Genomic DNA, 72,089 nt, shown 5'->3' with positions numbered 1-72,089 from the left:
GTATCCCGTTGTACCACCTCTAGCTTGGATACAAGATGTGATACGGGTGGACATGGAGATTCTAGTACCCTGTTGTACTACCTCTAGCTTGGATTCAAAATGCGAAACGGACTGGCATGGACGTTCTAGGACCCTGTTGTATCGCCTCTAGCTTGGATACAAGACGTGATATGGGTGGGCATGCTGCCACTTGGGATGCATTATGCATTGACACTTGGGGGTCAGGATAACAGCATGCTGACAATAGAGGGCAATGTATAGCTTTATGTCTTTGGTGATGTTAAATTCATTCTCTGTGGCTGATTTTACACAAGTGAGCACTATATCAGCCCGAGAAACTGAAACCAATATCTTGCATGGCAAATATGCAAGTGTGTCTGCCAGTGCAGTGCGCCTTGTAAGAACAATGCTTTGTGATGTGCGTATGTGTGTATCATATATATACACATACATACATACATACATACAAACAAACACACACACACCGCTGTAGGAGCAACTGTAAGAAACAAAATAAATGGTGGGAATACGGCGGCCGCCTGATCTTTCACGCACATAGTATTCATAGGGGAGGTCCTATATTTTCTCGGTCAAGTATTAACGAGAGAGAAACCACAGTAATCATAGGCTTAGTTTTGTCCCAATATACGGCCGTGACAATCATGGCCGCATAAGGGAAGAAAATTACATTCGCCTGAAACCGCCATATACACACACACACAGACAAATAAAGATAGATAGATATATGTGTGTATATACACATAAACATATAGATGAATAGACGCGGATGGATAGACGGGCAGACGGATAATTACAGACGGATAGATGGATAAATACAGATGCATAGAGAGATAAATGTAGACGGATAAATACAGACGGATAGACGGATAAATACAGACGGATAGACGGATAAATACAGACAGATAGACACAGACGGGTAGACAGATACAGATAGCATATATATGCATATAAATATATATATATATGCATATATGCTTTTTATATATATACTTTTATTTTTATATATATATATATATATAAAAGCATATATGTGTGTGCATATATATATGCATATATATATGCATATGCATATATATATATATATGCATATATACATATATATATATATATACACATATATGCATATATACATATATATATATACACATATATGCATATATACATATATATATATATATACACATATATGCATATATATATATATGTATATATGCATATATATGTATATATGCATATATATATATATATATATATATGTGTGTATATATATATATTTATGCATATATATATATATATATATGCATATATATATATATGCATATGCATATATATATGCATATATATATATATATATATATATATATACACACACACATATATATATATATATATATGCATATATTTATATATGCACACACATATATATGCATATATTTATATATGCACACACATATATGCTTTTTTATATATATACTTTTATTTATATATATATATTTATATAAATAAAATATATATATGCTTATATGCAGAAGCTTGCATTTCCATTGGCTAATAGAAATATATTCTGCCTGACAACAGTGTCAGGGATACATTTCTATTGGCCGAGAGGCAGCAGAAGCTTGCATTTCCATTGGCTAATAGAAATGTATTCTGCCTGACAACAGTGTCAGGGATACATTTCTATTGGCAGAGAGTGTGCACGTGTAACGTGCTCCCAGGCGAGCGCGCCGCAGACTCGCGCATGCGCAGTCGTGTGCCGCTGTCTCGCGCGTGCGCAGTCGTGCCGTTGTCTCGCGCGGCTACCTTCATTCCGCGCTTCCTCACAAGACAATGTACGCACACGTCACTAGTGACGTATGCGTACATTGACCTGAAGGAAGCGGAAGGTAGGCAGTGTACGCTTTTTGACCGGATGGAAGAAAATCGGGTGCTGGAGGTCACGTGACCGAATTGACAAGCGGCTCCAGGAGAAGATTTGGGATAAGAAGAAGAGGTAAGCAGGCTGCCTGGGGAGCAATAGGTAAGTATAAAATTTTTTGTTTTTAATGACAGAACCCCTTTAATGCACTGAATGTGCATGTGGGTATGGCGGAGGGTGGCCTCGGGGCCCCCTGAGTGCAGAGGCCGGGTCACCATGGCGACCCCAGCAACCCCTGTCGCTACGCCTATGCTGTCAGTGATCAGTGGAAAGACACTAAAACAGCCCTTTTCACAATGGGAGTGGTAACACCCAGCTCAGAAGTTATTCATACATTTCCAGGATGAATACCAGAGAAATGGTACAATGCAGAGTTCTAAAAAAAATTGCTCCAGAGTAATTATTTCATGGGTAATACAAGAGCTGTGAAAAAGTAAAGCAAAATTTGATGCAGTGTGCTGATATGTCATTATTTATGCAATATTTGAGGAGAACATTAATGTATGTGGGCTGGTGGAGTTCATGTGGGAGGGCTGCTTTTTAATTCCACCCCGACTCTTTAGCTACTGGAATCACATCTCCACTGCTCACTACTTACCTAGTGTTTTCCCTGACATAACTATATCTGTGTGTATTATAGTCTAGCTCACTGCTTGCTCTGCTGCCATTCTCTACAACAGTTGCTATGATTACCTGTTCACCAAAGCCTGGACCTTTTTCTAACCACAGTTGATCTCTTATTCCTGTACGCCGAATCCTGCATACATCTGACTACAGTTGATTGCTTGCTCCTGTGTACCGAACCCTGCATATGTCTGACCATAAGGTAACCCTTCTCACTACTTTAACTAGTTAACCTGTCTGTTTCAGCTGTTGAACTCCAAAACTGTTACCAGATTGTTACTGAATAATCTTGCCTAAATGGAGTCTGCTGTGATCACTTTCAGGAAACAAGTTGCTGAGCTGCAAGAATTTGGAGCCTCTAGTGCACGAAAAACAGTATCTTCTGGGTCTGCAACATATGAGACAATTGAACTTGAAAATTTGCATTGAAAGAGATAATTTGTTTAACTAATTTTTCTCCCAGATTTCTGGTTATACTAGGGATCCCCTACAATCCTTTTTAACTGGAAATCAAGAACACTATTTCCCCTGAAAGTATTGTAAGGACAAGTGTTATTCTGTTCCAGAACCCAAGTCTCATAAGGGTTATGACAATTTACCGCCTTAGTACCAGTAATTTCATGATGCCTGCAGCAAGAAAAATGCTGATCAACTGCTTCCTCATTACCCCCTACAATTGTCTCTTTGAATTCCTACCTGAAGCAAACATTCCTTTTGAACGGATTTATAACCTTTTCGAACCAGAAAGGAAAATACCTACATAAGAATTCAAAGAAAGGCTTCATCCGACCTTCTACATCCCCAGCAGGGGCAACATTGTTCTTTATGAAAAAAAAGATTCAAACTTGTGGCCATGCATTGACTACAGAGAATGAAAAAAGATGGCTTTTAAAAATCATTATTCTCTTTAAATTCCTGAGTTCCTGGAAAGTATTTGCTCTGCCAAGATCTTTACCAAACTCGATTTAAGAGGGACACATAATCTCATATAAAGAAAGAAAAAGAGAAAAAAACGTCAGAAAAAAGAGATCCGCGCTCACAGGTGAAGTGCACTGAGGACAAATTCACGTGTAGACAGTGGTGAAATGAAACACTTACTTGGAAGGAGGGGGGTATGATGTACAGATGCACTTCCACATAATCTCATATGGATTTGCCTAGAAAATAAGAGCTGAGAACAGCATTTACAAGATATAGACATTTTGACCACCTGGTTATGTCACATGGCTTTTGTAATGCCACTGCCTCCTTTCAGCATTTTATCAATGATGTGCAGTGGTGTAGCTATAGTAGTCGCAACAGTTGCTTTTGCAGCTGGGCCCCTAATCCATGGGCTTCAAAGGCCCCACCTCGATACAATAACATGGCCTGCACTGTTCATTTTTAATAACCAATTGATTCCTTACATCCCCCACATGCCGAACAACAGTCTTGTATCTTCACTCATCCTCCTCTGTATGCTCATTCTACTCTTACTATTGGAATAGAGCACTCAGGGCACTCTGAATTACAGAATAGCAGCAGATAATTCTGTTTGCCCAATATTAGATAATCACGCAAAAGGACATATTCCCTAGAGTTTTTAGCATTAATCACCCCCTCAAAGTCTGCATCAGCGATTATTTAATGGACTAGACTATACACTACAGAGAGGAAACCCTACAGATTAGCTATAGCGTCCACACAAGTCTTTCTGCTCTTTTGAGATTTTAGCTATAATTGCCTCCAATAACTGTAGAGCATTCCATTAAGTAGGAGCACCATTTCACTACGTGCAGGAGAAGAGTTAGGAGGAAATGTTCTTTTTTTTTATAAAAGGAGATTATCAGTCTATTAAGGCTGGGACTTTTACCCAATTGCATTGAGGAGATTATTTTACTACTTTTGCAGATATCGGGGAAAGGAAATTTGTGCAATTATGTTCATTAATGATGAACAGGGAAATAGACCTTAGGAAAAAGTCAATCTCAAGCAGTCGGTTTCTGGTCCCATTTTCAGCTTTCCAAGATGGCCAATGCAATCTTTAGACTACCTAATCCCCACAGTGCACTGGTGCATTAGTAGTGTTAGACTACCAATGCACTTTACTTGCTCTCTGATTGGCTACAGCTGCTCATGTGATTAACACTGACAAATCAGAAAACAGTGCACAGTGTGCATTAAATAGTTGGAAAAGTGTTGCAGCCATCTTGGATGGCTGCAATTGGGGCCCAGAGCTGCTAGATCAGAGAGGCGGCAGAGGCGAACAACTGCAAATAATATATCCCTCCCCCACCTTCCGTCAGAGGACAGAATTTTGTCCTGAAGCCGAAGAGTCGCTTTAAATCCTGTTGAGCCTACTGAGACTTAGCTCTTTTGTGAATTGAATCAAGAGCATAAATCTGAGCAAGTAATGAATTCAATAACGTAGTACTTTCCTTTTTTCCTCTCTGTCCCAAGAGCAATAAATTGTCCTCTGACACAGGCCTTGTGCTCTTCCCAAATAATTGGCTGGGATACATGTTTGCTACTATTAAGAGAGAAATAAAGCTCTAGCTTGTCATTGGTGGCTTTAACAGATTTTTGCTTGTTTCAGAGATCTCATTTAACAATCAGACCCATGTCTTACTTGGTAAGTTATCGAAAAGAAGCGTGGCACGTATTGGAGCATAGTCAGAGATGGTTGTAGGACATAGGTCTACTACTTGGACTAGCTCCGGCTAGAGATGACAAATAAGTAGTCTTATGCACCAATAAGAAATAGGTGTAGCCCTTTGAAGATGTATTATGCCATCTCCATGTGTCTACAAGGTGGGCAGAGTGCAATTCTTGATTGATAAATTATCCCGTGAATGTGCAGAGGTGTCTGTGGAGGTAGACATGGAAGGTTTCAGAGCTTTATTCAAGTCTTGCCTTGCAATACTGATTCCTTCCACAAAAACATTGAATCAGGCTAGGGTTTTTTGATACAACCCATTTGACACATGCTGTGTGTCTATAAATTTGCCTTAGAGACTGGGATATTACCTATTTTTCCTTTAGTAAATAGGAAACTGCTCTACAAGTCAAATTGTGTCATCACATGGTCAAAGCAGATATTGTTGTTGATGGCTATGCTGACTCTCTTTGAGAAGTTATGGAAACAGCTATAAAACCAGAATTTGAAATGAGAACATGTGAGATTAAGGACTAAATCTAACCCAAAAAATACATGTCAAAACAAATGACACCATACAACACAATATTTATACAGTATTTAATATTTCCCTTTAAACCTACAGCTGACATCTAACCAAAAAACCCAGAAATACCCAAAAAATGCTGTGTGAGAGCCCACTTCAATTGATGAATAAATTCAGGCTGACATATTAAAGCCCATGCTTGGAAGACTGAACAATACATTGACTGGCGTTTCCTACACCAGCCTTTTAAAATGCATTGGAGTACAATGCACCAAGTTTGCTATCATAGAATCATAGTATGGTAGAGATAGAAGAGACCTCCAGGGTCATCGGGTCCAACCCCCTGCTCAATGCAGGATTTGTTAAATCATCCCAGACAGATGTCTGTCCAGCCTCTGAAGACTTCCATTGAAGGAGAACTCACCACCACCCATGGCAACCGGTTCCACATCTTCATCATCATCACTGTCTAATATCTAATTTGGGTCTTCTTCCTTTCAATTTCATCCCATTACTTCTAGTCTTTCCTTGTACAAATGAGAATAGGGCTGATCCCTCTGCACTGTGACAGCCCTTCAGATATTTGTAAATGGCTTTTAAGGCCACTCTCACAAATGCAATTTTTACAGCGATTACTGCAGCGTTTTGAACGCTGCACTAATCGCGGTACAACACTCCCATTGACTTCAATGGAGCCTCGTAGACTTGCGCTTGAACTTCAAGCACTGTATGCACTATTTTGGCCCGTTTTAGCGCTTTTTAATGTAGCTCATCACCCAGAAGAATGACAGAATGTGTTAAAAAACGCTGTCAAACACAGTAACCTGTGTTAGAAAACGCCAATAAAAATCGTCTTAAAATGCTGCGATCAAAAAGGCGGCATTTTACCGACGCCATGTGTGGGAGTGGCCTAAGTCTCCCCTCAGCCTTCTTTTTTGTGAGCTAAACATTCCTAGCTCCCTTAACCGTTCCTCATAGGACATGATTTGTAGACCGCTCACCATTCTGGTAGCTCTTCTCTCAACTTGCTCCAGTTTATTGATGTCTGTTTTACATTGAGCTCTCCAGAATTGGACACAACATTCGAGAGGGGGAAAATTACCTCATGTAATTTAAATTCTATGCTTCTACTAATACATCCCAGAATTTTGTTTGCCTTTTTTGCTACTGCGTCACTTTGTTGACTCATGTTCAGTCTGTGATCTATTCATATACCCAAGTCTTTTTTACATGTGCTGCTTAGCTCAATTCTTCCTGTTTTGTATATAAAGTTCAATATGTGTTATTTTTATGTGCAAATGCTCCGTAAAATAGAGAATGTTGTGCATTTTTTTGCTTGAACAAAATCACACTCAAAATATGCATATGTGAACAAACCAATTGTAATTGGGTTTTATACACGGTTTATTCCGAACGCAAAATTTGCGTGTGTCAGACAGATGTATTTGCCCACTAAGCCACCAATTGCTTCTCGGTGATTGGGTTATGTGGTGAAAATGAATTGCTTTTCACCAAAAATACAGCATGTAGTATACTTGAACAGCTCCTACATGCATATGGTCCACTGCAGATGGTTTCATTCTGTAGGTGAATGCTATATGATGAAGCCCCATTAACTTACACTGTACTGTATATTTTGGCTGATTTTCAGTGTGCATTCCACAACAATTTTATTATGTAAACTGATTTACTGCCAGTTTTCCTGTTACGGAAAGTCCACAGCCAATTACCATGTGTCCATGCAGCATAAGTGTCTTTTCCCACATGGTGAATTATCTGCGGATGTTACATAGCACAAAAAGCCAAATCAATAAACAGCTAATTCACATATAATGTTGTGGATTTGGCGGAAATTGTCCTCATCCACTTTCTGGAAAATGGCAAAGTGGTGAAAAATACCACTTCTAGAATAAGCTACAGTCAATTTAGAGAGGTGAAACTGAGCCCCTTTTTGTAACCACACACCAGTTTTGGGGGAAATTGGTGATTATTTCAGTCCAATGGCTTCATCTACTGTTGGTTTTATAATATTTCATATGCACTCCCTTTCTATTATACATTATTTATAAAATAGCGCCATCCAGTGTTCTTTGTACAGTATTGCATAGGCATCTATTTACCTCGGATGACGCATAATGACTCATGAAACATGCACATAAATGAGATTAGATTAGAAATGTCTCCATCTGCTGTTGATTTTGCAATATTGCAGGCAGGTTATATTATACACATCTATAGTGAATTTAGATAAGCGCAGCCCAGCCCCACCTTTTTTTGCGACACCCTGCTCTTTTTTTTCTAAAAAATGGTGATTATCTCACTCAAATGACTTCATCTGCTGATGGTTTTACAATGTTGTATGTTCACACCTTTTCCATTATACATTAGCGCCATCCAGTGTCTTTCTGCTGTATTGCCTTGGCATGTATTTTTCTTAGATGACTCATGATGAAACATGCACACAAATTATATTAGATAAGAAAAATAGCTCCATATGCTGTTGATTTTACAGTACTGCATATGCATATATGTTCTATTAGGCCGCATTTACATGGATGATGATCTCGCACAAGTTCTGTCCGTGTCCATTTATGTGATTAGTTTAATTCAGATGATTGATTTTTCACTCGGACCCACAGTCTGAAATGGCAAAATCTCTGCATGCCTTATTTTTGTGCAAGTATCACATGAGGATAGGGCATGTAATGTGCTGTGTCCTACACCTAACACAACACACAGACAAGTTGTCTATATGCTGTGCGACATTAGTTACGCCCAAGAGTCTCGGGTGAAACTCACAAAAGCCCATGTAAATAAAGCCTTATACAGCTATATTCAATATAATGCTATATTCAATTTAAATGGTAGCAACTTGGCCCCGCTCCTATTTGCGACACCTTAGTAATTTTTCGGAATAGTAGTGATTGTCAAATGTCTATCTGCTGTTGGGTTTACAATGCTGCATCTGAACACCTTTTTCATTATATATTAGTCTGAAAATAGCACCATCCAGTGTCGTTTTACAGCATTACACAAAACGAAAAAAAAAGGTTTGGTACCGTGCTAACCACTAGAGCAATGTGTGATTGTTCTCAGTGAGAAAAACCAAGTAATCTTGTAGATATGCTACCTTTTAATGGCTAACAAAAATTCATGATGTTACAGCAAGCTTTCGAGTTCTTATCGACCCTTCGTCAGGCTATTGAATGAAATTGTTTTGGATGGCACACAATTATAACATACAGATGAAGAGGGGAGGAGAACACATTCCTCTTGATCTAAATAAATGTTCACACACAGAAATTTGAGACTGTGTGTGAACCTACACCATTGAGACTACACCATTCATCCGATCGCCATGAAACTTTGGGAAGTTGTTGAGTACACTCCTGGGAAGATTATAGGCATAGTACAACTATCCTACGATAAATGGCGCGCGTGCGTGCGTCGTCGACAGTTACGCCCCCCCCACGTAGACCGTTCGATTTCCATCACTGCCACTAATTCTCTCACTTCCCAATGCCGTAGAAACATGAAATTTGGCACGAGCATTGATTATGTCATAAATAGGAAAAGCTAATGGGTCCGAACTCGATTATTCAATTGTAAGCGCCAAAGAATTAGCGTCCAAATTTTACGTACGGAATCTAATTTTCTCGCTTCCCAATGTCATAGAAACGTGAAATTTGGTACGGGCATTGAATATGTCATAAATAGGAAACACTAATCGGTCCCAACTCGATTATTCAATTCTATGCACCAAAGAATTAGCGTCCAAATTTTACGTAAGGAATCGAATTCTCTCGCTTCCCAATGTAATAGAAACGTGAAATTTGGCAGGAGCATTGATTATGTCATAAATAGGAAAAGCTAATGGGTCCCAACTCCATTATTCAATTCTATGCGCCAAAGAATTAGCGTCCAAATTTTACGTACGGAATGTAATTTTCTCACATAGAAACTTGAAATTTGGCACGAGCATTGAATATGTCACAAATAGGAAACGCTAATGGGTCCCAACTCGATTATTCAATTCTATGCGCCAAAGAATTAGCGTCCAAATTTTACGTACAGAATCTAATTTTCTCGCTTCCCAATGTCATAGAAACGTGAAATTTGGCACGGGCATTGAATATGTCATAAATAGGAAACGCTAATCGGTCCCAACTCGATTATTCAATTCTATGCGCCAAAGAATTAGCGTCCAAAGTTTACGTACGGAATCGAATTTTCTCGCTTCCCAATGTCATAGAAACGTGAAATTTGGCAGGAGCATTGATTATGTCATAAATAGGAAAAGCTAATGGGTCCCAACTCGATTATTCAATTCTATGCGCAAAAGAATTAGCGTCCAAATTTTACGTACGGAATGTAATTTTCTCGCTTCCCAATGTCATAGAAACTCGAAATTTGGCACGAGCATTGAATATGTCATAAATAGGAAAAGCTAATCGGTCCCAACTCGATTATTCAATTCTATGCGCAAAAGAATTAGCGTCCAAATTTTACGTACGGAATCGAATTCTCTCGCTTCCCAATGTAATAGAAACTCGAAATTTGACACGAGCATTGATTATGTCATACATAGGAAAAGTTAATGGGTCCCAAATCGATTATTCAATTTTAAGCGCAAAACAATTGGCGTCCAAATTTTACGTACGGAATCGAATTGTCTCGCTTCCCGATGTAATAGAAACTTGAAATTTGGCACGAGCATTGATTATGTCATAAATAGGAAAAGTTAATGGGAAGTTGTTGAGTACACTCCTGGGAAGATTACTGGCATAGTGCATCTATCCTACGATAGGTGGCGCGCGCGAGCGTCGTCGATAGTTATGCCCCCCCAGACAAGGATCGTTTGATTTCCATCTCAAGCACAAAAGCAAAAGGCATTACGAGCAACGGGATGCGTGTTCAACTACAAAATGATGCATCCGCCGAACGTATCACAAGACAATTCCTGGATATTGAGAATGCTGAGGTAAAATAAAAGCTGTGCTGTGATTGGTTGCTATATATTATACCGCTGAGGTAAAATGAATGCTGCGCTGTGATTCGTTGCTATTTTTTATATTGCTGAGGCAGAATAAAAGTTGCGCTGTGATTGGTTGCTATTTCTCTTACTGCTGACGTAACATGAAAGCTGCGCTGTGATTGGTTGTTATATATTATACCGCTGACGTAACATGAAAGCTGCACTGTGATTGGTTGTTATATTTTATACTGCTGAGGTAACATATAAGCTGCCCTGTGATTGGGTGTTATATATTATAAAGCTGAGGTAACATGAAAGCTGCGCTGTGATTGGTTGTTATATATTATACCACTGAGGTAACCTAAAAAAGCTGCGCTGTGATTGGTTGTTATCTAGATATATAAAAACGAATGTATGTCTGTCTGTCTTCGCAGCAACGCGCGACGGGTAAGCTAGTCTATATATATAAAATTGAATGTATGTCTGTCTGCGTGCGTGCGTGTCTGCGTGCGTGTCTGTTTGTCCTTTATGCGCTACTACACCATTCATCCGATCGCCATGAAACTTTGGGAAGTTGTTAAGTACACTCCTGGGAAGATTATAGGCATAGTACAAATATCCTACGATAAATGGCTCGCGAGCGTCGTCGAAAGTTACGCCCCCCCCACGTAGATCGAATAAGTAAGCCACCTGCTATTGTGATGTCATCACTGATGTCATCAACATCGGACGCCCTTGAACATGCCCCAACATGTTCTATAAAGCTGCATTGTGATGTCATTAAGGCTCTATTATGACACGTACAGCTTGGAACCACTAGAGCACGCCAGCCAATTACCATTGGAGTTGGAAGTGGGTAAACAAGTACTAGGATATCTTCCTAAGAAGCCACAGCAGCCGGATAAATTGTATGTTCCACCCAACGGCTATTTTATTCAGCCCGCAAGGGGGAAGCAGCGGCCTACAAAATCTAATTCTCTCATTTCCTGATGTCATAGAGAGATAGATAGATAGATAGATAGATAGATAGATAGATAGATAGATAGATAGATAGATAGACTGTATGCAATAACCCAGATAGATAGATAGATAGATAGATAGATAGATAGATAGATAGATAGATAGATAGATAGATAGATAGACTGTATGCAATGACACGTACAGCTTAAAACCATAAATACTAGAGCACGCCAGCCATTTACAGTCAGTCTCCATTGGAGTTGGAAGTGGGCAAACATGTACTAGGCCAGTGATGGCGAACCTTTTAGGGACCGAGTGCCCAAACTACAACCCAAAACCCACTTATGTATCGCAAAGTGCCAACACGTCAGGGGGCGGGGCTTATCACAACGTATGATTTTACCCCCGTCGTTCTAAAAAGGACAAGGCTGTTTCAGAATAGACCGGGTGCAGATTCTGACTGCTTTTTGGACGCGGAAATACTGCAGAATGTCTTCAGCGGAGATTTCTGTGGAAAATTCTGCAGCATTTCCGCATCTAAAAAGCAGTCAAAATCTGCACCCGGTCTATTCTGAAAGAGCCCTGCCCATTTCTGCCACATGTACACATACCCCAGCGGTAATAGTGACACCTTCACCCCAGCGATAATAGTGACATCCCACAGCAGTAATAATAGTGACACTCCCCCCATTAGTAATAAGAGTGACATACCCCAGCGGTAAACCTCAGTGGTCGCTGCTGCCGTCATCTAGATATATAAAAACGTAGTATGTATGTATGTCTGTCTTTGCAGCAACGCGCGACGGGTACGCTAGTCTATATATATAAAATTGAATGTATGCGTGTCTGTGTGTGTGTGTGTTTGTCCTTTATGCGCTACTACACCATTCATTCGATCGCCATGAAACTTTGGGAAGTTGTTGAGTACACTCCTGGGAAGATTATAGGCATAGTAAAACTATCCTACGATAAATGGCGCGCGCGCGAGCGTCGTCGAAAGTTACAACCCCCCCCACGTAGATCGAATAAGTAAGCCACCTGCTATTGTGATGTCATCACTGATGTCATCAACATCGGACGCCCTTGAACATGCCCCAACATGTTCTATAAAGCTGCATTGTGATGTCATTAAGGCTCTATTATGACACGTACAGCTTGGAACCATAAATACTAGAGCACGCCAGCCATTTACAGTCAGTCTCCATTGGAGTTGGAAGTGGGCAAACAAGTCGTCGAAAATTACGCCCCCTCCCCCACGTAGATCGTTTGATTTCCATCACTGGATGTCTGACAGTTAAAGCTGCATTGTGATGTCATTAAGGCTCTATTATGACACGTACAGAGCCACGTAGATCGTTTGATTTATATCATTGCCACTAATTCTCTCACTTCCCGATGTCGTATAAACATGAAATTTGGCACGAGCATTGATTATGTCATAAATAGGAAAAGCTAGTGGGTCCCAACTAGATTATTCAATTCTAAGCGCCAAAGAATTAGCGTCCAAATTTTACGTACGGAATCTAATTTTCTCGCTTCCCAATGTCATGGAAACTTGAAATTTGGCACAAGCATTGATTATGTCATAAATAGGAAAAGTTAATGAGTCCCAACTCGATTATTCAATTGTAAGCGCCAAAGAATTAGCGTCCAAATTTTACGTACGGAATCTAATTTTCTCGCTTCCCAATGTCATAGAAACTTGAAATTTGGCACGAGCATTGATTATGTCATAAATAGGAAAAGCTAATGGGTCCCAACTCGATTATTCAATTCTATGCACAAAAGAATTGGCGTCCAAATTTTACGTACGGAATGTAATTTTCTCACATAGAAACGTGAAATTTGGCACGGGCATTGAATATGTCATAAATAGAAAACGCTAATGGGTCCCAACTCGATTATTCAATTCTAAGCGCCAAAGAATTAGCGTCCAAATTTTACGTACGGAATCTAATTTTCTCGCTTCCCAATGTCATAGAAACTTGAAATTTGGCACGGGCATTGAATATGTCATAAATAGGAAATGCTAATGGGTCCCAACTCGATTATTCAATTCTATGCGCCAAAGAATTAGCGTCCAAATTTTACGTACGGAATCTAATTTTCTCACATAGAAACTTGAAATTTGGCACGGGCATTGAATATGTCATAAATAGGAAACGCTAATGGGTCCCAACTCGATTATTCAATTCTATGCGCCAAAGAATTAGCGTCCAAATTTTACGTACGGAATGTCATTTTCTCACATAGAAACTTGAAATTTGGCATGGGCATTGATTTTCTCGCTTCCCAATGTCATAGAAACTTGAAATTTGGCACGGGCATTGAATATGTCATAAATAGGAAATGCTAATGGGTCCCAACTCGATTATTCAATTCTATGCGCCAAAGAATTAGCGTCCAAATTTTACGTACGGAATCTAATTTTCTCACATAGAAACTTGAAATTTGGCACGGGCATTGAATATGTCATAAATAGGAAACGCTAATGGGTCCCAACTCGATTATTCGATTCTATGTGCAAAAGAATTAGCGTCCAAATTTTACGTACGGAATCTGATTCTCTCACTTCCTGATATATATAAATGAATGTATGTCTGTCTGTCTGTCCTTTATGCATTACTACACCATTCAGCCAATTGCCATGAGACTTTGGGAAGTTGCTGAGTACACTCCTGGGAAGATTACTGGCATAGTACAACTATCCTACGATAGGTGGCGCGCGTGCGAGCATCGTCGACAGTTATGCCCCCCAGACAAAGATCGTTTGATTTCCATCTCAAGCACGAAAGCAAAAAGGCATTACGAGCAACGGGATGAGTGTTCAACCAGAAAATGATGCATCCGCCGAACGTTTCGCAAGACAATTGCTGGATATTGAGAATGCTGAGGTAAAATGAAAGCTGTGCTGTGATTGGTTGCTATTTCTTATACTGCTGAGGTAACATGAAAGCTGTGCTGTGATTGGTTGTTATATATTATGCTGAGGTTGCATGAAAGCTGTGCTGCGATTCGTTGTTATATATTATACCACTAAGGTAACATGAAAGCTGTGCTGTGATTGGTGGCTACTTCTTATACTACTGAGGTTGCATGAAAGCTGTGCTGCGATTCGTTGTTATATATTATACCACTGAGGTAACATGAAAGCTGCGCTGTGATTGGTTGCTATATATAATACCGCAGAGGTAACATGAAAGCTGCGCTGTGATTGGTTGCTATTTTTTATATTGCTGAGGCAGAATAAAAGTTGCGCTGTGATTGGTTGTTATTTCTCTTACTGCTGAGGTAACATGAAAGCTGCGCTGTGATTGGTTGTTATATTTTATACTGCTAAGGTAACATGAAAGCTGCGCTGTGATTGGTTGTTATAAATTATACCACTGAGGTAACATGAAAGCTGCGCTGTGATTGGTTGTTATCTAGATATATAAAAACGAATGAATGTATGTCTGTCTGTCTTCGCAGCAACGCGCGACGGGTCAGCTAGTTAAACATATAAAAATGCAGTTTCCCTTCGGAAACCACTCACTGAGCTGATTGAACAGGCGATTCTCAATCACATTGCAATACTAGAACTTCTCTATCGTTTCTTTTAATGCCTCAAGCAAGCAAAATTCTTCTAAAGATCATACAAAAAAGCATTGCAACAATTGTTGAACTTGATCTGTCGGACGTTTACTCAGGCTTCCGTAAAGGATGCAGCACCAAAGACTAAATCGCGAACCTGTGCTGGATCATGAAAAAGACCCGGGAGTACCAAAAGGACCGTGTACATGTGTTTCATTGACTACAGCAAAGCTTTCGATTGTGTTGAACATGTCAGACTTTGGAAGTGTCTGAAGCAGATGGACATCATTGAACATATTAAACAGCCTAGAAGTTTGCTTTACAACAACCAAGAAGCAACAGTCAGGACAGCTTATGGGAACACGGATTGGTTTGGAATCGAGAAAGTCATTCCGGCAAGGCTGCATTCTATCACCAGTCCTTTTCAATCTTTATGCAGAAACGATCATGAAGCGATGCAATTTGGACAAATTAGAAATCTGAGTCAAAATTGGTGGAAGAATTGTAAACAACCTCCGATATGCAGATGCCCCAACCCTACTGGCGGAAAGTGAAAGGGACATGGAATACCTTATACAACGAGTGCAAAAGGAAAGTGAATGAATGGGACTGTATCTCAACAGCAAGAAAATGAAAGTCGTGACCACAGCAGGCAATAGTAACTGTACAGTGAACATAAAAATTACCAACGAAGCAGTTGAGTCGGTCCAAGATTTCATCTTTCTTGGATCCAAAACCAATTGCAACAGGCAATCTGTAGAGATTACACTTAGTAGGATTGTAATGCAAGAATGTTAAAGATCTAAAGCATTGCAACAAAACTGGTGAAATGCAATTGTTTTATCTATAATGATGTATGGTTGTGAAAGTTGGATGCTAAGGAAAACAGACAGAAGAAAAATTGACACGTTCAAACTATGGTGCTGGAGGAGAATGCTACGGATACCTTAGACTGCCATGACAACGAACAAAGTAGTGTTAGATCGCGTCAAACCGAAAATATCACTGGAGGGCAAAATCATCAAACAGCAGCTGTTGCAGCCATTCTGAGGTTCCCACCTTGCCTTCAGGCCAGACCAGGGTTTAGCAGCATTCCTACCTCTCCTGGAGCTGAGAGGTGTGGAGTTTGCAAGATTAATGTCGGTCAGCACCTGGTGCTAAGTAGCTCTGCTCCTATTTAAGCAGTGCTAACTGTTACTCCAGTGCTGGTCAATGATTCACTGCAGTTCTATGTTGGACAGCGACGGAGCAACACAGTGTGGTGGAAGCTCTGCTGGATAACCTAACATAGTAACATAGTATGTAAGGCTGAATGAAGACATTGTCCATCTAGACCAGCCCGTCTATCCTACTTTGTTGATCCAGAGGAAGGCAAAAAACCCCAAGGCCAGAAACCAATTAGCCCTTTCGGGGAAAAAAATTCCTTCCCGACTCCCTAATGGCAATCAGACTGTTCCCTGGATCAACCCCTAATAGTTCCTACCTGCCTATATACCCGGATTAACAATTAACCTAAGATTTATATCCTGTAATATCCTTCTTCTCCAGAAAGACATCAAGTCCCCTTTTAAACGCCTCTGTGGATTTTGCCATCACCACTTCCTCCGGTAGAGAGTTCCATAGTCTCACTGCTCTTACAGTAAAGAATCCCCTTCTATGTTGGTGATGAAACCTACTTTCCTCTAATCGTAGCGGATGTCCTCTTGTTACCGTCGTGGTCCTGGGTGTAAACAGATCGCGGGAGAGATCCATGTGTTGTCCCCTCATGTACTTATACATAGTTAATTGGTCCCCTCTTAACCTTCTTTTTTCTAGAGTAAATAGACCCAATTTGGATAGCCTCTCTGGGTATTCCAGTCCCGTCATTCCATGTATTAGTTTAGTTGCCCTTCTTTGAACCCCCTCCAGTACCGCAACATCCCTCCTGAGCACCGGTGTCCAGAATTGTACGCAGTATTACATGTGAGGCCTGACAAGTGCCTTATATAATGGAAGGATGATGTTCTCGTCCTTCGCCCCTATACCTCTTTTAATGCACCCCAAGACTTTATTTGCCTTTGCAGCAGCTGACTGGCATTGGTTACTCCAGTTTAGTCTATTATCCACTAATACCCCCAGATCCTTTTCCATATCACTTTTCCCTAGTGGTACCCCAATAAGTGAATATTGGTGACATCCGTTTCTCCTGCCCATGTACATAGTCTTACATTTTTCAACATTGAACTTCATTTGCCATTTTTCTGCCCAAGCCCCCAGCTTGTCCAGGTCCGTTTGCAGCCGCACATTGTCCTCCGTTGTATTAATTATCTATATATATAAAATTGAATGTATGTCTGTCTGCGTGCGTGCGTGTCTGCGTGCGTGTCTGTTTGTCCTTTATGCGCTACTACACCATTCATCCGATCGCCATGAAACTTTGGGAAGTTGTTAAGTACACTCCTGGGAAGATTATAGGCATAGTACAAATATCCTACGATAAATGGCTCGCGAGCGTCGTCGAAAGTTACGCCCCCCCCACGTAGATCGAATAAGTAAGCCACCTGCTATTGTGATGTCATCACTGATGTCATCAACATCGGACGCCCTTGAACATGCCCCAACATGTTCTATAAAGCTGCATTGTGATGTCATTAAGGCTCTATTATGACACGTACAGCTTGGAACCACTAGAGCACGCCAGCCAATTACCATTGGAGTTGGAAGTGGGTAAACAAGTACTAGGATATCTTCCTAAGAAGCCACAGCAGCCGGATAAATTGTATGTTCCACCCAACGGCTATTTTATTCAGCCCGCAAGGGGGAAGCAGCGGCCTACAAAATCTAATTCTCTCATTTCCTGATGTCATAGATAGATAGATAGATAGATAGATAGATAGATAGATAGACTGTATGCAATAACCCAGATAGATAGATAGATAGATAGATAGATAGATAGATAGACTGTATGCAATGACACGTACAGCTTAAAACCATTAATACTAGAGCACGCCAGCCATTTACAGTCAGTCTCCATTGGAGTTGGAAGTGGGCAAACATGTACTAGGCCAGTGATGGCGAACCTTTTAGGGACCGAGTGCCCAAACTACAACCCAAAACCCACTTATGTATCGCAAAGTGCCAACACGTCAGGGGGCGGGGCTTATCACAACGTATGATTTTACCCCCGTCGTTCTAAAAAGGACAAGGCTGTTTCAGAATAGACCGGGTGCAGATTCTGACTGCTTTTTGGACGCGGAAATACTGCAGAATGTCTTCAGCGGAGATTTCTGTGGAAAATTCTGCAGCATTTCCGCATCTAAAAAGCAGTCAAAATCTGCACCCGGTCTATTCTGAAAGAGCCCTGCCCATTTCTGCCACATGTACACATACCCCAGCGGTAATAGTGACACCTTCACCCCAGCGATAATAGTGACATCCCACAGCAGTAATAATAGTGACACTCCCCCCATTAGTAATAAGAGTGACATACCCCAGCGGTAAACCTCAGTGGTCGCTGCTGCCGTCATCTAGATATATAAAAACGTAGTATGTATGTATGTCTGTCTTCGCAGCAACGCGCGACGGGTACGCTAGTATTGTATAATTTTGTGTCATCTGCAAATATTGATATTTTGCTGTGCAGCCCCTCTACCAGGTCATTGATAAATATGTTGAACAGAGTGGGGCCCAAAACTGAACCCTGTGGCACCCCACTAGCGACTATGGTCCAATCAGAGTACGCACCATTTATTACCACCCTCTGCTTTCTATCATTGAGCCAATTTTCTACCCACTTACACACGTTTTCGCCCAGTCCGAGCTGCCTCATTTTGTATATTAGCCTATTATGTGGCACGGTGTCAAAGGCTTTAGAGAAGTCCAGATATACAAGATCAATAGATTCTCCCTGGTCCAGCTTAGAGCTTACTTCATCGTAGAAACTGATCAGATTTGTCTGACATGAGCGACCCTTCATGAATCCATGCTGGTGAGGAGTTATTCCCTTGTTTTCCTTGAGGTGCTCATCGATGGCGTCTCTCAGAATCCCCTCGAAAATTTTTCCCGTTACTGAAGTGAGACTTACTGGCCTGTAGTTTCCAGGCTCACTTTTGCTCCCTTTTTTGTAAATTGGAACCACGTTGGCAATGCGCCAATCCAATGGTACTATACCAGTCTTGATAGTGTCTAGAAATATTAGGTATAGCGGCCTAGCTATCTCGTCACTTAGTTCCCTTAGTATCCTTGGGTGTAATCCATCTGGGCTCGGCGATTTATCAATTTTAGTTTTCTTTAGACGCTTCCGCACCTCCTCCTGTGTTAGGTATGAGATGTTTTGTGAGGGGTTCGTTTTATTCCCCTGTATCTCGTGTGGTATTTCCTTTTCTTTTGTGAATACACTTGAGAAGAAACTGCTTAGTAGATTTGCTTTCCTTTCGTCATCATCAATGATTTCTCCTGCATTGTTTTTTAACGGGCCATCGCTCTGCCTGCAAATCCTTTTGCTGTTAATGTAGTTGAAAAATAGCTTCGGGTTGTTTTTGCTCTCTTTGGCGATCCGTCTTTCTGCTTCCTCCTTGGCAGTTTTGATCGTATCTTTGCATATTTTGTTTTTTTCCCTGTACGATTTTAGCGCTTCTTCGCTGCCATCTTGCTTTAGTAGTTTGAACGCTTTCTTTTTTTCGTTTATTGCCCCTCTTACCGTCTTGTCGAGCCACATTGGTTTCCTTTTAGTTGAGTTCCTTTTATTTTTAAAGGGAAAGAACTGCTCACATGAGGCGATTAGGATCCTTTTGAACTTTTCCCATTTTTCCTCCGTACTGATATTTTTGAGGATGTTGTCCCAATTAATGTTACCGATAGTAGTTCTAAGCTCATCAAATTTTGCTTTACTAAAGTTTAGTTTCTTTGTCGCTCCCTGATAAGGCTTCCTATAGATTGACAGCTGGAAGTTGATTATATTGTGGTCACTGTTCCCCAGGTGCCCCTCAACCTGTACCCCCTTTATTCGGTCCGGTTTGTTAGTTAGTACTAGGTCCAGAATGGCCCTCCCTCTAGTTGGTTCCTGCACAAGTTGGTTCAGGTAATTGTCTTTAATTACTCTCAAGAATTTGTCACCCCTGTGAGATTTGCAGTTTTCCTTCTCCCATGTTATATCTGGATAATTAAAGTCCCCCATGATAATTACTTCATTGCGGTTTGACACCTCTTCTATCTGCCTTAGTAGTAAGTTTTCAGTTTCTTCTGTTGCTTTTGGTGGTCTATAGAAGACCCCTATCAGGATTTTGTTATTTTTTCCTCCCTGTATTTCAACCCACAGAGATTCCACCTGTTCGTCTCCTACCCCTATATCCTCCCGTAGCCTCGGCTTCAAGTTCGATTTGACGTACAGACATACCCCTCCCCCTTTCTGGTTCCTTCGGTCTCTTCTGAAGAGATTGTACCCCTGCAAGTTCACCGCCCAATCGCACTTATCGTCAAGCCATGTTTCCGTTATTCCGACTATATCATAGTTTTCATCAGTCATTCTCGCTTCAAGCTCACCCACTTTACCAATCAGACTCCTTGCATTCGTGGTCATACAATTTATATCATTTTTTTTGTTTTTTAAATTTGTTTTGTTTCTATTCGTACTTATGTCTGATCTATCAATTCTAACTGTACTATCCCCACCCCCTGCTCGACCCCCATTCCCTTTGCTTGGACCCGAATCTATAGTTACACTGGCTACCCCACTATTTCTCATTTTACCCTCCCCCCCAGTCCCTAGTTTAAACACTCCTCCAGCCTTCTAGCCATCTTATCCCCCAGCACAGCTGCACCCTCCCCATTAAGATGCAGCCCGTCCCTACGGTAGAGCCTGTAGCCGACCGCAAAGTCAGCCCAGTTCTCCAGGAACCCAAATCCCTCCTTCTTACACCAACTCCGGAGCCACTTGTTTACCTCCCTAAGATCCTGCTGCCTTTCTAGTGTGGCTTTAGGTACAGGTAGTATTTCCGAGAAAACTACCCTGGAGGTCCGCGCCCTGAGCTTGGACCCTAGGTCCCTGAAATCATTTTTGAGGGCCCTCCATTGACCTCTAACTCGTTCATTGGTGCCAACGTGCACCATGACCGCTGGATCCTCACCAGCCCCTCCCAGTAATCTATCAATCCGATCCGCGATGTGTCGAACTCGAGCGCCAGGAAGACAACACACCGTTCGACGATCCCGGTCTTTATGGCAGATTGCCCTCTCTGTCCCCCTAATAATTGAGTCCCCCACCACTAGAACCTGTCTCGCCTGCCCTGCTCTCCCCGTCCCCGTCTCACTGGAGCAGTCATCCCCCTGGCGTTCAGAGGGCATGTCGTGCTGCAGCGGTGCTGGCTCTGTAATGGCATCGCCCTCATCTGCCAACGTTGCAGACATGTTGGGTTGTGCCAGTTCAGGACCAGCCTCCCTGGATCTATTCCCTCTACGCCTCCTTCTATCTGACACCCAGCTGACTGCCTGCTCCGCCTGCTCTTCCGTACTACCATCCGCCCCCGCCTCTACCCCAGTGAGTGTCTGCTCAGTGAGCAGCAAACTCCTTTCCATGTTGTCAATGGCTCTCAGTGTTGCCAGTTGCTCATTTAGATCCAGAATTTGGGCTTCTAAATGTGCGACGTGCACGCATCTTGCGCAACAGTATGCACCCTCGATCGGCTGATCAAGGACCGCATACATTGCACAAGTAGCACACTGGATGACATTGCCAGGCATGGAGCTCATCCTAATGGGGATCTACAATTTACTTGTGGAAGTAGTGAAGATAGACTTGTTCACACTCCGCTCACGCGCTGCTGCAACCGCTCAACCGCTGACCCGCTGCTGCAACCGCTCACACCCTGCTATAACCGCTGACCCGCTGCTGCAACCGCTCACACTCCGCTCACCCGCTGCTTCAACCGCTGACCCGCTGCTGCAACCCCTCACCCGCTGCTGCGACCCCTCACCCGCTGCTGCGACCCCTCACCCGCTGCTGCGACCGCTCACCCGCTGCTGCGACCGCTCACCCGCTGCTGCGACTGCTCAACTGCTCACACGCTGCTGCAACCGCTCACTCGCTGCTGCCTCTGTGCAACCACTCACACGCTGCCGCTCTCGCGCAAACGCTTACCCGCTGACACGCGCTCACAAAATTTTTTATTTTTTTTTATTTATCCCCTCACAAACACTTAGACCCCCAGACACACACACACACAGAAGACACAATAAACCAGATACACAAAAGACACACAGCTCACAAACACACACAGAGGTAGAGGTAGATACTTATCAGCTCACTCTGCCCTCCTGTCTCAGCTGCTCCGTTCTGGTCCCCTCCGCTGCTGCCGATCCCCTCCGCTGCTGCCCCCGCACCTGCTTCGGCTCCGGCGGCCGCTCACTCCACCTGTCACTCTGCCCTCCTGCTGCTGCTCCGAGACCCGCTCCGCTCTGCTTCTGCACTCCTCCTGCCGGCTCCTGTCACCTTCGGGCGCCGGTATCGGCTCCTCCGCTGGTCCGATGTCTCCCTCAGACCCCCCGCTCGTGCCTCTGCCTCGGCGCGCTGCTACTGGCGTCTGACGTCACTTCCGGTATCAAGGAGTATCAAGGAGTTCTTTGCTGTTTGGTTTGGTTTTGTTCTCCTTTTGTTTTGCGCTAGTACTCCCAGTTAGGGACTGGTCAGTGGCCCAGGTTCGAGTGCAGGCTCGCACTTATCAGCGCGGTCGGTCTGCCGAGTAGGCAGGGTCCCCCTCCCGGGTTAGGGGACAATAGGGAGAGCATTCCCCTTTAGTTTTTTGTTTCCTTTTGCACAGTTGTGCCTTTGATTTATGTTATTGAGGTTGCACGTTCTAAGGACGCAACAGCAGCTCTCTTTTTCTGGACACGTAATGTGCACTAACTCACTGGAAACAGTACTGATGCTTGGCAAGGTCAGTGGAAAAGAAGATCAGTACAACAAAGAACAAGATGGCTAGATACAATCAAGGCCACCACGAACATGTCAATCACGGAACTGAAAGAAGCGGTGAAAGACAAGAATGCCACGTTGATCCATAAAATTAATGAAGGTCCGTTACAACTGAACGGATAATCATTAATACATGAGTGCTACAGATCACATTACAGTCATATGTCATCAGTATTTGATCTGTATTTGCCTCTATATTTCCTGTCAATGGTTTTATTTTTTACTGGGCAAATACTGATTTTTACATGTTCAATAGAAAATAATGCCAATAAGGAAGCAAAAATAGACAAAAAACGTTTATGCTGCGTTTAAAAAGAAAAAACGGCCTTCAAAAATATGACCATGTGAATAAATAGATACATTTACATTACCTTTATTATATTGTCCACAAAGCATGGACCAAATAAGGAGTTAAAATACACTTGTCTGAAAACTGGCTAAGGCATTTAATTTGAAATCTATTCATAAAAAGTTTCAAAAAGTTAGTACAGACACTTAAGAAAAATAAGGACCAGGGGTGGTTTGATTGTCGTTCCTGGTTCAGTGCATCTTGGCTTTGTCTACTTTTTGGTATACTTCGTGGTGTAGTTGTAAGTTGTATACTTCTTTGCTGTTCCATTCAGTGCATACCTACTCTAGTGGGTTTTATATAATAATAATTGGTTCATGGGTCCACGAATCCACAAATTCACAACTTATGTGATTAAAAGGAATCAAACCCAGATATGATTAAATAGTTGCATCATTTTTCCTCATGCTATATCTATCCCGGTACACATGAGTCTCCAACCTTCAGACCCAGGGTTAGAATAGAGCCCTTAAGGATGGGCTGGAGCCACTCTATGTGGGTGTAACCAGAGGACTATTGATAGTTCTTAGCAAAGTCCATCTTCCTAGTTAGGTAGGGCAACACTTTCCCTAGTGGTTAGCTCAAGTTTCAGGGATGAGAATGGAAATCATGTGTCGGGGCTATGTAGCATGAGGAAACAGTCGCAAAAGGAGGGATTTGTGGTGGAAACTATTAGATTTCATTTTATGTCTAGTAACCTGCTCTTCTTACAGCTATTCACTGTCTTTGTTTAGCTCTTATTACTGTTCTGCTATAAGAATGCAAGGCTGTCTTCAAGGCCATTTCAGAGAAATCTAATGAGACTTCCTTCCAACTGGCTGGAGAGAAGTCCTGCCTCTAACTAAGACATCACTGTTGTGTTGAACTTCAATAACCAATGATAATAAATAGAGATGAGCGAGCACCAAAATGCTCGGGTGCTCGTTACTCGAGATGAAATTTTCACAATGCTCGAGGGTTCGTTTCAAGTAACAAACCCCATTGAAGTCAATGGGCGACTTGAGCATTTTTGTATATCGCCGATGCTCGCTAAGGTTTTCATTTGTGAAAATCTGTGCAATTCAAGAAAGTGATGGGAACAACACAGCAACGGATAGGGCAGGCGAGGGGCTACATGTTGGGCTGCATCTCAAGTTCCCAGGTCCAACTATTAAGCCACAATAGCGGCAAGAGTGCCCCCCCCCCAACAATTTTTACTTCTGGAAAAACCTCATTAGCAAGGCATACCTTAGCTAAGCACCACACTACCTCCAACAAAGCACAATCACTGCCTGCATGACACTCCGCTGCCACTTCTCCTGGGTTACATGCTGCCCAATCCCCCCGCAAGACCAGTGTCCACAGCGCACACCAAAGTGTCCCTGCGCAGCCTTCAGCTGCCCTCATGCCACACGCTGGCCTCATAGCCACACCACCCTCATGTCTATTTATAAGTGCGTCTGCCATGAGGAGGAAACGCAGGCACACACTGCAGAGGGTTGGCATGGCCAGGCAGCGACCCTCTTTAAAAGGGGTGGGGCGATAGCCCATAATGCTGTACAGAAGCAATGAGAAATCCAATACTGTGCCACCTCCATCAGGAGCTGCACACGTGGGCATAGCAATGGGGAACCCATGTGCCACACACTATTCATTCTGTCAAGGTGTCTGCATGCCCCAGTCAGACCGGGGATTTTTATAAATAGTCACAGGCAGGTACAACTCCGCAATGGGAATTCCGTGTGCACCCACAGCATGGGTGGCTCCCTGGAACCCACCGGCTGTACATAAATGTATCCATTGCAGTGCCCAGCACAGCTGAGGTAACATCAGCTTTAATGCAGGTGGGCTTCGGCCCACACTGCATGCCCCAGTCAGACTGGGGTTCTTTAGAAGTGGACACATGCAGTTACAACTCCGTGTGGACCGACAGCATGGGTGGCTCCCTGGAACCCACCGGCGGTACATAAATATATCCCATTGCAGTGCCCAGCACAGCTGAGGTATCGTTAAGTTTAATGCAGGTGGGCTTCGGCCCACACTGCATGCCCCAGTCAGACTGGGGTTCTTTAGAAGTGGACACATGCAGTTACAACTCCGTGTGGACCGACAGCATGGGTGGGTCCCAGGAAGCCACCGGCGGTACATAAATATATCCCATTGCAGTGCCCAGCACAGCTGAGGTAACGTCAGCTTTAATGCAGGTGGGCTTCGGCCCACACTGCATGCCCCAGTCAGACTGGGGTTCTTTAGAAGTGGACACATGCAGTTACAACTCCGTGTGGACCGACAGCATGGGTGGCTCCCTGGAACCCACCGGCGGTACATAAATATATCCCATTGCAGTGCCCAGCACAGCTGAGGTAACGTTAGCTTTAATGCAGGTGGGCTAAAAATTACTAGGATTATAATGTAGGCGAGGGCCCAAAAAAATTGGTGTACCAACAGTACAAATATACCTCAGAAAAATTGCCTATGCCCAACCAAGAGGGCAGGTGAAACCCATTAATCGCTTTGGTTAATGTGGCTTAATTTGTAACTAGGCCTGTAGGCAGCCCAGTTAAAATAAAAATTGGTTCAGGTGCAAGTTTCAACGCTTTATTGAATTGAGAATTGAAACGTATAAACATTCTTTACAAAAGTTATATGACTGAGCCTTGTGGGCCTAAGAAAAATTGCCCGTTCGGCGTGATTACATGAGGTTTCAGGAGGAGGAGCAGGAGGAGGAGGATGAATATAATACACAGATTGATGAAGCTAAAAGGTCCCCATTTTTTATGGTGATAGAGAACGATGCTTCCATCCGTGGGTGCAGCCTACGTATTGTTTAGATATCGCTGCTGTCCGCTGGTGGAGAAGAGAACTCTGGGGAAATCCAGACTTTGTTCATCTTTATGATTGTAAGCCTGTCGGCACTGTCGGTTGACAGGCAGGTACGCTTATCCGTGATGATTCCCCCAGCCGCACTAAACACCCTCTCTGACAAGACGCTAGCCACAGGACAAAAAAGCACCTCCAGGGCATACAGCACGAGTTCAGGCCACGTGTCCAGCTTCGACACCCAGTAGTTGTAGGGGGCAGAGGCGTCACGGAGGACGGTCGTGCGATCGGCTACGTACTCCCTCACCACCTTTTTACAGTGCTCCCGCCGACTCAGCCTTGACTGGGGAGCGGTGACACAGTCTTGCTGGGGAGCCATAAAGCTGTCAAAGGCCTTGGATAGTGTTCCCCTGCCTGTGCTGTACATGCTGCCTGATCTCCGTGCCTCCCCTGCTACCTGGCCCTCGGAACTGCGCCTTCTGCCACTAGCGCTGTCGGATGGGAATTTTACCATCAGTTTGTCCGCCAGGGTCCTGTGGTATAGCATCACTCTCGAACCTCTTTCCTCTTCGGGTATGAGAGTGGAAAGGTTCTCCTTATACCGTGGGTCGAGCTACACCCAGTAATCCGTAGTGGCCAGAATGCGTGTAACGCGAGGGTCACGAGAAAGGCATCCTAACATGAAGTCAGCCATGTGTGCCAGGGTACCTGTACGCAACACATGGCTGTCCTCACTAGGAAGATCACTTTTTAGGATCCTCCTCCTCCTCCTCCTCAGGCCATACACGCTGAAAGGATGACAGGCAAGCAGCATGGGTACCCTCAGCAGTGGGCCAAGCTGTCTCTTCCCCCTCCTCCTCCTCAACGCGCTGAGATATAGACATGAGGGTGCTCTGACTATCCAGCGACATACTGTCTTCCCCCGCCTCCGTTTCCGAGCGCAAAGCGTCTGCCTTTATGCTTTGCAGGGAACTTCTCAAGAGGCATAGCAGAGGAATGGTGACGCTAATGATTGCAGCATCGCCGCTCACCATCTGGGTAGACTCCTCAAAGTTTCCAAGGACCTGGCAGATGTCTGCCAACCAGGCCCACTCTTCTGTAAAGAATTGAGGAGGCTGACACCCACTACGCCGCCCATGTTGGAGTTGGTATTCCACTATAGCTCTACGCTGCTCATAGAGCCTGGCCAACATGTGGAGCGTAGAGTTCCACCGTGTGGGCACGTCGCACAGCAGTCGGTGCACTGGCAGATTAAACCGATGTTGCAGGGTGGCAGCGTCCGTATTGGACTTGCGGAAATGTGCGCTGAGCCGGCGCACCTTTCTGAGCAGGTCTGACAAGCGTGGGTAGCTTTTCAGAAAGCACTGAACCACCAAATTAAAGACGTGGGCCAGGCATGGCACATGCGTGAGGCTGCCGAGCTGCAGAGTCGCCACCAGGTTACGGCCGTTGTCACACACGACCATGCCCGGTTGGAGGCTCAGCGGCGAAAGCCAGCGGTCGGTCTGCTCTGTCAGACCCTGCAGCAGTTCGTGGGCCGTGTGCCTCTTCTCTCCTAAGCTGAGTAGTTTCAGCATGGCCTGCTGACGCTTGGCCACCGCTGTGCTGCCACGCCGCGCGACACCGACTGCTGGTGACATGCTGCTGCTGACACATCTTGATTGCAAGACAGAGGTTGCATAGGAGGAGGAGGAGGGTGGTTTAGTGGAGGAAGCATACACCGCCGCAGATACCAGCACCGAGCTGGGGCCCGCAATTCTGGGGGTGGGTAGGACGTGAGCGGTCCCAGGCTCTGACTCGGTCCCAGCCTCCACTAAATTCACCCAATGTGCCGTCAGGGAGATATAGTGGCCCTGCCCGCCTGTGCTTGTCCACGTGTCCGTTGTTAAGTGGACCTTGGCAGTAACCGCGTTGGTGAGGGCGCGTACAATGTTGCGGGAGACGTGGTCATGCAGGGCTGGGACGGCACATCGGGAAAAGTAGTGGCGACTGGGAACCGAGTAGTGCGGGGCCGCCACCGCCATCATGTTTTTGAAAGCCTCCGTTTCCACAAGCCTATACGGCAGCATCTCCAGGCTGATCAATTTGGCTATGTGCATGTTTAACGCTTGAGCGTGCGGGTGCGTGGCTGCGTACTTGCGCTTGCGCTCAAACACTTGCACTAGCAACGGCTGGACAGTGCGCTGAGAGACATTGCTGGATGGGGCCGAGGACAGCAGAGGTGAGGGTGTGGGTGCAGCCGGGAGACGGTAGTGCCTGTGTCCTGAGAGGGGGGTTGGATCTCAGTGGCAGGTTGGGGCACAGGGGGAGAGGCAGTGGTGCAAACCGGAGGCGGTGAACGTCCTTCGTCCCACCTTGTGGGGTGCTTGGCCATCATATGTCTGTGCATGCTGGTGGTGGTGAGGCTGGTGGTGGTGGCTCCACGGCTGATCTTGGTGCGACAAACCTTGCACACCACAGTTCGTCGGTCGTCTGCACTCTTAGTGAAAAACTGCCACACCTTTGAGCACCTCGGCCTCTGCAGGGTGGCATGGCGCGAGGGGGCGCTTTGGGAAACAGTTGGTGGACTATTCGGTCTGGCCCTGCCTCTACCCCTGGCCACCGCACTGCCTCTTCCAACCTGCCCTGCTGCTGCACTTGCCTCCCCCTCTGAAGACCTGTCCTCAGTAGGCTTAGCAAACCAGGTGGGGTCAGTCACCTCATCGTCCAGTTGCTCTTCCTCCGAATCCTCTGTGTGCTCCTCCCTCGGACTTACTGCAATTACTACTACCTGAGTGATAGACAACTGTGTCTCATCGTCATCGTCCTCCTCACCCACTGAAAGCTCTTGAGACAGTTGCCGGAAGTCCCCAGCCTCATCCCCCGGACCCCGGGAACTTTCCAAAGGTTGAGCATCGGTCACGACAAACTACTCCGGTGGGAGAGGAACGATTGCTGCCCATTCTGGGCAGGGGCCCGAGAACAGTTCCTGGGAGTCTGCCTGCTCCTCAGAATGTGTCATTGTAATGGAGTGAGGAGGCTGGGAGGAAGGAGGAGCAGCAGCCAGAGGATTCAGAGTTGCAGCAGTGGACGGCGTAGAACTCTGGGTGGTCGATAGATTGCTGGATGCACTTTCTGCCATCCACGACAGGACCTGCTCACGCTGCTCATTTTCTAATAAAGGTCTACCGCGTGGACCCATTAATTGTGAGAGGATTCTGGGAACGCCAGAAACGTGCCTCTCTCCTAATCCCGCAGCAGTCGGCTGCGATACACCTGGATCAGGAGCTCGGCCTGTGGCCACACCCTGACTTGGGCCTCCGCGTCCTCGCCCGCGTCCACGTCCTCTAGGCCTACCCCTCAGCATGGTGTATTACGAGTAGAGCAGAAACAGAGCGCTGTAATTAAATGTGCCGCTTATTGGCCTGTGGTTGGAGGCTGACTTCCCTTGCGGAACGCACAGCAGAGGCAGGAAACAATTTTGCGCACGCCTGTAGTGAGACGTAGGTGCGTATGACTGAGCTAGTGGAATTCACAGCGCAGAAGCGGTCAAGTGGCCAAAGGCCGGTAGTAGGCCTTAAGTATTTTGCTTCTATTTTTATAAATGCTGAGCTGATACAGCAGACAGATACTGTAGGCAGCGTATAATATTATGTATACTGTTTCCCTCTGCCGGGATGACGGCGGTGATGTAACGGAGACAGCAGAGCCAGGAAACAATTTTACGCAAGCCTGCTGTAACGCTTAGCTGCGTATTAATTAGGACTACTACCCCCAGCAGACACGCAGTAAACTGTACACGGTCACAGGCAGCCCAAATATAGTATTTTTCCCCAATTTTTTTGAAAAAGCCCACTGCCTATATAGCCTGTATATCTCTTTCCCTGCCTCACCAGTACTGGCCCTATACTCTGTACAATGACTGCAGACTGAGGACGCAATGCTCTGCACGCCCGATATACAAAAAAAAATTGTGCAACACTGCTAAAAGCAGCCTCAACAGTACTGCACACCGTCAGATGTGGCCCTAAGAAGGACCGTTGGGGTTCTTCAAGCCTAAAATAACTCCTAACGCTCTCCCTATAGCAGCATCAGCATCAGCAGCACTGTCCCTGATCTCTGTCAGAATGCATCTGTGGCGAGCCGCGGGCGGGGCAGATTTTAATACTCGGGTGTCACCTGATCTCCCCAGCCACTCACTGCAGGGGGGTGGTATAGGGCTGGAACATCACAGGAGGAAGTTGTAATGCCTTCCATGTCTTTCTATTGGCCAGAAAAGCGCGCAAATGTCTCAGAGATGAAAGTGAAAGTAACTCGAACATCGCGTGGTGCTCGCCTCTAGTAACGAGCATCTCGAACACGCTAATACTCGAACGAGCATCAAGCTCGGACGAGTATGCTCGCTCATCTCTAATAATAAATGAATTATAATAAGTTAGAATTCTTACAAGTGAGGCGTGTTTTAGCCTTGTTTCAAATGTCTTTGTATATAAACTTCTGCTTGTTAATTATTAAATTATATGTCCTTCAATCACATCCAATGCTCGTGTTATATATAAGCTTCCTCGATGCTCAACTGAATTTGGAAACCTGAAAGCATGCCAAATAGCGATATTTGCGCTAACACAGATAAAGTCAGAAAGTGAAGCCATCGGACGCTCTGGTTGGCTGTGACGTCCTTCTGCCTGCTGGCGGCTTCTGTTAGGTTGATAATAAATAGTTCACACAAGCAAATGACAGAGTTCGCCCACATAATATCGTTCAGTTGTTTACATTCACTGTACCAGTAGATGACATGATAGCTGTTCACAAGCAATGACGTATGAACGATTATTTATATGCCCGTATCAAATGAAGGACGAGAAGCGAATGAATTCTCGCTTGTCGCTGGCAGTGTTTACACGGAACAATTATCATTAAAAATCTGATTTTATAATAATCGTTCCGTGTAATTGTCTTACTGATGGAATAGTAAACGAACTGATTTCATATTTAACCTCTCGTCTTATAACTAACAAGCTGATGAAAAACAAAGGATGGACTCTGGTTGCTAATGGCAACGGCTCCAGCTTGTGTTTTTTTAAATACTCATGAAAACAAGAGATAAGACAGAAAACACCCCATCTGACTACTGTGTACAGTCTGTGCCGTTCCCCCAGTCACATATTTGGTATTTCAGCCGCACTTAAGCGGCGCTGCTGATTAGAGCCACCTGATTGGCTCTTCGGCACCACGTGACTACACTGCGTGCACGCGGATTGCCTTAAGCAGCCGTGCATTACACACTACACTTAAGCAGCTGTGCACTACACACTACACTTAAGCAGCCGTGCACGATCAGCCGTGCTAACCCTAACCCTAACCTTAAACCCTACCCCCCCCCCCCCGGGTCTCGTGAAGTAGCACTCGTGCACATCTGCAAAGGGGGGTCTGTGCACAGTTGCTTAAGTGTAGTGTGTAGTGCACGGCTGCTTAAGGCAATCCACTCAGTGTAGTCACGTGGTGCCGAAGAGCCAATTAGGTGGCTCTAATCAGCAGCGCTGCTTAAGTGCGGCTGAAATACCTAATATGCCTTCAGAGCGTGTCTCTGCTAGTCACCTGTCCTTGTGACGTCATACCTCCTTTTACCCACGCTCTGTACCCGCCCCCGGATGAGGAAGCCCCGGGTCTGCTCCTGCCTCCTCCCGTCTGCCATGCTGCTGTCCGCTGCTGCTTTGGCAAGGTCACCCACGTGCGGCCCCCTGCTATTCAGTGCTCCCATGGACGGCAGGTAAGCGGGGCTGCACCGTGTGTCCCACTTAAGACAACAGCCCCAAGAGGCTGAGCTCAGGCCTGGCTAGTATGTCCTATCAGATGTAGCAGAGCTGAGGCTGACATTGTGTACTAAGGGTTCATGCACACAAGTGTAAACATCCTGCGCGTTACTCAGTGGATAGAGCCCGTTGACGGCAGTGTGTTTGTGCACAGCTACGGATTTCTCATGCAACTTTTGGTCGCAATAAACATAAAGCATAGTATGTCCCAACTTGTGTATTACGCATCATAACAGCCCGTTGTAATCTATGTGCTTGCATAAATAGGAAACCTGCAGGTTTGCTGCATATTTACAGATAAAATTAATTAATTTATTTTTTATGCATGTAAATATGGTGGGTGAAATATGTGGGTGTCAAGCGTTGTGTTTTGACCTAACGGAGGTGTGAGCGGCCTCACCCGAACTGACCCTAACGCAGGTGTGTGAGCGGCCTCACCCGAACTGACCCTAACGCAGGTGTGTGAGCGGCCTCACCCGAACTGACCCTAACGCAGGTGTGTGAGCGGCCTCACCCGAACTGACCCTAACGCAGGTGTGTGAGCGGCCTCACCCGAACTGACCCTAACGCAGGTGTGTGAGCGGCCTCACCCGAACTGACCCTAACGCAGGTGTGTGAGCGGCCTCACCCGAACTGACCCTAACGCAGGTGTGTGAGCGGCCTCACCCGAACTGACCCTAACGCAGGTGTGTGAGCGGCCTCACTATACAATACTTTGTTTACTTTTTTATTATACAAATGTATGTATGTTGCATGAGTGACCTATTATTTTTTTTCTTAATTTCCTCACACCACACCATGTTCTATCTTTTGACTTTTCCTCGGAACGCCTCGCCCCTTGTTTTCAATGGGACCTTAAAAGCTATCATGTGCCGTGCAATGTGATGTTTCCTTTTGAAATCAATCACTTGCGCTCCGTTGATGCGGGTGAAACGTGCCCGAGGATCTCAATTCCACAGAAGTGATGTGATGCGTTTTGAATTTTTAAAAAAGCCTCGCTTCAACATGACAAGCGCATGTTGGCAAGCGCAATATTGGGCTGAGTTTCTCAGCCCAATCTCGTGCTCGCCCGTGTGAAGGTAGCATCAGTATGTAATGTATGAGGTGTAAAATCTCCTCTAGGGTGCGTTCACACATCACTGGTTTGACGCAGATTTCACTCCTTCAATTTTAATTCAATTGACATTAATTGCTACAGATCTGCAGCAAACCAGCGACTTGTGAATGCAGCCTTACGTTCCGCTCTCTAGCAGTGGGGGTGTCCGTGGCTGGGAATCGTGTTTAATAAATATATATATATTATACACAGCACTAGACAATAAATTAATAGACCAGTAAAATATCACTAAATATTGACATCACAACTCCAGTGCGACTTGCAGAAGCTGCACCTATAGGATAGCTTACATATTTTATAATTTGTGATATTTTTACATTTTCCAGTTTTACAATTTATAGATTTTTGTATTTTTACACTTGTTATAGTTTCATTTAATGGAAACAAGGAGAAGTGTTTTCCTCTTTTATAGGCAGTGAGCATCCTTTTGCTTGTGAGACCGCATACAAGTTGACACCATGACTTCCATCTGGGCAGCTCGGACAGGGTTATACATCATCCGCTGTGGACCCCAAGCTGGGACACCGGTGTGTTCTTTGTCAAGGCAGACGCATAATTGTTCCGTACCAACTCATCATGGCACCCTACAGCGGGATCCGTCCTCCAGGATGGCGGCTGCAACACCACATAGACAAAAGCCTCAATGGTCGGAGAGCGTGACGGAGAGCAGCGCAGAACTGAAGATGGTGGAATCGTTCAAGCGCTCCAGAAGGTTCATAACAGATCCAGGTCTTATAAACTCTGTTCAGAAATGCCTTGCACCCTGGGGATGTAGTAGAACACGACCAGTCATTATGGAGTGTAATCCAGGTACGTGTCCTTTACTCATATAGCCGTTCATGCATTTGCTGAATGTCACTCAGTAGCCTGTCCTTGTTCCATCAGTGGTTTATGGTGAGTCTGTCACAGATCAACTAGAAATTCTTTTAAGTACTGATGGTCAGACCCTAAACTAAAACAGTGTTCACCTGGGACGGCCAGTGGCTGGGAGATTCTGCTCATAACACGGCCCTTTTACCGTCAAAATCTTCTTGTCGTTGGCCGTCAGGTGGGTAGGGTTTCAGCCACACGCGATTTACCACATTGTGGAACACTAGCCTCACTATGTAGTTGACATGATGAGGGTTGGGTTTCCAGTAAAAACTGTATTGCCAAGAACGTCTCAAAACCGCAGTAAGAGGTGCGCGGTCCTGCAGGATGGTAACTGGCTATGATGGGGTTGCATTCTGCATGCGAGAGGCCCACAGCGGATTCCGTCTGTGAGCCCGGCTGGTGACTCCACGTACGTCCCTTAACCGTATTACGGAGCCTCGCAGGCAGTCATGCGCAGTACAGGTTCTTTGTTTTGTTTGTCTGTATTTCCCGTGCTCTCGCTTACTATGACGTGGGTACCCACAGCCCATGTGCAATCTTAATTGCGGACGGGATGCGGGATGCATGCCTCCATTGACCTCAACAGAGGTCGTCAACATGAATTTTGCAATAAAATAGAGCATACTGCGATTTCCCCCCTTCCGCTTACGGAATACACAATTTGTACCCGCAAGTGTGAATGAAAATTTGAAGATGCATGTTTTTCAGTGCCCACGTTTTTGCTGCTGATTGCGGAATCCGCAATTAAAATCAGTTTGTGTGAGCCTGGCCTAAGGGTTTATTAATGTAAGTTACTGTTTACAGCTTTTTACATAGTTTTTTGTTTTGCTGTGATTTTCGTAATTGTTGTAAAATGTGGAGGGATTTACCAAAATGGTACAGTTTTGCAGCTTTTATCAACTTACTGGAAGCTCTCTGTGTTTTGGCTTCTGCTGCTGGCGGGTGAAGTTTGGACTTTTGCAGTCACTTTTCGAAACGTTTGAACGTTTGTTTTGGCGAAACTTTTCTACTCTTTGTTATGTAAAAAGCTTTTCTAAAGTTAATAATAATCTTTGTATAGCGCCAACATATTCTGCAGCACTTTCAAGCATGGGAGAACACAGACCATACAACAAATTACATGTGGTATACAATCTGTTTGAAATAAAGGGGTGGGGGTGATACAAGAGGCACGGGGGAGGAGGGAGATGAGGCATGGGGGAACACAGGCAGTACTGGAATTACATGTGGAAATCTGTTATTAGGAAGCAAACAGGGTGGGGGTGATAAGGAGGTACAGGGGTAGAGCTCATATGTGATAGGCAGGGTGGAAGGTATGGGGAGGGGTAGGGGGACAAGGTCAGGAGATTTGGTATGCCTCCCTGAAGAGGTGTGAAATTTCGTGCATCAGGGATTGTCCAGATGCCTTGGGGTAGAGCATTCCAGAGGATCAGTGCTGCTATGGTGAAGTCGTGGAGGCGAGCATGGGAAGTGCGTATTAGAGGTGTGTTTAGTCTGAGTGTATTAGCAGATAAAAGTGTGTGGGCTGGGTGGTGTACGGACAGGAGGGAAGTGATGTATGATGGCGTTGTGAGGAGTTTAAATTTCGTTCTGCAGTGGATGGGCAGCCGATGCAGTAACTAGCATAGCGCAGAGGCATCTTAGAAACTTCTGAATAGAAAAATGAGCCTAGCTGCCGCGTTTAGTATGGATTGGAGAGAGGAGAGTCTGGTGCGGGGAAGGCCAATGAACAGCGAGTTGCAATAGTCGAGTCAGGAGTGTATTAAGCCCCCTGTCCACAAGCGATGCGAACTCCTGCGGCAGATTCTCCACCGGTCGGCCCTATCTGATAGGCTGGCCGCGGAGATTCGGGGCGATTCGCAGCATGCTGCAAATTGCCCGCCGCGAGCGGAGAATCACAATGATTCTCTGCTCGTGGACAGGTGGTGGCGCTTTCCATAGCAATGCTATGGAAAGCGTCGGCCGGCGTGATTCGCTCGTGGACAGGCACCCTTAAGGTGACAAAGAGTGGCTTTAGCATGTCTGTGGTGAGGAACAGCTGGATTTTTAGCAATATTCCTGAGGTGCAGGTGGCATGTTCGGGCCAGAGGTTGGATGTGGGGGGTAAGTGAGAGGTCAGAGTCCAGTGTGACACCCTCCCCACAACGGGTGTGCTGTCTAGGGGTTATGGTGGTGCCAAATACTGATATGGAGATGTTGGGGGAAGGTCGGCTGGTTGAGGGCGAAAAGATGAGGTCAGCTTTTGAGAGGTTAAATTTGAGAAAGAGGGAGGACATGGTGTTAGAGACACAGTCGGTAAGATTTTGGAGGAATGGTGCTGAGGTGTCACGGGAGGAGGTGTATAACTGGGTGTCGTCAGCGTAGAGATGGTATTGGAGGCCAAATTTGCAGTCGGTTTGTCCAATTTGGGGATGTGTAGATAGAGAAAAGAAGGGGACCAAGGGCCAAGCCCTGGGGGACCCTGAGAACAAGAGGAAGTGGAAAAGTGATAGAACCAGCGAAGGAGACGCTAAAAGAGCGGTCAGAGAGGTAGGACGACAACCAGGGGAGAGAAGTGTTCTTTAGGCTGATAGAGCGAAGCATAGTGAGAAGGCGGTCATAATCGACTGAGTCAAATGCAGCAGAGGTGTCAAGGAGGATTAGTAGGGAGTAGTCGCCCCTTGACTTTGCCGTCATCTAGTCATTTGATACTTTTGTGAGGGCAGTTTTGGTCGCGTGTATAGGGTGGATACTGGACTGAAGGGGGTTAAGGAGAGAGTTGTCAGAGAAAGCGTGTGAGGCAGGAGTAGACCAGGCATTCTAATAATCTGGAGAAGGGGAGGTTTGAGATGGGTCGGTAGTTGGCAGCAGCTGTTGGGTAAAAGGTCGGTTTCTTTAGCAGAAGAGATATGATGGAGTGTTTGAGGAGGTGCAGGTGGTGGGGCGAGCAGCGGAAAGCAGTCCGGAGGTTTCTTTTTCTGTCATTGGTTCTAATGTAGAAAGTGAGTGGGTGATGAATGCAGTGCTGTAGAGACCAGCAGTTTTTGGAGATTTCTTTTCGGATGTTGTAGTTTTTGTTTTATTTATTTTTTTTTCCCCTTTGAAATAGGGGGCTAGTCCTCCAGCACTGAGATCCATCACGGGGCCCTGTTCTTTGTGGCTGAGGAGGGAGTGGAAGGTGTCGAAGAGTTGTTTGGGGTTGTGGGATAGGGAGGAGACGAGGGAGATTAAATAAACTTTTTTAGCATGGTGTAGGGTGAGGTTATAAGTTTTAAACATGAATTTGAAATGGAGGAAGTCTGCGGGCTGCCGGATAAAGTGCGTCTGGGACATGAGCCTGTGGTCTGCAGTGGATGGCTCGGGTCAATAGGGGTACAACTTCATCCAGGGCACGCCTGAGGGTGGTGTGGTAGTGTTCGTATTTATCATATTTAATGTGTTTAAGCAGGAAAATGAGAGCATTTGCACTTCGTCTCAAAGTCAATAGCTTTGTGGAGTCCCCATAAATATTGCGCAATAATTGTGTAGACAAATAACTCACTGTATAGTTTATATATCATTTTTAATTTTTTTAAGGTCCTGGAATCCTGACTCGGGCATTGCTAGATGCTGGCCATAAAGTGTTTGCCTTGGAAAGTGACACAAGTTTTCTACCATCCTTGGAGGTACTAAAAATTAAATCTTGTATCTTCAGTTGTCTGTTTAAATTTGTTCTGCGGTTTCTATACCTTAAAGGGATAGTCCCATCTTGGGAATTCCATTGCAATGTGCTGCAAATGTGAAACTCGCCAATTTTCTGTCCACTTCAAAAAATGTTTCTGTTCTTTTGAAAAGCTTTTCAGGAGACCTGTGCATTTTTGAAAGACATGTAATTGGCGAGGGCTTTAGTTTGCCATTTGCGGCACAATGGAATGGGGTTTCTGAGATGGGAATATCCCCTTAATGGTGTCCATACCCAGTAGATGAGTCATCCTAATCTGGATCTAATATTTATGGGGTTATTCTGATAGTTGTGGGTGGAAATAAGGATAAGACATGTTATATTTCAGCATACCAATCTTTTGTTCCTGTGCTTATAAGTCACTGCCAGAAGTGTCAGGCAGGGACTTATTCCCCTCTCCCCTGTGAAGATACATGCATGATTAGCTGAGCTAAGCTTTAGTGTATTTAGGGGGTCGGAAGGACTATCTGTTAGGCAAATGTTCCATAGAGTTGAGGTACCTGTCTAAAGGGGTTTTCGATGCTGTCGGGACACGCTGGGGTTGGAGTGGAAGCCGCTACTCCGACCCCTGTATAGTGGCTAATGTTTGTAATTGCAGGTGCAGCTCCCATTGATTTCATTGAAACCCCAGCTTGCAGTTAGAAGCACTGGCCCCTAAACAGGGGTTGGAGCAGAAGCAGCAGCCCCTGCTCCGACCCTGGCGTATCCCGGCATTGACAGTAGTCGCTGCCTGGAAAACATCTTTTAGGCTCAGAAATCCTGACAGTTTTGTAATGTATCTGTGCTAGAGTTTTAATTCCCAATCGTGGGGACTGCCACTGTTCTTGAGGTGTTCCACAGCACTCTGTACATGCTGCTACTTCCAAAAACATTTGACATGTCATAGTGACACTGCAGAAGTCTTGTGAAAATTCGGTGCGGAGACCGCCTCCAGTCGCTGAGGGGAAAGCGACACTGCAGAAGTCTTGTGAAAATTCGGTGCGGAGACCGCCTCCAGTCGCTGAGGGGAAAGCATAGAATAACTTAGTCTTCAGCTCTGCTTGGCTGATCAAATAGGCAAGGCTAACTGTGTATGGATTCATAGAAAATAAGATTCTGCGCAACACTTCTGACGTGTTACTATGACATGTAGGGAGCCCGCAGTGGAATTCTGCCCTGACCGCAGCCGGGATCCGTGCGCACCTGTCACTTCACATGGAAGCTGTCCGTGCGTAATCTGCACTAAAATACAATATGCTGGATTTTTATTTCCTTTTTTTCCTCCGCTCATGAAAATCGCAATTGGTTTTTACGATTGTGCGGGAAGAAGCACTTTTACATAGCATATTACAAACGGTATTTGGTGCGGGTCCAGGGCGCGGACGCTGACCGCGGATTCCGCAATGCAAATCCGTTCATGTGCAGCCAGCCTAAGCTGGGTTGGATTAAAAAACAAATGCTGCAGAAATAAAGTACAGTTCATAGAGAATTGTTGGTCATATAAGTGCTGAATGTTCACTATATAAATGACTTCTATTCTATTTCACGTTTTGTTTTTTTTTTGTGATCAAATTTTTTTTCCGTAAATATTTAGAAATTACAAAGAGCTGCAAATGGCCAACTGAAAGTGATTCACTGTGACTTCTTCAGGATTGATCCCTGGTCTGAAGGACTTGTGCAGCCTCCTTCAATGTATTCCAGTACTCTTATGAAAAACTTGGACATCAGAGAGGTTTCGTGGACTTCAGGTGCTATTCTATTTCACTTCTTGCTGAACTAACCAGTTTTTGGCATCCCAGTATTCATAGTCATGTATAGACAAGATGGCTGTCTTCATAGTCATGTATAGTGAACAGAATAAAAAATTCTACTCTTAGAAAATTGAAACCGATTAGAAAAATGTAATGTTTTTCTGTGGTTTTAATAAATGTAAAAAATGGTGATTTAGTCTTAAAAGCAGTACTTCCAGAGGGGATATGATCCTAACATGAAATGCACAGGTACATAACAGTTTTTTTTTGTTTTTTCTCATGAAAAAAATCTCCACCCTAAATGTTTTTATAACTTGTCCCTAAATAATTGACGAATATAATAGGAAAAGGAGGGGAAGAAAATCTGTTGTGGAGCCTTTAACTTCTTAACTCCCCCAGATATATAGTTATGTCATGGAGGTTTTTTGTTTTTTTTTAAGCAAAATGCAGGTAATAGCTGTCTGACAGCTAACACCTGCCTGCAATAGCCATGATCGGATGAAGGCAAATTGTGGCTGTTACCCTTTAAATGCCACTGACAGGATTGACAGCGGCACTTTAAAGGTTAACAGCCATGATTGGTATTCTGAGGCCCTAAATGGCTCCCCCTGTGATGAGATCATGAGTTGTCGTTCGATAGTCATGGCAGCCTGGGGCCTTCTGAAGGCCCCTAGGGCTGATTGCCTGTGGCGTGGCTTGATAGACTGCCTAATGGAGCGCAGTATAATGCAATACTATGGTATTGCATTATACACTAAGGCTGCTGTCAGGACAGTGTCCGGGATATGGGGTTCCCTGAGATATCCCGCAACCCCTGTCCCTGCCTACTTGCCCCCCTGGGCTAACCCCCAGGGCGACAACTGGGCGACGGTCCCTACCCTCACTAGGGAAGCAGGACACGGGAGACAAACAGACACTGAGACAAGCAACGGTAGAATGGTCAGACAATCCGGGTAGGCAACAAGAGGGTACGCAGTACGGAGGGGTCAGGCAAAAACGTAGTCAAGTCCAAAAGCAGGTGTCAGAAAAGCCGAGGTCACAAGAGCAGTCAGGATAAACGCGGGTGCAGCTGGAGAACCAAACTAACACTGGCGAGGCCTGAGAGGAAAACACACCTATTTAAATGCTGTCAGCGCTCCCGCCCCAGAAGCTGATTGGGGCGGGGAGCCTGACAGCAGCAGGGCTAATCAGGGCGGTGCTGGGGACACGCCCCCAGTCTAGCTGCACAGACAGTTACTAGGGAAGCCAGCCTGGTAGTCAGGACACTAGAAGCACCAGCTGCCTCCCTAGCAACCCGGCGGCGACCAGTCTTACAGCGGCCCGGGGAGATCACAAGAACCGGGGTACCTCTGCGCCGCGCTCCTGTACCCCGGGTGGCCGGACCGGTGGTGCGGGCACGGCGGCCCCGAGAGTTGCCGGTTCTGACAGTACCCCCCCTTCTACGGGGGTACACCGGACCCCCATGGCCAGGTGCGGGCTTAAGCGGGAAAGCCCTGTGGAATGCCTGGACTAGGCGTGGCGCATGAACGTCCCTGGCAGGGACCCACGTCCTATCCTCAGGGCCAAATCCTCTCCAGTGGACCAGGTACTGCAGCCCACCTCTAACCCGTCGGGCATCCACAAGCCTTTCTACCTCATACTCCAGTTCCCCCTGTACCAGAGAGGGAGGAGGCGGGTTCTGGGTGGGGAGAACTGGAGTCACATACTTCTTAAGCAAGTTCTTGTGAAAAACCTTGTGGACCTTCCAGGGGTCAGGAAGTGCCAACTTATATGACACCGGGTTGATAACCTGAGAAACCGTAAATGGGCCAATGAACCGAGGAGCAAGTTTCAGGGAGGGAACCTTAAGTCTCAGATTCTTAGATGATAATAAAACCTGCTCCCCGACCACAAAAGGTGCAGAGATAGTACGTCTTTTATTTGCGTATTTACGCAGTTTCTCTTGGGAACCCTGAAGGTTCTTACGAACCTGGGCCCAAACTGTGCACAGTTCTTCGGCGGATATGTCGGCGGCCGGATTGTTCGAGACCAAAGGAGTAGAAAGCGAGAACCGGGGATGGAACCCATAGTTACAAAAAAAAGGTGACAGTTGGGTCGACGAGTTACCATGGTTGTTAATAGCAAATTCGGCGAGAGGTAAGTAGTTGGCCCACTGATGCTGGTTATCAGAGACAAACAGTCGCAGATACTGGATAAGTTCTTGGTTCATCCGTTCCGTTTGTCCGTTACTCTCGGGATGGAAAGCGGAGGAAAAGGACAAATTAACGTTTAGATTTTTACAGAAGGCTCGCCAGAAGCGAGCGACGAACTGAACCCCTCTATCAGACACAATATCCTCGGGGATCCCATGTAACCGAACAATCTCCTTGATGAACATCTCAGACAAAAGTTTGGCGTTAGGCAACTTGCCAAGTGGAACAAAATGAGACATTTTGGAGAAACGGTCAACTATTACCCAAATGACCGTATTCCCCAGCGAGGATGGCAGATCAGTAATAAAATCCATGGACAAATGGGACCATGGCCTGGACGGAATGGGCAAGGGCAGAAGAGGCCCCTCAGGACGTCTCCTGAGGTTCTTCCCCCTTGCGCAAACCGGGCACGCGGACACAAATACCCGTACATCCTTGGCCATGTGCGGCCACCAATAGAGTCTGGCCGCTAACTCCAGAGTACCCCTGATACCGGGGTGTCCAGCTAGGACTGAAGCATGTGTCTCCTCTAACACTTTCAATCTCAGTGACAACGGGACAAATAATTTGCCTTCCGGAAGGGCTTCAGGAGCAGATTGTTGAGCGGCGTGAATGAGAGGTGAAAGGTCGGAGGAGACAGCAGCGAGGACCACCCCAGGGGAGAGAATGCTCTCAGGCTCCGGCTCGGAAGGTTCCGGAGAACCAAAACTCCTAGACAGGGCATCAGCCTTGACATTCTTAGAACCGGGTCTATAGGTAACAACAAAATTGAACCGAGAGAAAAACAAGGCCCAGCGGGCTTGCCGAGCATTTAACCTCTTAGCGGAATCTAGATAAGTGAGGTTTTTATGGTCAGTGAGTACCGTAATCTGGTGATGGGCTCCTTCCAAAAAATGCCTCCACTCTTCGAAAGCCCACTTAATCGCCAGCAATTCCCGGTTGCCTATATCATAGTTCCGTTCGGTGGACGAAAACTTCCTAGAAAAATAGGCACACGGTCTAAGGTTGGTGAGAGTGGAGGGACCTTGGGACAGTACCGCTCCCACACCAAACTCGGAGGCATCTACCTCCACCACAAAAGGACTGGACAGATCCGGTTGTACTAGGACAGGTGCAGACGAGAACGCCGCCTTTAGGGTATTGAAGGCCCTCAGAGCCTCAGAAGACCAGGTCCTCACATCTGCCCCCTTTCTGGTGAGGTCCGTTAGAGGTTTAGCCACCACGGAGAAGTCTTTAATGAATTTGCGATAGTAGTTGGCGAAGCCGAGGAAGCGTTGAAGGGCTTTCAACGACCCTGGCTGAGCCCACTCCGTGATGGCCTTCACCTTTTCAGGATCCATCTGGAAGTCGCATGGCGTGATGATATACCCCAAAAATGATATCTTTTGTACCCCGAAAACACATTTCTCGAGTTTAGCAAACAGCTTGTTATGTCTGAGTCGAGCTAGCACAGTCTGAACGTGAGTATGGTGACTCGGCAAGTCGGAGGAAAAAATCAAAATGTCGTCTAGATATATAACCACGAACACCCCCATGATATCCTGAAACACTGAGTTCATGTACCCCTGAAAAATGGCGGGGGCGTTACACAATCCAAAAGGCATAACAAGGTATTCAAAATGCCCGAGGGGCGTATTGAAGGCGGTTTTCCACTCATCCCCCTCCCGAATGCGGATGAGGTTGTATGCTCCCCTGAGATCAAGTTTAGAAAACCATCGGGCACCAGCGACCTGGTTGAGGAGGTCAGGAATGAGTGGAAGAGCATACTGGTTTCGGACTGTGATTTTATTTAGCTCTCTATAGTCAATACAGGGCCGGAGACCCCCATCCTTCTTCTCAACGAAGAAAAACCCGGCACCCACCGGGGATTCTGAGGGCCGGATGTGCCCCTTGGCCAGGCTGTCCTGGATGTAGTCCCTCATGGATTCTCTCTCTGGAACCGTAACGTTATAAATGCGGCCCTTAGGAAGTTTGGCCCCAGGAATCAAGTCTATTTTACAGTCCCATTCCCTATGAGGGGGCAGAGCTTCAGATAATTGTTTGGAGAACACGTCAGAAAACTCGGAGAGGTATTCTGGTAGGGGGCTCCCCTCGCAGGTGGAGATTCCCACCTTCACCGCACAAAGGTGGTTGGCACAGCGGGGACCCCACTTTACCAGTTCCAACGTGTCCCAATTTACTACCGGGTTGTGCTCCCGGAGCCAGGGGAGGCCTAGGACGACGTCCACAGACAAATCTCTCATCACTAGAAAGGTGCAGGTTTCCACGTGTAAGGCTCCTATGGTAAACCTTACTTCCGGGGTCACCAGATTAACCACCCCTGCTTGCAAAGGAGTGGAGTCCACTCCTGAAACCAGAATCGGAGTTTCTAAACGTAACAAAACCCCGGACAGTTGAGCAACGAAATTAAAGTTAACGAAATTAGCCGCAGCCCCCGAATCAACAAAGGCTTGCCCAGTACGGTGGAAAGCATGAAATTCTAGGGTGCAAGGCACTAACATTTTGGACAACACAGGGAGTACCTTGGCTCCTAGACAGTCCCCCGGATAACTGCCTAGGAGCGGGAGTTCTTCCTGCCGTGGCTTCTTAGCGCAGGTAGCAATGCGGTGACCCGGCTCCCCACAGTAGAAGCAGAGGTTCTTCTTCAGGCGGTGTTCCCGTCGTTGCTCGGGGTTCACGGCTCCCAGCTCCATGGCCTCGGTGGTGGGAGGGTAAAAGGTCGGGTCAGTCGAAGAAGTAGACGTGGGGAGTGGGGTGGTCCGAGCGGCGTGTCTGGCCCTCAAACGTTGGTCGGCTCGAATAGCCAGCGACATGGCTTGCTCCAGGGTTTTAGGCTCTGGGTGGGCCACAAGTAGGTCCTTGAGACCCTCAGACAGGCCGGTCAAAAATAAGTCTTTTAGGGCGGCATCGTTCCACCGGGATTCCGTACAATGTTGACGGAATTGGGAACAGTAGTCCTCCGCCATCTTACAACCCTGGCGCAGGGCCAGAAGTTTGGAGACTGCGTAGCCCGCCCGGTCGGGTTCGTCATAAATTTGACCCAGGGCGAAAAAAAAGGCGTCAAGGGATAGTCGGGCTGGAGAGCCAGCTGGTAGCGAGAAAGCCCAATTCTGGGGCTCTCCCCTCAGGCGGGTAATTACGATTCCCACTTTCTGGTATTCAGTACCAGAGGAGTGGGGGCGGAGATCAAAGTAGAGCTTGCAGCTCTCTCTAAATGCAAAAAACTGATCTCTCTCTCCGGAGAAGCAATCCGGAAGCGTGGCTCGAGGTTCTGACATCGTTCCTGGAGCGGACGAGGGCTGCATGGGACCTGCAGCTGCCACTTGTTCCCGTGGCTGCAAGCGGGCTGTTAGGTCCTGGGCAAGGGTCGTAAGGACCTGGACCTGGTTCGCTACAGCCGCCACGGCCTCCATCGAGGGGCTCAAAGTTGCCGGGCGGATGCAAGGGTCTGACCTTAGTGCGGCCAGTGTTACTGTCAGGACAGTGTCCGGGATATGGGGTTCCCTGAGATATCCCGCAACCCCTGTCCCTGCCTACTTGCCCCCCTGGGCTAACCCCCAGGGCGACAACTGGGCGACGGTCCCTACCCTCACTAGGGAAGCAGGACACGGGAGACAAACAGACACTGAGACAAGCAACGGTAGAATGGTCAGACAATCCGGGTAGGCAACAAGAGGGTACGCAGTACGGAGGGGTCAGGCAAAAACGTAGTCAAGTCCAAAAGCAGGTGTCAGAAAAGCCGAGGTCACAAGAGCAGTCAGGATAAACGCGGGTGCAGCTGGAGAACCAAACTAACACTGGCGAGGCCTGAGAGGAAAACACACCTATTTAAATGCTGTCAGCGCTCCCGCCCCAGAAGCTGATTGGGGCGGGGAGCCTGACAGCAGCAGGGCTAATCAGGGCGGTGCTGGGGACACGCCCCCAGTCTAGCTGCACAGACAGTTACTAGGGAAGCCAGCCTGGTAGTCAGGACACTAGAAGCACCAGCTGCCTCCCTAGCAACCCGGCGGCGACCAGTCTTACAGCGGCCCGGGGAGATCACAAGAACCGGGGTACCTCTGCGCCGCGCTCCTGTACCCCGGGTGGCCGGACCGGTGGTGCGGGCACGGCGGCCCCGAGAGTTGCCGGTTCTGACAGCTGCATTCACACTGGCGTGTAAATCTCGCAAGATTTGTGTGTTGCGAGATGCACAAATATGAACCCCATTCTTTTGAATTGGTTCATTCACATTTTGTGATGATTTTCCGCATTGCACTGCGATGCGGGAAACATTACAGCATGTTTTATAGAGGTGAGATCTCCCAGAGTTTGCAAAGGGGCTGGCGGCAGCAGCGCTAGCCCCATTGAATGCAATAGGAGAACTCTGTGAAGTTAAAGTACCCTGTGGGGGCAAAAAATTTCAAAGGATTTGTTAAATAAGGCTTATTGGTTATTAGAAAACATGAAAGCTATTAGTTTCACCCCCCCCTCCCATATTTATAATTTAAAAAAACAAACACAAAACCTATTTAGACTTTTACGGGTACAACAATAGATGGTATGTGTAGATGGATAAATACTAAGTATTTATCCCGCTCAGTGAACACTTGACAGAATTGTATTTTTGTTCCCCCCCCCCCCCCCCCTTCTGTTCTATTTACACATTTTTACAAAGTTTTTTTAGTATATTACATAAAAACATTGAAAAATACACCTCATCCCGCAAAAAGTCCCCAGACAGTAAAAATAAGAGTTATGATCTTTAGAAGGTGAAAGGGAGGAAAATCAAAAATGGGAGTGAAAAAAAGGGCCGGCCGCATCATCGAGGGACAAAAAAAAAGCATTGTGCATGTTTATTTCAAATGTATTGCAATTTGAATTTCACAATCTGTAGAGCACCTTGCTGTAGATCTAATGTGCTGCTGTGAGATTCCAGATTTACCTTATTTTATTTTTTATTTACTTCAGATGTTCCTCTAAAAGTTTTTTTGATGCTTGGACCTAAAAAAGAACGAATTTTACTTTGGCGACACATTTATTCTCTCTATGAGCGACTTTCAGTTTACAAATTTGGGAGAGTAGAATTAAATGTATTCATGACGGAAAATCAATACCAGGTATGTCTTTAATTATTTAATAGAATACTTGCTATATCCTAATGTGAAACATCCTGGAGAATTTAGAGGGGCGAGGATATGTAGAGGGGATATAACTAGGCTACTCGGACCATAAACGTTTACTGCGAAATACACTGAATGGCTACTTAGTCACTCATCTAGTCATCTGCTGGACCTCCTTTAGCCTTCAGAACCACATAACTTCCTCATGGTGTCCATCCATGGGTATCCGAAAACCCAGAGTGTGCCAAGAAAACATTACTCCATCCCCACCTGTCAAGCGTTCTCAGCTAACAGGAAGCGGTCATTAATTCATGCTGCTTGCACCAAATTCTGACCTATCAACACAGTGCAACAGAAATCTGGATTCATCTGACCAAGCAATATCTTTCTGTTGCTCAGTGATTGTTTTTTTTTTTCTCTCTTGCCCGCTGGAGTCTCGCCTTTCTGTTTCTTCAGACATCAATGGTACTTGAACTGGCTGCCTGTCATAACCCATCTGTGGTAAGGAAGGATGAGTTAGGCATTCGGACAGGTTAGTTGCGGCATTAGCATTGTATTTAGCTTTGGTTTGCTTGACTGCACTGCCTGTTCTTCAGAACGATTCTTGAAATCCTCCTGCTATGGCATTATATCTTACTGCAGGAGCGATCAAAGCAACGCAAGTTGTTTCCTCTGGGGACTAAAAAAAAAAAAAAAATCAATAAAGGTTTTGTTTTTTTTTAATTAAAAAAAAAAAAAAAGTAAAAGCTTAAAAAAACCCTTTTGCAATATTTATAAAGAATCTAAATACCAAGCATGTATTTTTGTTTTATTATCGCTGCGTCCGTAAATGTCCGATATATCAAAGTAACGCATTATTTACCCCGTACAATGAACGTCAGAAAAAGAAATTAAAAACTCCAGAAAGGCGTTTTTTTTGGTCACCGTGTATCCAAGCAAAAATGCAAAAAAGTGAAAAAGTCGTAGGTATTCTAAAATGGTACCAACACTAACTACAGGACATCCCACCAAAAGTGAACCCTCGAACAACTATGTCAACGGAAATAAAAAAAAAAACAAAAAACTATTGCGCGCAGAAGATGGCAAAAAATAATTAAAAAAAAATTTATATCTTAGAAAAGACAGGCAGTACAGCAAAAAAAAAAAGTTTGGTATCATAGTAACCGTACTGACCCATAGTTTTTCAGTACATTATGTGGTACATTAAATAGTACCATTGAAAAAAACAACTCGTCCCGCAAAAAAACAAGCCTCATACAGTTACGTCAATGGATAAATAAAGGAGTTGCTAGGGGGTCAATGTGGAGCACAACTGTGTGGAGAAAACATGCATGTTTTCCCAATCCAAATATACATGGTTATAGGGTTAGCCTTCAGTCGAAAGCCATCTTGCAAACATGAACCCAATATGTGATGTCCCTTGCCAGCAGTTGCAGGGTTTTCAGTTTGTTATATACAGCAGGTGCCACTAACTAAAGGCTCTTTTAGACACAGTAAGAACCTCACGATTCTCATTTTGCCTGAGCGAACTGGTTGGTGACGTCCTCACCAGCTCATGCAGTCACTTTAGAATGCATGATTATCGTTGAGAATCATGCGGTTCTTGTTCAGCGTTCACATTCCTATGATCAGTGTTTAAACTGCACCAGAACTACACAAGCCGGCTGAAATTAAACGACGAACAAGAACCGCCTGATTCTCATTCAGCCCTTGGCTCGTGTTTGAATTGAACGGTTATAGTTCAGTTTTGCTAGAATGATTATTCGATGTAAATTCAGTATAAATGCATTTCTTCCTTGTGACCAGCTTTAAGATGAAGAGCTTTTACTGGTGCTTTTTCTAGAAGACTGGCTTGTATGATTGTACATCGAGCCAAGTAGCCGCTCAAAAGAACGTTCTAGATAGTGTGTGTCAGATAGAAATTCTATTTTCTCGTCCATATCATTGGGGGACCCAGCCAGACCATGGGATATAGCCACTGCCACTAGGAGGCGACACTAAGCAAAAATGTTAGCTCCTCCTACCAGGCTATATCACCCCTGCAGGCACTCAGCTAATTAGTTTTTAGCTTAGTGTCTGCAAGGAGGCAGACATGTCAGGTCCAGGAGGACGTTATGGTGGGAATACGGGGAGTCGGGGCTTTTCCCTGGCTTTCCTGTCCTCTCGGGGAGGGCGCAGGCAGGTGGTGTCTCCGCCACACTGCGGCGCCCTACCCAGCGAAGAAAAGGTGGCACGACTCTGCCTGTGTGCATTGGCGGCGTCGCCCGCCAGCAATAGGGTTCCCCTCTGGAGCAGCGCCCCTCTCAGACGGCAAGCGCAGGGGGGGAACACTGCTGGAGCGCAGAAAGGGGAGAAGGAGCGTACCCCGGTGGAACAGAGCGGCACCTCAAACCCCCTCCAAGTCTGCTGTTGGCTGCCAGGACCCCCTTCAGAGGACCCCCACCAGATTGCAATGCTTCAGGTGTTGTTGGCCTTTCACCCTCCTCACTCCTTCTCTCCCCCTCTATCTCACCCAGGCATGTGTATATGCCCCCCTCCCTCCTGTTCCCCCCCCCCCCCCTTCACCTTCTGTACATTAGGGGATTGGGGGCTGGGTTCTTACCGGCAAGGCTGGGAGGGGGAGGATGCTGCTGCTAGCCATTGGAGTCCTGCTGCGGGCGGTGGCGGCATGCACGCTCCCGTGGCTGGTCTGCACACAACAGTCTGCAGAGTGATCTGCGGCGCCCCGGGGATGCTTTTGTGCGATGCACACGGCACTTCCGGTGACGCGGCAGGACTTCCGGGGCAGGCCACGCCCATCTCGGCCGCGCGGGACATTTAAGGAGGCGGCCAGCAGGGAACATGGCCGCTCACAGTAACAGGACAGCAGTTCCCCAGCTCTTGCAGGAACTGCTCCCCAGTGAGTCGCCCACTTCTTGCCAGTTGGCATTTAATACAGCGCGGCTACCAGCATTGCTTCAAAGCCGCAAACACCTCCTGGCAGTGCGGTGTTTTCTGCAGCAGCACTTGTCGTCCACATCACCAGTCTCCAGCGGCGGCAGCTTCCAGCGTCTGTACCACCGAGAAGGCCGCCGGGACCCAGAAGCTGCAGCTGGGCCAGGACAGCCGCAGGACGTAGTAAGCCCTGCCAAGGCAGCTCTCCCCTGTGTTTCCCCCCCCTGCGGGTACTCGCTCTCAGCAGTACACGGCAACACCCTACCCCTATTCCCACCACCGCTTGCGGTTATCTATAGATGTGGATTCCGTCATGTCTGACCCTAGACCAGAGGGTTCCAGTCAGGCTATGGGGAGGGCGAAGTTTTATGCGGGCACGTTGTGCAGCGCTAAGTTCCCCAGCGGTCAGGTGGAATCCCGCTGTGTAGCCTGTATCCCAGTGCGATCGGCTCCAGGGACCCCGGTGCCCCCCGCCGCCCCTGTAGAGCAGGTAACCGAGCCTGAATGGGCTAGATCCCTGGCCGCAGCAGTGTCAGGACTAGCCAGCTCGTCGGCAGCAATATTGCGCCATTTGGGATCCGATTCGGAGATGTCCTCCCCGGAGCGTTCGCGGGGAAGGTCACACAAGAGGTGGAGATCCCGCAGCTCTGAAAGGGTTTCCCACAGGTCTCGTCGGTCCAGAAGGTCGTCCAGATCCTCGAGGTCGCGCCACTCTAGAGAGTCTTTTCACGCTCCTCATGGTTCCAGGGGAACATCCCGGACGTATCCTAGGTCCAGGGAAGATTCTAAGCTGTCTCGGCATACAGGGAGGTCGGTTAGGTCTCATCCGGACCTCTCACGGGCCTCATGCTCCTCAGCCTCTCAAGCGGTAGACCAAGATCAGCCTCCGCACGGTTTTTCGGGGGGGGGGGGGGTTAGTAGCGATCTGAAGGAGGAGGAAGGATCCGCTCTATCATCTTTGTCAGACGAACAGGTGTCCAAGCTGTCCACTTTAATGGACAGCTTGGTGTTAGCAGTGAAGGACACGCTGCAGGTAGCCGAGACTCCAGTCGAGGTACCACAAGCTACCGTATCATTTAAACGGCAGAAACGCATTCACCAAACCTTTCCTTTCCATCAGGATTTTGAAGAAGTCCTGGGGAAAGAATGGGAGAGTCCGGACAAACGTTTCAGGCAGCCAGGTAAATCCTGGGACGCCGCCTATCCTTTTTCAGAGGATCTAGTCAAAAACTGGTCGGTGCCTCCGGTGGTAGACCCGCCAGTATCACGCTTATCAAGGAGCACGCGGTTGCCTTCAGCCGAGGTTGCGGTTCTAACCGACACGCAGGATAGAAAACTTGATGCATTGGCGAAGACAACTTTTCAGGCGGCAGGCACCGCCTTGCGACCCACCTTCGCTTCGACCTGGATGAGCAAGGCGTCGGTGGCATGGGCAAAACAACTGCGCAAGGATATTTTGGCAGGGGCCCCACCGAGTGAGCTGTTAGACGTCACTGAAAAGATCATACAGGCAGGAAGATTCGTCTATGTGGCGAGTTTGAATACAGCCAAATTTGTTGCACGTGCATCAGCAGCGTCCGTGGCTACACGGAGGATGCTATGGCTGAAAAACTGGTCAGCGGATGCATCATCTAAAGCGGTTCTGACGGAACTGCCATTTGAGGGCAAGAGATTGTTTGGCCCAAAGCTCGACGATTTAATTAAGGACGCTACGGGTGGGAAGAGTACGTCACTCCTGCAGGGGGCTGGAAAATCAAGAAAGGCGCCATCTAGGAAGAAATCCTTTTTTCATTCCTTTCGGCAGGTTACATCCCGACCCACAACAGGACAGTGGATGCAGCCAGAAAGTACCCCAGCAGAGCAGAGGAAGAATCCTTCCTTTAAGACCTGGCCAGCCTGGCGAGCTCGCTCCAAGGCACCTAGGGAATCCAAGGGGGTCGGTCACTGTTTCTCAAGAGGTAAGGAGGTCCAGCAATCCTGGTGGTTCCGGATTGACCGAGACGAGTAGGGTGTCCAGACCTGATCGAGATGTTGGCCGACGCTCCGTGGCCACTCCCAGAACGGGAGGACCTACGATCACAAGGACCAATCTTCCACCCGAATTCAAGGTTGCTTCGTTCGACGGCCTGGCCGTTGAGACCGCAATATTAACCCGGGGATTCTTGGAAGCAGTTATCCGAACTATGGTCCAAGCCAGGAAGCCGTCGTCATCGAGAATTTATTACCGCGTATGGAGACTCTTCTTCAGCTGGTATGAAGACCGCCATATACATCCCATGCATTTCTCACTAGCAAACATTCTAGCGTTTCTACAGGCTGAAGCTAGGTTCACTAAGAGGGCAAGTATCGGCCCTTTCAGTGCTGTTCCAATCGCTAGTAGGTCGGCGGTGCGGACTTTTCTTCAAGGGGTCGCACATACGTCACCCCCGTTCAGGCCACCTACTCCGGCATGGGATCTGAATTTGGTGCTGGATGCTTTGCTATCACACCCTTTTGAGCCACTCGTGGAGGTACCCCTGAGACTGCTATGCTGGAAAGTGGTCTTTTTGGTGGCGATCACGTCAATACGGAGGGTATCCGACTTAGCTGCACTATCGGTCGAACCGCCCTTCATGACTTTCCACCAAGACAAGGTGGTGCTGAGACCAGTTCCGGGTTTCCTACCAAAGGTAGTATCAGCATTTCATCTTAATGAAGATATTGTACTTCCATCTTTTTGCCAGGTACCGGGACATGCGAGAGAGAGAGCGCTGCATCGGTTGGATTTGGTAAGGGCCCTACAAATTTATGTGGCAAGGATCAAAGACTTCCGGAAGACAGAGACGCTGTTCGTAATCCCGGAGGGGCCGCGTAAGGGTTCTGCGGCCTCGAAGGTGACCATCTCGAGGTGGATTCGGTCGCTAGTGACAGAGGCTTATCGAGCCAAGGGGAGGTCACCACCATTCCGGATAACGGCCCACTCTACAAGGGCGGTGGGGGCGTCCTGGGCGGTGCAGCATGGAGCCTCAGCATTACAGGTATGTAAGGCAGCCACTCGGACGTCCCTGCATACATTTGCGAAATTCTATAGGGTCCATACATATGCATCAGCGGACGCTGCCCTGGGTAGAAAGGTTCTACAGGCGGCAGTCCCCTGACTGCTGGGGACCCCTTTTTTTTCTGGGAATCCTCACCCTTTTATTTCCAGGACTGCTTTTGTACGTCCCATGGTCTGGCTGGGTCCCCCAATGATACGGACGAGAAACGAATATTTTTGGTATAACTTACCGTAAAATCTTTCTCTTCACGTTCATTGGGGGACACAGCACCCTCCTAAGGATTAATTTCTTTATAGCAGGGCAGAGCCCTTTTGGTCTCGGGTCACAGGTGACGAGATATATATCCAGAAGACTGGTATTTCTTTACTTGGTTTACGTTAAAGTGTAAATAATTTTTTTGTGTACTCCCACTGGCTGTTCCTACTGCTTGCATACACACTAATTAGCTGAGTGCCTGCAGGGGTGATATAGCCTGGTGGGAGGAGCTAACACTTTTGCTTAGTGTCGCCTCCTAGTGGCAGTGGCTATATCCCATGGTCTGGCTGTGTCCCCCCAATGAACGTGACGAGAAAGAGATTTTACAGTAAGTTATACCAAAAATATTCGTATCACTTACTACTGCAGTTGGAGGAATGTAAAAACTACTTTCTTCACCAAGTGAAAATCTCATCCCGGTTGGTAATTTTTGCCTTAATTTGATACCTTAAGTAGGAGCCATGATTTACTCAACTCCATAATTTTCTCTTCTAGAAACTGATTTGTAAACCTGGAGATTTTAAAAATTATCGAGCATTGGGTGTACTTTATCAGTCCGCCTGTGATATAGAACTATTGCACAAGGTGAGTAACTCTTCTTTGGAATATATTAAAGGGGACACGGCCAAGCCCTACTGAGCTGCGGTGTTTCCAGCACTCCTATAGAAGTCAATGGAAGGTACACATACAGTATAGCGCAGTGGGCTTTGTTTCCATAGTTCCCGAGTTGTTTGTGTAGTTGCCATTGGCTTATGGGTCTAACGCTGGGCACTCACCTGTTTTAGTTTTCTCCGTCAGCACACTCAGGTTGGCTGGGGGCTGTTAAGGCCAGAACAGAGGCGGGACCCGCACCTATCAGATTTTTATGGCATATCCTGTGGATGGATGTTCTATAAGAGTCTTGAAGCAAAAATAGAGGAAGGTGTGACAGCATATGCGGTGCAAAAAGTACAAATTCTTTTTTTTCTTCCATACAAAACAGCACAGTTTCAGCTAAGCAGCCTTTGTAAAGCATGGCACATCATGGTAGAAGCAGCTTTGTAACAACATGCAGCTTCATCATGTCACCACTCAGGCTTAACTAGTGTTCCTAGTTTTTAAGTGCGCAGGCGTCAATGACAAAAATCCTGCGAGCTTGCAAACAAGTAACCACTGAATTCCAGTGCGCAAACACACAAAGTAATCGCCAAAACTCACGATACCGCGGGCGCATATGTGCAGGCAAAACATAAGTCTGGTGAGAATATGGCAAAACGGTACATAAAAATACAAGTAATCTCAATAATGTTCGAATGAGGGACGTAGAGGCGAATCAGACCGCCAGGATAACCCAACCTGATCATTGGTGGGTGTCGCCACTAACACAATCGGTCAAACATTCACAGAAAATCTCTTCAAAAAGACCTATTGTGTGCAAAACAACAAACCAGCAAAGCTGGGATTTACTGGACTAATCCATCGTTGCAACAGTGATTTTTATTTTATTTATTTAAATATGCATCTATATAATACATTAAAGAATGCACTAAAAGTAAAAAATTGAAAAAAAAAGTGGAAATTTGTTTTTTTTTTTTAGAAAAATACCTTTACAAAAGACATCAGAGAAAATACAAAACTAGATACATTAGCATTATCGGAGTAATAATCTGATTAATATATCCAGATGGTAGCCAGACGGGGGGTGCACAGGTGTCACAGAACATCCACAATGATGTCTAGAAAAAATACAAAAACTGTTAAAATCATGTATTAAAACAATATACCAAAACATAGCAACAAGGAACCTTCTACTTCAAACATATGAATAGATACAATCACTTTGGGGACATGCAGTCAAGAAGAAAGATCGATTTCAGCTCCTTATTCTTGAGCCTTAATGCGGTCAGCACCTCTAATGGAAGAAGGCACATGATCTATAACACGAAAATTTAAAGGACACTCGGTGAATCAGCTATCAGTGAAATCTCTCGGCAAGTCATTAGTACCTGTATGTATGGCGCTCTTATGCTTAACAATCCTGGAACTTCCATTGTTGTCTCTCCCACATATATAAGCCCGCAGGGACAGGTGATAACGTATACTACATAGGAAGAAGTACAAGTATACCTACTACTGATGTTAAACAATTTACCTGTGAATGGGTGATGACATTTATGACCTCCTCAGGAGGTTATTGCAACATGAACAGTTAAAGCTGGGAAAATTGCCAACTCTAAGTGGAAACAAAGACTTTTTTCGCTGTACCTACCATCCTATATGTGGACCGAACCCGTTTATCCTGTAAATTAGAACCATGTCTATAGGACATAATAGGGGCGACTGTAAATTGCTCAACATCTGCGCATCGAAGTATGGGCCAGGGTCCTCACAATATTAGAAATTATTCCACTGATGGAACTGGAGGTGGAAACAAGTGTAATACAATCAACCTTCTATGTCTTTACTTTAGATACAAATAACTCATTCTGTTGAACCAATTTAGCTCTTCTTGAAAATTCAGGTAAGCGTGTTTTTTTTTTTTTTAAAAAGGTTTGTTTTTAACGGGGCACAATGTGGGGGTAGGTAGAAAAAATTTTTTTTGATTTCGCCACGGGACAACCCCTTTAAGTTCCACCTGGAATGCCAAAAGATCTACCTGTGAGCCCTCCCATATGATATCTGTATATTGACACCAGACTCTGACCTCACACCAGTAAGAATAGATGTATACAAAGCTGTCCTCAAAGGCCCCCTGAAGATGTTCACATAAGTTGAAGCCATATCTGTCCCCTTGCATTGCCTGTAGAAGACATCCCCGAAAACAAAGTAGTTAATGAGTATGAACTCCAGCAACGTGAGGACAACTCGAATACACCTCGAGGAGAGGTCAGAGCCCACCAATGCACATTTAACTGCTTTCCAACCTTTACCATGGACAATGAAGGTATACAATGACACAACATTAAAAGATGCCAAGATAGTTCCCCAAGATATCTTAAGATCGTTGCTTTTCATAAGCACTGCATATGCTGTCACACCTTTCTCTATCTTTGCTTCAAGATTGTATCCTGTGATTCTGGCTCCATTTGTAACTCTGCATCAGGTTGCCTTGCTGAAACAAGCAGTGAAGATTGTGCTGCTGGCAACACGTTTATTTGTTGTGCTATAAGAGTCTTTAACCTAGTACTACAGAATGCAAATTTGGCGTTTAAACAACGTTCAATAACACCTTGTAAACTTGTGAAGCACTCCTGAATATACGGGACTATATAAATGTAAATTATTGTAAAAAAAAATAAATAATAAAACTTGAGTATTTACGGGATGAAGCCACCTCACTCAATGTGTTCTGGTGGTTGGGTGATATACTCTTTCTGTACACACGTAGCAGCTTGTCTCTTTCAGGAATCACACTATATAGCAGATATTCTTCTTTATGGTGGATTAATCATAAATTCCTGCTGAATTTTGTACCCTTTCACAAATGACATTCTCCCATTGTGTTGGCCTATACTGTATATATTTGGAAGGTATATAGTGTATGTGTGTATGTATGTGTGTATGTGTGTGTGTATGTATGTATGTATATATGTATGTATATATGTGTGTATGTATATATATGTGTGTATGTATATATATGTGTGTATGTATATATATGTGTGTATGTATATATATATATGTGTGTGTGTGTGTGTATGTATGTATGTATGTGTGTATGTGTATGTATGTGTGTATGTGTGTATGTATATATGTGTGTATGTATATATGTGTGTGTGGGTATGTGTGTGTGTGTGTATGTGTGTGTGTGTGTGTGTGTATGTGTGTGTATGTATGTGTGTGTGTGTGTATGTGTGTGTGTGTGTATGTGTGTGTGTGTGTGTGTGTATGTGTGTGTGTGTGTGTGTGTGTGTGTGTGTGTGTGTGTGTGTGTGTGTGTGTGTGTGTGTGTGTGTGTGTGTGTGTGTGTGTATGTGTGTGTGTATGTGTGTGTATGTGTATGTGTGTGTGTGTGTGTGTGTGTGTGTGTGTATGTGTGGGGTGTGTGGGGTGTGTGGGGTGTGTGGGGTGTGTGGGGTGTGTGGGGTGTGTGTGGTGTGTATGCCCTCACTCACTCGCCAAAAGTTCTCCAACTTCCCGATTGTCGTAGAAACATGAATTTTGGCACAAGCATAGATTATCTCCAAAATAGGAAAAGTAATTGGGTCCCAACTCGATTATTCAATTCTAGCGCAAAAGAATTGGCGTCGAAATTTAACGTACATAATCTAAATCTCTCACTTCCCATTGTTATAGAAACTTAAAATTTGGCACGCGCATTGAATGTCATGAATAGGAAAAGTTAATAGGTCCCAACTCGATTTATTCAATTCTATGCGCAAAAGAATTAGCGTCCAAATTTTACGTATGGAATCTAATTCTCTCACTTCCCGGTGTCATAGAAACTCGAAATTTGGCAGGAGCATTGATTATGTCATAAATTAGGAAAAGCTAATGGGTCCCAACTCGATTATTCAATTCTATGCGCAAAAGAATTAGCGTCCAAATTTTACGTACATAATCTAAATCTCTCACTTCCTGATGTCATTTTATATAAAGGAAACGTCGCATGGTTGCCTCCACGTGGTGTTTCCTGGGTAACGCAGAGAACTATGCAAAGTGGTGAACATATGTTTTTCCTCAGTATCTCTAAAGTAACCACGACTTCATAAGACTTTCCGTGTGAACACCAGATAAACACCAGTACCAAATTAACTCGGGCGAAGCCGGGTATATCAGCTAGTAATATATATATCACCTGCTGTTAGTGGCCAAAACCAAAGAGAAATTCAGGCCAGCCGCAAAACCTAAGAAGGTCCCAGGTAGCTAATGATAATCTTCATCCTTATGTATAGCGATACATCCACAGCGTTTGGAAAGCATCTGTAACACCTGATATCGCATATTAGCACTTTCTGCTTAGGTTAAGCAGCCTGACTAGAGCCACCTGATTGGTGCACGCTGTGTAGTCACGTGGTGCCGAAGAGCCAATCAGGTGGCTCTAATCAGCAGCGCTGCTTAACCTAAGCAGAAAGTGCTAGTATGCCTCCCGGCAGGCAGTCTTCTTCCTCCAGCAGCCGCGCCGCTCTGGGATCGCGCGCATGTGCAGTGGAGAGGTGCCCTCTGACAGGAGTCAGGACGGGCCGCGTCTCCACTGCGCATGCTCAGCACTCCGGAGTTCAGCCAGGACGGACGGGCCGCCCACAGCAAGCACTGCTTGTGACGTGCTTGCTGTGGCGGTCCGTCCGTTGACCTCGGAAGTGCCTGACGGACGGACCAGAGCAGGAAGCGGTCTTTTTGACCGCTCCTGCTCTGCTTTAAAGGCACAGAAGAAGATGCCGGCTGGAGGGGACATGCCTGGCGATCGGGCCAGGCCAGGCAAGGTGAGTACAATTTTTTTTTTTTCATGTCAGAACCCCTTTAAGTAGCCAGCGCGGCAAAAAATACAAAATGCAAAATCCAATGTATTGTATATGGAAAAATTGCATATTTACCCGCAAAAATGCTTTATTTGTCAGGGGGATAAAAAAGACATCCCCCCCCCCCCATCCTAACCTGCTGTTAGTGGCCAAAACCAAAGAGAAATTCAGGCCAGCCGCAAAACCTAAGAAGGTCCCAGGTAGCTAATGATAATCTTCATCCTTATGTATAGCGATACATCCACAGCGTTTGGAAAGCATCTGTAACACCTGATATCGCAGTAGAAATCCATGAAGTAAAAGATGAATAATAAAATTTGTACAGTGCCTATAAGGAAAACAAGTAACAGAGGTAGACTTACTTAGAAGTCATTGTCCTCTAGACCTCTCCCCTATTAAGGAATAGGTAACCAGTCAAAAGCATATTCAATGTTCTTTAAATAGCCCAAAAAGCAGGGGAATACAGGATGATGAGCATGCAGGCATACCAGGAAAAAGAGGCTGTATGCGACACGTTTCGGGTGCCTAGGACCCCTTTCTCAAACATATACCACTGACTGGCTACCTATTCTCAAGGAAAATGAGTCCTCCCTTCTAAGTACGTATAACTCTTTTTTGTTTTGTTACTTGTTTTCCTTATGAACGCTGGACAAATTTTGTTGTTCATCTACCCGGGAGGCGTAGGGAGGATAACTTGCCTGCCAATGGGCACGGTCTGCCGCAGGAACTGCTTGTTTTCGTTTAGATGGAAATTAGTTTTCCCCCAGTCGTCTCCACGACAGCACCAATTGAGATTGCCTCCTCCTGATAGGACAGGAACACACTGAGGTTAAAAGCTCCCCCCCCCCCCCCCCCCTTTCCCACTTTCCTCAGTGTCTTCCTGTCCTGCCAGGAGGCAGGATCTCTGAGAGGGACTGGTGGAGAAGCCAGGCAAAGCATACTCACGGGTGGATCGGAGGGCAGTGGGTCAGCCTATCCTCCCTTCCCAGCCAGACGACTCCCGGGACCCCACATGGGGTGGTAACCCCTGGGCCAGGTTCCTCCCGCGGCGGCCCATGGGGGGTACAAAGCGGGAGCCTCAGTCCCCCTCCTCCTCCTTGTATAGTCACAGCGCGGCGCTCCAGGAAGCCCTTTGACGGCGGGGCGTCGCGTCACGTGTCCAGCGTGGTGACGTCATCACGCTCGCATCAGGAGCCGCACGAAGGGGGCGGGGCTTAGCGCAGGAGCGCGAAAATTCAAAATAAGGAACCTGAGAGAAGCCAGAAGGTGGACCAGCACTACAGGTCGCAGGCTGTCTGCAGCATCGGTACAGTAATGAGTGCTCCAGCCCCAGAGATAGCTGAAACCTCAGCCTCAGCGGCCTTAAAGGGGTTCTGACATGAATAATGTTTTTATGCTTTAGCAGCCATTGTTCCCTGGTCTGCCTAATGGACCCAGGGAACCCATGGGTTAATGGCTGCTAAAGCATAAAAATCTTATACTTACCTGTTCTCCTGTTGTTGTTGACATCGGGGGGTCATCTCCCGGCAGCATATTAGCACTTTCTGCTTAGGTTAAGCAGCCTGACTAGAGCCACCTGATTGGTGCACGCTGTGTAGTCACGTGGTGCCGAAGAGCCAATCAGGTGGCTCTAATCAGCAGCGCTGCTTAACCTAAGCAGAAAGTGCTAGTATGCCTCCCGGCAGGCAGTCTTCTTCCTCCAGCAGCCGCGCCGCTCTGGGATCGCGCGCATGTGCAGTGGAGAGGTGCCCTCTGACAGGAGTCAGGACGGGCCGCGTCTCCACTGCGCATGCTCAGCACTCCGGAGTTCAGCCAGGACGGACGGGCCGCCCACAGCAAGCACTGCTTGTGACGTGCTTGCTGTGGCGGTCCGTCCGTTGACCTCGGAAGTGCCTGACGGACGGACCAGAGCAGGAAGCGGTCTTTTTGACCGCTCCTGCTCTGCTTTAAAGGCACAGAAGAAGATGCCGGCTGGAGGGGACATGCCTGGCGATCGGGCCAGGCAAGGTGAGTACAATTTTTTTTTTTTCATGTCAGAACCCCTTTAAGTAGCCAGCGCGGCAAAAAATACAAAATGCAAAATCCAATGTATTGTATATGGAAAAATTGCATATTTACCCGCAAAAATGCTTTATTTGTCAGGGGGATAAAAAAGACATCCCCCCCCCCCCCCAGAACAAAACTCAGAAAATGCATGGAATGCGGGATAAGACTGCCAGCTACGTACCAGAGGCCTCTATGCAAGGCATGCGTCGCTAGGCTAGTCAAAGAGGAATCGGGGGGATTCATGGATGACGTTAGGAAGCTGGTGAAGGAGGTTCGATCAGCCCTAACGTCACAGCTGGCGCCGCCAGAAAAAGGCGTATGTTCCCGACGAGCCTTCCGACTCCAGAGAGTTCTATCGGATCGGAGCAAGAGGACCAGGTGGCCGAGGAGTCCTCAGACGATGAGGACTACAAAAGATACCTTTTCCATCAGGACGACTTAACAGAATTAATTCAGTCAGGGCTACATTAAAAATGGAAGAGCCCAGAGAACCACGCACCCTGCAAGATGAGATATTCGGGGGACTAGGGGAGAGGCGTAAACATACCTTCCCTGTCCACAAAAACATCATTAAAATTATCCAAAAGGAGTGGAAGAAACCAGACGCAGGTTCCTTCTCCGCTAGAGGGGTAAAAAGAAGGTACCCATTCGAGGAGGAAGTTTGCGCACGCTGGGAAGAGATACCCAAGGTAGACGTCCCAGTGGCCAAAGTAGCTAGGACGAGCCTGCCCTTTTGAGGATGCCGCACAATTAAAAGATCCCATGGATCGCAAAGCCGAAGGCCTTCTAAAAAAATCCTCGGAGGCAGCGGCAGACATACTTAGGCCAGGGATCGCAGCCACTTGTGTGGCGCGCACTCTGGGGGTATGGCTCGAACAGCTGGAGCTACACTTAACCAATAAAACGCCAAGGGAACAGATCCTAAATTCCCTACCTATCCTGCGTATGGCAACAAATTTCCTAGCAGATGCCGCGGCCGAAACGGTTAAACTCTCGGCAAAAGCTACAGCCCGATCTAACTCAGCCAGAAGAGTACTAGGGCTGAAATCATGGTCAGGCGACCGAGCCTCAAAAAATAAACTATGCGCCCTCCCGTTCTACGGTCAGTTTTTGTTCGGACCAGACCTAGACAAAATCCTGGAGAAGGCGGCCGACAAAAAGAAGGGATTCCTGGAAGAAAAACCGCAGAGAGGGAAGACCTTTTTCCGAACCCCAGGGCAACAGCCCGAGGCCTACCGAGGCAAGGGCAAGACAGGCCGCTGGAGTTACCCCAAGGGGGGCAGAGGGAGAAATATCCTCTTTAATCCCCACCAGGGGGAACCCAAGCAGAGACCCTGACGCCAGCTCCGTAGGGGCAAGGCTGGGAAACTTTGTGGACCAATGGTCCGCAATTTGCGAAGGCCCATGGATCCCAAAGATCCTACAGCAGGGATACTGGATAGAACTGGTGTCCCTCCCCAGAAGGAAATTCATTATCACAGGAGGCTCAGGGCAACAGTTACACTTACTAAGGCAGAGCATTCGGGACCTGCAACATCTAAACGCAATATCCCCCGTACCGCAAATTGCAGAAACTCAGGGCCATTATTCCAGGCTCTTCCTAGTAAGAAAACCCTGCGGGAAACAGCGGATGATAGTGAATCTGAAGCCTTTGAACACCTGTGTCAAGTACAGAAAATTCAAAATGGAGTCCATCTCTTCAACGATAAAGTTGATTCCCAGAGGGGCCTACATGGCATCCATCGATCTGAAGGATGCTTATTTCCACGTACCGATCCACGAGGGGTCCCAAAGATACCTAAGGTTCGCAGTGGATATGGGCAAAGGAATAGAGCACCACCAATTCAGAGGCTTGCCTTTCGGGATCTTCTCAGCACCCAGAATTTTTACCAAAATTATGGCAGAGGTAGCTGCCTACCTGAGAAAAAAGTCGATCCTAATAATACCCTACCTAGGCGATAATTTAATAGCAGAGTCCAGGAAACTACTAACGAAGCACCTAGAGATAGTGCTAGAACTCTTCCAGTCTCTAGGATGGATCATAAACTGGGAAAAATCCAGCTTAGACCCTGACAGGAAGAAGACGTTTTTGGGCATAACACTCAACTCAGAATTACAATGCTCCTGCCTGCCTGAGGAAAAAATACAAAAAATCCAAAGGCTGGTCAGATCCTTCCTACAGAAACGATCATTCACAATTCGGGAAGCCATGTCTCTCCTGGGAAGCCTAACGTCATGCATTCCCGTAGTAGCATGGGCCCAAGCTCACACCAGAGCTCTACAGGCCTCCGTCCTATCCACATGGGACAAAAAGCAGTCCTCACTAGGGACAAAAATGTATATCCCAAACACAGTGAAAACATCCCTGCGTTGGTGGACATCCCCAGCGAACCTGCAGGAAGGGGTTCATTGGCTACAAAACCCAGCCACGCACATCACAACGGACGCAAGCGCCTGGGGATGGGGAGCGCATGTGGGGAACCAGTTCTTTCAGGGCCCGTGGTCCCAAAGGATAAAAGAACAATCCTCCAATTACAGAGAGCTACAGGCCGTATGGTGGGTCCTACAGCAGTTAGGAAACTCGCTACGGAACCAGCATATAAAGATACTGTCGGACAATACCACCACGGTCGCCCATATTCGGCACCAGGGGGGCACAAGGTCTCCTGCCCTGCAAAACATTTCGCAGAAAATCTTCCACTGGGCAGAGGGCCGGATCCTTTCGATCACGGCAACCCACTTAAAAGGGACGCTAAACCAAAAAGCGGACTTCCTCAGCAGGAGGCAGATAGACCCAGGAGAATGGTCTCTCTCCCGTGAGGCATTCAGAATCCTGACCAACCGGTGGGGGTCCCCACAATTGGACCTATTTGCAACCAGGGAGAACGCCAAAGTAAGCAATTTCTTCTCCCTCCGGCCAGGAGATCGTCCTACAGCAATAGACGCCCTAGGCCAGGACTGGGGAAAGGGACTAGCGTACGCGTTTCCTCCGATACCGCTGATCCCCAGGGTCTTACAACATTTCAGAACCCAGGTATGCACGCTAATCCTGGTGACCCCCTTCTGGCCCAAGAGAAGTTGGTTCGGTCTTCTGACAACATTGAGTGTCCAGGACCCAGTCACCTTTCCGACCTGGACAGATCTGCTATCACAGGGGCCACTGAACCACCCGGGCTTAGACAGACTCCACTTAACAGCATAGCTCTTGAGGAATCCTCACTAAGGGGGAAGGGATTCTCACAAAGAGTGGTAGAAACGTTAATGTCCAGCAGAAAAAAGACGACCCACCTTATCTACTAGAAGGTTTGGAGAAGGTTCTCCTCATGGAGACAGGGAAGGGATTCCGGGGAGTCTATCCCGAGCATCCCTTTGATCTTAGAATTCTTGCAGGAGGGCCTACAGATGGGCCTCTCTCCAAGTACCCTGAAGGTCCAGGTCGCAGCCCTTAGCGCCATATGCGACACAAAGTTCGCGGACAATAGATGGGTCAACAGGTTCCTGACAGCAGCAGCTAGATTACGACCTAGACCCATAAAACTTGTTCCAGACTGGAACCTTAATTGGGTTCTACGGGCCATGTCAGCGGAACCATTCGAGCCAATCGAAGCACTACCGATAAAAATGCTTACGATCAAGACCGTTTTTCTAGTAGCCATCACGTCTGCGAGGAGGGTTAGCGAGCTTCAGGCTTTGTCCATTCGCCACCCATTTCTAAAAATCTCGGACTCCAAATTAGTATTTAAAACGGACCCTGCCTTCATGCCAAAGGTGGTATCACATTTTCATAGGTCCCAGGACGTAATAATTCCCTCATTTTTTAGCAAACCTAAAAACGAGGAAGAAAAAATCCTAAGCTGCCTGGACGTCAGAAGAGCAGTCCTAGGCTACATAGATGCGACAAGCCACTGGAGACGGGACGACAACCTGTTCGTCCAGTTCAGTGGCCCAAATAAAGGGAACAAAGTGGCAAAAAACTCCATAGCCAGGTGGATCCGCCTGGCCATCATAGAGTCCTATAAGGCCCTCGGGAGGAAATCCCCCTTAGCTCTTAAAGCCCATTCTACAAGGGCAGTAGCATCCTCATGGGCCGAACATAGCTCTGCTTCGGTCGAGCAGATATGCAAGGCCGCAGTCTGGAAAAAAACCCACACGTTCATTAAACATTATACGGTAAAAGTGCAGCAGGACGAGGACATGGCCTTCGGCCGCAAAGTCCTCTCGGCAGCAATCCCACCCTAGGGAAACTTTAGTTGGTACGTCTCAATTAGTGCTGTCGTGGAGACGACTGGGGGAAAAAATGGATTATACCTACCTGATAATCAGGTTTCCAGGAGTCTCCACGACAGCACCCGTACCTTCCCCCCCCCCTAAATGGATAGAAAAGAAACTATAGAATATAATATAAAAAATAAATAAATATATAATATAATATAATATAATTTTATAATCAACAAAAAACCCCGGTTAAGGGAAGAAATTTAAGTTTTGCTCCTACCCCGGCAATTCGTTAGAATCCACTGAGGAAAGTGGGGAAGGGGGGGAGCTTTTAACCTCTCAGTGTGTTCCTGTCCTATCAGGAGGAGACAATCTCAATTGGTGCTGTCGTGGAGACTCCTGGAAACCTGATTATCAGGTAGGTATAATCCATTTTTTTGTAATAACAACTGTATCATTAGCCTCCCAATAATTTACATGTTTTTTGTTTTAAACTGAAAATGGAAAAACAAAAGAAACCCTTTTTCAGTTTCGTTCTCAGTTTGCATTTCTTCCTGGGGCTGGTCGGTCTCCAGGGATGCCTCCCTGCTTCAGCTCTCCACTGGATGTCCTCCGGGACAGGGTGTTTCCTTTGTACTCAGCACTTCTTTGCATGTGCACAACTGTGACAGATATTTCAGATGCAAATTATTTGACTGCAATCAACCTGGCTATTCCCCCGTGAGGCGCTGTCCTAACAAGTTTCGGATTGTGATTGGTTTTGTTTTGTTTTGTTCTTCTGACCAGGAACCCATGTCCACATTCTTGATGCCTTCAAAATTTGAGAGTCCCTCAATGCCCAACTCTGGGGTATGTACTAAAAAGCTAATTGATGCTATATCTATGAGTTTAATCCATGTATAAGCTTGCTTGTATTCTCATTAGGGCCATGTTACCATCCCTGTCCTGCCCACACTCCCATTTGGTCACTCCCTGGGTGGTAGAGTTGCAGAGGAATTTCACGCATGGGTCATATTCGAATAGACTGTTTGGGTATCAACAATTATCTTAACTTCTACTGCCCAGTGTGCTACATTTCGCTATCCTACGCAATCTGGCATGGAGTGGAAAAAAAAACCAGGTTCATAAAAATACGCTTGGGAATTGGGCTGAAAATTGTAATGTTTGATTTGCATTACATATATTGAAATCCGCAGAGATCTAGAACAGATGCGAATTTCATCTGATGCATGTGTAGAATCTGCTGAGTACTCTGTGCTATATTTGATTGTCTGTTAAAATCCCATTAACCACTTCACTCCCCAGATGTATCTTTACATCATAGGCATGTGGGATTTGTATAGAGCGTGATCAAGGATCGATCGCAGTCTATACAATGCGGGTGCTGGCTGTCTGCAATGGCTGACACCCACCCACAACCGCCACGATCAATGTGAACGCTGAAAGTGGCTGTTATCCCTTTAAATCAATGGGATTTTCTGCAGTCCTTTTTTTTTTTTTTATTATTATTTTTCTCCACCCATAAATGCGCTGCGTGTATTCACGTATAGAAAAGAACTGCCGATGGGCAGAAACACACAGGGAATCGGTGTATTTTGGTCTGCGAATACGCTGCATATTCACAAACTGAAATATGCAATACAGCTGTGTGAAAGAGCGCTTAGGCCTCATGTCCACTTGCACACACAGGTTCCACTGCGTGCCCGTGGACATAGAGAGGAGTCGGCTGGATCTTCTTTCTTCAGCATGGCGGATGAGTCCGGGAACGTTTTTGAATCTCCTGCGGCACAGCCACAGTGACCGCTGCTGGTGTGCCGCGGCGGGCTCGGCTTCCTTTGACTTCAATGGAAGCCGTCCCTGTGGGATCCGCAGGAAAATGGAGCATGCTGTGATTTCTTTCCATGCGTGTGATGCCAGGAAAAACAATCACATCCACAGGCTTTTACTTGCCGTGCGGATGCTAATGCATGCCTATGGGCAGCAAGAGGTGCGGATCTGCCACACAGGAGACGCGCGCGGATTTTATAATTAAAATCCGCCCGTGGACGTTGGGCCTTAAGCTGCTCTTGTAAAATGAAAGCTGTGCTGCGATTGGCTTGCTCATGTGAATTTTAATGATCGGAGAGGTTACTATGAATTACTTTTTTTATTTTATAATGGGCTCAGATGCTGGAGAAACTTTAAAGTCATAAAACACCTTTTAAGCATTCTTAAATAAATAAATCCTATGCTCCTTATCCCAACTGTACACATTATACACTTTAGATTTCAGAAAATCATTAGGTCAAGAGCCATATTTCATTTTTCTCTTTTTGTTTGAAGGGCTTCGCAAATGAAAATTTGTGTTTAGTACGAATAACACCAAGAAGAAACTTATTTTCTGAGAACTTTACAGCTGCAGACGGGGGTATATTTGTTCAAATGATAAAGCAATTTCTGGCAAAACGGAAATCAAAACTGATTGACAGACTTGAGTAAGTGTTTACAGCCGACACCAGTTGTATTTTTGAATGATCTATGATGTTAGTGATATAAGAATTGGTGGTGGTTAGCATGATAGTAGCTCTATTTGGTGGGCCTGATTTTGCTATTCTTATAGCCCAAAATTTAGCTACCAATTCTGTAACTGCTTTGGAAAAATTACAAAATTTCAAAGCTGCAAGCAATCTAAATTGGGGATTCTACAGGTATATAATTTTCCATCCCCCTTACACAAACACCCTTGTAAATCCCTAAACCTAATGTGTTAGCAAAGATAGCTTTCAGATGGGTGTGCATAGGAATTTTTATTTTTTTTTGGTCCCATATTATGGACACGACACCTGACTCTCTTGCGGTTTATGAGGACCAGAATTTTGAGTACTTTTCCATAAGAACGCTTTTACATGTGTTGGGTTTTTCTGCGTGGAAGCTAGTTTTACCAAAATCCACATGTCTAACTTGAATTTTAATGCAATTTTAAGGAGTAATTGTTGCAGATTTGCAATGGTGACACTGCCATTGTAAATCTGCAGCAAAAGCCACACGCTGGACATGCAGATTTTGGTTCCAATAGCTTCTGCACAGAAAAAGACCTGTAATAAAGCGCCTTGATGCGGGTTTTGATGAACTGTGAGCGGTTCAGGTGCTGTGCGTAAAACCGGCAAAAAATAAGTTGTAGCATTAATATGCAGACCAATTGGGAAAGAGTAAGCATGTTGCGTTACAAGTTTGATATGATTGGGAATTGCACATCAAAGGCCACCTTTTAGCCTAAGGGCCCATTCACACAGGTGCGTAAGTGTATTTCAGTCATGTAAATATGCGGCGTATTTACTCAATTGAAATTCACTTATACCCGTGTATTTTGCCAGGTCCTGTAGGTTTATGTGCATGCAAATACAGTGCGTATTTGGTATTGCAAAAAAAGTGCGCAGAAGGACCCATGTATTTGATTTGCAAATACACAGTGAGTATGCAGCGTTCCTGCGAATTCACTGCCTGTTCATTCATTTCAATGACCAATATGGGGTGTACAATATGCATGAAAACAGCACATGCCACATCTTTTTTCCACGCAATCTAACATTGCGTGAAAAAAATACGCTCATGTGAACGAACCCATTGAAATCAGTGTGTTCTTTTCACTTCGTATTACATGTGCAATATGTGGTGCAATTACCCTCGTGTAAACAAGCCCTTAGCCTTTTTTTTTTACATATTATAGGAAGAATTGTATTGACAAGGATTTACTGTAAGCAGTTTTATATATATATATATATATATATATATATATTTATTTATTTATTTATTTATTTATTTATTTATTTATTTATTTATTTATTTATTTATTTATTTATTTATTTATTTATTTATTTATTTATTTATTTATTTATTTATTTATTTTTCCCTTTTCTTCCAGCAACTTGGTCCCAGGTAACGGGAAAGACTTGTTAGAAAGCTTGGCGCTACCGATTGACATTACAACTGGCTGCATCTACCCAGGAGAATACAAACTACTTTTTGAGATTATGTTACGCTCAGAAGAGTTTAATCGGAGTTTTGTATTAAATGAAATCTATGAAGATATAGCAGTTACAAGCTACTGAATCAGTATCAAGGCCTCCGATATTGGGGTGGTTCCACGCGTTTAACTGCATGTATGCTGATGCGTTGAAGGAAGTCTATCTGCAAAATACTGAAGATAAAGATGCACCAAAACTAGGGAGGCGCTGTAAAGAGAAGGTGGCTTGTGCCGGATGTTCAGCTGTAGGTATAGGAATGAAGATGGTTGCGTTTTTATCCTCTGTGCACTGTTTGTCTATTAGCCGTGGTCTGTCTAGCGAGCAGTCCTGAAGCTCGTCGTGAGGTGTCTGAACCATAATCCACAGCCCTTCCCTAAGGGACGACTATAGACATCAAGGGAAGCTGGAATGAAAATGCCGCCATCATCTTCATGCCCGTACTTTCAGCTGAACATAAGATATGATCCACTATGTCTTCATAGGACCGGCCTAGTTTGGCACAACTTTTATCTTCACTATTTTATTGACAAATTTCCTTTTTGAAAGCATTATGAATTACCTGCATTAAATTCTCTGTCTGTTTGAGAATGTATAATGTTTTATAATGTGGCTACATTTAATTGTAGTGCTTATATTTCGATAATGAGGTAAAATAGAGGACGGTTTAATGTCGGTTACTTGGAAATCTGCATAGACATTTGATGTGAACAGCCTGTACGTGCAATACGGATTACTAGCTAACCTTGTATACTCTTGCGGATAGTCTGAGATGCATCTGCTGGAACAATCTGTTTTGTGTGGTGCCAGACACACCAGAGCATTATATTGGTAATAAGAAAACAAGTATTTGCTGTATTCTTTCTTGCAATAGTCTCCTGTGTTCTTGTTTCTTTTCAATGTTTGCAGCTGCTCTGTTTACATGCACCACTGTCCTGGAACCGAAGCGGAGAATCTACATCTCCTATGATTCTCCTCTGCCACGACCAAGCAACCCTGTGTCAGTCAAGCACCTCTTGTTGTCCTTCACTGACCTTCCACTGTAGACTAGTACTTCTAATGAGAGATGTAAACTGCCCCGCATGCTAGTGGACACTTGTAAATGACTTCATAAAAGATCTGGAATGACAGCTTTCTTCCTATGAATATGGGTAAATTTACAGATCATTCTACACTGGTTTCTGGTGCAGAAAAAAAATAGCTTACGGTCTCATGTGCATGGGATAATTAATATTTAAAATCCGCAGCGTTTTTCCCGCCCGCGGATCCGCGCCCCATAGGGATGCATTGGACACCTGCAGGTAGTTAAATACCTGTGGATGTCATTTTTCCCTTCAGGTGCGGATTGGCGTGCGGGAAAAAAAAACGCGACATGCTCCTTTTTCGTGCGGGTCTCCCGCGTGGTCGGCTCCCGCAGGCTTCTATTGAAGCCTATGGAAGCCTGCGGGAGCCGCTGAACACCCGTACCATAATTAAAAATTACCTTTCCGGACGCTGCGGATCTTCCCTCCGTCGCGGCCGGATCTTCTTTCTTCGGCCCCGCGGCTGTGCCCGACACGCTGCCGGTGGGCCGAGCACATCCGCCGGGCCGAAGAAAGAAGATCCGGCCGCGACGGAGGGAAGATCCGCAGCGTCTGGACAGGTGAGTTTAATCTTATTTTCAGCCTCATGTACCCGGGAAAGGAGGGACCCGCTGTGGGATTCTGCATGGAGAATCCACGGCGGGCCTGATTTTTCCTGTGGACATGAGGCCTAAGACCTGCTTGTGCAAAGCTTTTGGAACTTGGACTGCTGTGCCGGCTAACAGCACTTTCTTGAACGGGATATGACTAGACAAAGGGGGCATGGCCGTTCTGGACACATTTATGTATAATTTGGAAAAGTCGCTTATATTTTAATTACTGCTTATCTATTTAAATTTTTGCATATATTACTATGTCTGTACAAGCACCATTTAGAATGTGCTCCACGATTGATAATGCCAGCCAGTGTACATCGTGTGTCATGGCTGCAGTCCTTGAACCGCTGTGCGATTGTGCATACTGCTATATGAAAGGTGTGCGTGTTGTGCATTTGTAAGCCTAGATCCTGTATCTAAAGTCTCAGCTTGTAACATTGAGATCCATTGGCGCCATGGAAAGGAGTGTGCTACTCGCTGGGGTGAATGGTAGCATGGGAGTGCAGGATCATCAGACAGTTAGGTATCAGGAGTGGTAGAAAGAGGAGAACCAGTGAGGTTAGTCCTGAACTGGCACACTGCAACAAATTTGCAGAGGTCACAGATGAGGGGGATGCCATTACAGGGTTGATACTGCTGCAGCAGGACGTGCCCTCTGCGTGCCAGGGGCGCTGTCTGCTCCAATAAGAAGGGGAATTGAAGTGTAGGGCAGGCTAGACTGGTCCTGGTAGTGGGAGACTCCGTTATTAGGGGGACAGACAGGGCAATCTGTCTGATCATCAAATAGTATGTTGTCTTCCTGGGGCCTGAGTCTGACACATTATGGATTGGGTTGGCAGATTACTTGGAGGGGCTGGTAAAGATCTGGCAGTCATGGTACATATTGGCATCAATGCCAATGTAAGAGATAGGGGGAGGGTCCTTTTAAAAAACAATATCAAGGAACTAGGATGTAAGCTTAGGGCAAGGACCTCCAAAGTCGTATTTTCTGGTGCCACACCAGAAAGGCAGTGGGGGATTATGGAAGTAAGTTGGTGTAGGAAGGAGGGGTTTGAATTCCTGGCGAACTGGGCCGACTTTGGTGTTGGCTACAGGTTCTACTGTGGCGATGGGCTGCATCTTAATAGGGAGGGGGCAGCAGTGTTAGGAGAGAAGATTGCTAGAAAGGGAGAGGTGTGTTTAAACTAAGACCTGCAGGGAGAGGAGAAGATAATGTAGACAGTGACCTTAGGACTAAGTAATGGAAATGAGGGTGGAGTTTGTTTAGAAGGGATTGTAAAAACCAGAAAGGGGATTTGTCTTTATGTATGATAAATGAAAATACATGGAGGGAAAACAATAGAGATGAGCGAGCACCAAAATGCTCGGGTGCTCGTTATTCGGGACGAAATTATCGCGATGCTCGAGGGTTCGTTTCGAATAACGAACCCCATTGAAGTCAATGGGCGACCCGAGCATTTTTGTATTTCGCCGATGCTCGCTAAGGTTTTCATGTGTGAAAATCTGGGCAATTCAAGAAAGTGATGGGAACGACACAGCAACGGATAGGGCAGGCGAGGGGCTACGTGTTGGGCTGCATCTCAAGTTCACAGGTCCCACTATTAAGCCACAATACCGGCAAGAGTGGCCCCCCCCCCCCCCCCAACAACTTTTACT

At 46.0% G+C, this 72,089-nt stretch overlaps 1 protein-coding gene across 3 annotated transcripts; it reads left to right on the top strand.

The window, feature by feature from the left end:
• Positions 1–31,925: 31,925 nt before the first annotated feature.
• Positions 31,926–69,626, top strand: TFB2M (transcription factor B2, mitochondrial). 3 transcript variants are annotated; one of them, XM_066596000.1, is made up of 9 exons: positions 31,926–32,077; positions 33,632–34,047; positions 37,666–37,754; positions 39,384–39,537; positions 46,680–46,828; positions 53,554–53,643; positions 65,541–65,603; positions 67,077–67,228; positions 68,656–69,626. In XM_066596000.1, exons 2-9 carry the CDS (start codon positions 33,696–33,698, stop codon positions 68,840–68,842), a joined length of 1,236 nt encoding a protein of 411 aa, XP_066452097.1. In that variant the 5' UTR covers positions 31,926–32,077; positions 33,632–33,695; the 3' UTR covers positions 68,843–69,626. The 3 variants fall into 3 exon arrangements, 2 of the variants coding, with proteins under 2 accessions (XP_066452097.1, XP_066452096.1); XM_066595999.1 differs by having other exon boundaries at positions 31,927–32,077; positions 33,650–34,047; XR_010791193.1 differs by lacking the exons at positions 31,926–32,077; positions 33,632–34,047; positions 37,666–37,754; ... (2 more) ...; positions 53,554–53,643; positions 68,656–69,626 and adding an exon at positions 57,112–65,172 and having other exon boundaries at positions 67,077–67,149.
• Positions 69,627–72,089: the final 2,463 nt, after the last annotated feature.

This window comes from Eleutherodactylus coqui, chromosome 3, assembly GCF_035609145.1.
Source record: "Eleutherodactylus coqui strain aEleCoq1 chromosome 3, aEleCoq1.hap1, whole genome shotgun sequence".
Classification (NCBI taxonomy): Eukaryota; Metazoa; Chordata; class Amphibia; order Anura; family Eleutherodactylidae; genus Eleutherodactylus; species Eleutherodactylus coqui.
This window is presented reverse-complemented; position numbering and strand designations above follow the sequence as displayed.

Excerpts from the sequence above, each read along its gene's own strand:
- TFB2M (XM_066596000.1), top strand. The coding sequence starts at position 33,696 with ATGACTTCCATCTGGGCAGCTCGGACAGGGTTATACATCATCCGCTGT. Across the intron at positions 39,538-46,679 it reads AGAGGTTTCGTGGACTTCAG|ATGTTCCTCTAAAAGTTTTT; the intron begins GTGCTATTCTAT and ends TATTTACTTCAG. Across the intron at positions 46,829-53,553 it reads TGACGGAAAATCAATACCAG|AAACTGATTTGTAAACCTGG; the intron begins GTATGTCTTTAA and ends TTTCTCTTCTAG.